Raw genomic sequence first — 72,089 nt, 5'->3', positions numbered from 1 at the left:
TCATTTCCTCTTAAAGGGAAGTAAGGGGGCGGCAAAGGGATCTCGGACTCAGGGGGTGTGTCCAAAATGGGCCTAACCACAGTCCTAGTGGACAAACAAGTCCTGGCCACCATGAGGCGACATTGCTCCTCGTGGCATATCTGAATCCATTTTGGCGAGTCGTTTACGGCCTGTCTCCAACAATCAATATATGGAAACTGTCCGTAAAGTTCAGGCCTACCTGACACAGCCACGTGTACACGCTGTATCAGGGTTGGATCCAAACTACCACGTGGCGGCCATGCCGCAACCAAAGTAGGCCACTCCCTAGTGCACAAAGTGACCAAACGTACAGGAGACATTTTAACCCCAAAATCACATGTTTTGAATCCCTTTTTAAAATTCTTTACCATACAACCTAAGGGATCCGGAATCGTTGACTCCGACGCGCCCATACTTATCAATGGAACGTCGTTGACAACGAAAACTATGCACGCGTACTATTCAACAGTCACACCCGTTTCCTCTGGCAACAGCACCACGTGGTACGGTTACCAAGTGAAACGTACACAATAACACAATAAACACTCAGGGAATTCCCGTACACACACAGCTGTTACACCAGTCACTAGATAATCAATATTTATGCCCTTTGGCGGAACTATACAGTCACCCACGCTATAATTCTCTATATATGAATTACCCGTCTATAACACACCCCAGTAACATCGTCTTTTACAAATAGTGGTTACAGTACGGTTAACATAGGTCAAAGCACAATTTAAGGTCACAATACAATTATTAGTGGTTATGGTGTTAAACATGCAATGGACGACAGTGATTAGTACTTATATACAGTGTCAGTAAATATACAGGGTTATGGTACCGTGCACTATGATACAGCAACACACTATTAACACTCTCGCTAGACGGCTGAGCTCGCACTATCTAACAAGATATACACTTTACTAACAATCTTTAACACATTTACAATTCCCAACTAAACTATTGGCCAGTACCTTGAATGGACTACCTAAAACTATCTACATCCGTTTTGGTTAGCCACACTGCCCAAGCACCACATATAGCGAGCTAGAGGACCGAATTTACACAGACGCCTCTTAGTCGATTACTATCAAAAATCTAGTGGGTTCCAAATTTACACGCCTTCCCACTTAGCCAAGATAGGTTGAGAGCTAGCGAACCGAATTTACACAGGCGCCGCTTAGTCTCCCGGTCCCTCCAACCTAGCGAACGTAATATACACCCTAGAACGCTAGTCTAGACAAGACACCGGTGTCCGGCTAGGGCTATTTACACCAGAACCCCGCCTGACTAACCAAATCAAACGGTCTTACTAAAGAGCGTTCGATTGAGCGGTGCGCCTTCGCTCCTTCCCTCCGACAGAGGGGGCAGATTCCATACACAATTCAAACCCCTTATGGGCCTACCGCACAATCGGTATACCCCTAGTGGGTCTGCCGTCTAAAACAGCAGTTTTCTTACCTCCTCGTTCCTGAACCTGAGTTCACACTCATCGACGGGGACACCCCAGCACTTCTTACGTAGAGGCCGATGATCTCCTGGACAACAGACCAGTGGCGCCGAGACGAAGGGAGGTCCACGCAGAAGTTCAGGGGTGTAGCCGTAGAGAACGTGGGCAAAGATAGACCGTCTCACGCCTCTGCCTCTCAGCTACCGTTGAACGATGAGCTTCCCGGCCAATGCACCAAATGATACCGGAGAAACTGACGGAAGCCAAGCACAGAGAGATGGACACAGGTTTCTTCAGGAAGGAAGAGATTCTTTATTGGATCACCGATCGGGACTCAGAGGGACTAATGTCACCAAAATACAGCAAGTTCTGAGCCCCGGACAATAGTGCAGGCTCCTTGTATAGGCACATAACTCCTCCCATATTAAGCTCCACCCGCACATTCTCTTGACCAATCAATACAAATAAGAATTAACTTCCTGCTTGACCGCATGGCCTGTCCAGCACAATGGAGGAGGGGAATACTACATCCTGTATTCTTGCACATGCTCCGTACACTACTGATCGTATCTTGCCTCGTGCAACCAACTGATCGATACGTCAGCATATGCACGTACACATGCCACGTGGTAATCTCGGCCTACTAAATTTATTTTTACCGAGATTCCACCACAATACACCTATGCTCTAAACCAGGGGTAGACATCCTTTGCCACTCCAGATGTTGTGTACTACACCTTGCTCCCATGATGCTTTGCAAGCCTTAATGGAGATGTAGTCCAAAACATATGGAGTGTTGAAGGTTACCTACCAAAAATATAAAATATTGCAATATATAATACCATCACCCTAGTCTTTCTCCCTCCACCTACAGTTGCTACCCCATAAATATAACATTTAATACTCTCATCCAACCCCCTTCCCTCCACAATTCCTAATAAATATCTTACAAAATATAATTCCCTCACCCTTGTAGCCTCCTCTGTTTACATTTCCTTCCCCACACACATACATATATATATATATATACACACACACACACACACACACACACACACACATATATATATATATATAATATTCAAATATAAAATTCACTCAGCCCAAGCCAACCTAACTTCACTTTAAACCCACCACATAAATATGATATTAAAATATATAATCACCACAGCCCAAGTTGCCTAACTTTAGACCCCGTACATAATATAATATTAAAATATATCATTGCCTGGCTCTGCCCAAGTCCCCCACTTGAGGTGCAATTATATATATTAATATTAGAGTTTATGTGGGGGATTGGGCCACAAATATAAATGTCACAAATATAATCATTGCCTCATCTCAAATTCCCAAGTCAGATCTTTCTCCCCCCCCCCTCCCATATCTAATACACTGCTGACCCCCCTCCCCTAATACACTGCTGACTTCCACTACCCCTAATACACGGCTAACCTCCACTCCCCCTAATACACGGCTGACCCCCCCCCCTTCCCCTAACACACGGCTGACCCCCCACAAACATCTAATACACAGCTGACCTCCCCCCTCCCCTAATACACAGCTGACCTCCCCTAATACACAGCTGACACCCCTCCCCTAATACACAGCTGCCCCCACTCTCCTAATACACTGCTGACACCCCTTCCCCTAATACACAACTGACCCCCCCTCCCCTAATACACTGTTGACCCCCCTCCCCTCATACACAGTTGACCTCCCTCCCCTCATACACAGTTGACCTCCCCTCATACACAGTTGACCTCCCTCCCCTCATACACAGTTGACCTCCCCCCTCCCCTAATACACATTTGACCTCCCCCCTTCCCCTAATACACAGTTGACCTCCCCCCTCCCCTCCCCTAATACACAGTTGACCTCCCCCTCCCCTAATACACAGTTGACCTACCCCCTCCCCTAATACACAGTTGACCTACCCCCCTCCCCTAATACACATTTGACCTCTCCCCTCCCCTAATACACAGTTGACCTACCCCCCCAATACACATTTGACCTCCCCTCCCCTAATACACAGTTGACCTACCCCTCCCCCAATACACATTTGACCTCCCCTCCCCTCATACACATTTGACCTCCCCCCTCCCCTCCCCTCATACACATTTGACCTCCCCCCTCCCCTCCCCTCATACACAGTTGACCCCCCTCCCCTCATACCCAGTTGACCTCCCCTCTCCCCTCCCCTAATACACAGTTGACCTACCCCAATACACATTTGACCTCACCTCCCATAATACACAGTTGACCCCCCTCACCTCCCCTAATACACAGTTGACCTACCCCTCCCCAATACACATTTGACCTCCCCTCCCCTAATACACAGTTGACCCCCCTCCCCTAATACACAGTTGACCCCCTCTCCCCTCATACACATTTTACCTCCCCCCTCCCCTCATACACAGTTGACCCCCCTCCCCTAATACACAGTTGACCCCCTCCCCTCATACACATTTTACCTCCCCCCTCCCCTCATACACAGTTGACCCCCCTCCTCTCCCCTAATACACATTTGACCTCCCCCCTTCCCTGATACACAGTTGACCACTCTAATGCATTACTGACCCCACCATCCCCCAAATGCAAAACACAATAGGTCCCCCAAGCCATTGTTACCTGCTGTACTACACGATGCAGCTCAATGGTGCAGTCAGTCACTGTAGAACCGCCACCGCGCAGCCGCCGGATGTGACGTCAAGTCATCATATGCCGCTCACATCCGGCGGCTGACAGGAAAAATCTGTGCGCCCCCTCAGTTCCAGCCTCCTCTTACAGCAAGCCGCAGTAGCGGCCGGCGGCGCGGTTGAGGCCGTGGCTGAGTCCGCGGCCGCATAGACCAACAGGCAAAATATTATTTCTTCTCTTGTGGCTGAAAGTGCAGCCATATCTCAAAGCGGCCTACCGGGAAATATCCCGGTATCCCGGTAGGCCAGTCCGGTTCTGCTAGGGGAAGGAAGGGGTTAAACTTACCTCTTTCTCCAGCGCCGGGCGGGGAGCTCTACTCCTCCTCCTCTTCTTCCTCGCGACGTCATCGGCTGAATGCGCATGCGCGGCAGGAGCCGCACTCGCATTCAGCCGGTCACATAGGAAAGCATTCATAATGCTTTCCTATGGACGCTTGCGTGCTCTCACTGTGATTTTCACAGTGAGAAGCACGCAAGCGCCTCTAGCGGCTGTCAGTGAGACAGCCACTAGAGGCTCTGGAGGCTGGCTTAACCCTCAGAATAAACATAGCAGTTTCTCTGAAACTGCTATGTTTATAAAAAAAAAGGGTAAAAGCTAGCTGGACCTGGCACCCAGACCACTTCATTAAGCTGAAGTGGTCTGGGTGCCTAGAGTGGTCCTTTAATATAAAAACATGTGCATGTTCCTCAAATGTCACTTCCAGTTTTAAGCATATAGTATTGAAGCTTGTTTATGATGCTGTGACCTATAGAACGCTTGTATGTTATTTTCATAAATGCACAACCAAAATAAAGAATAAAAAAAAAAAAAAAGAAAGCAGTAGTGGTGAAAATGAGGAACATTGAATGGACATTGTCATCAAGTTTTGATTTTAACTGATAGGGATGTTCTAAGCACCAAAACAAAGTACGGTAGTTATTTTGTATAAATGATGTCCCTTCAGTCTGAGCGCTCAATTCTCTGCCATTTAGGAGTTAAAGGAACACTATAGGGTCAGGAGCACAAACATATATTCCTGACCCTATAGTGTTAAAACCACCACCTGGTGACTATTGTGTCCCTTAAAATCACTTTGTTTATACAGCCCTATCCCCACCTACCCTGGCTTAGATTTTCACAGCCTCCATACACATTTTATGACAAAGAGACTAGCTTGTTTATTTCTGCTTATTGCAAAGTATGTTTAATTTAGAATTTATCTACTGCTCTATTAGCAGCCTGTCAGAATCTCTTGTGTGTGTTTAAAATTCACCTTACAGAGCACGAGATACAAAATATTTTTGGGTGTTTAGAGTGTCCCTTTCAATTAACCTTTGCTTTGTGTGTATCAAAAAAGTATATATATATATTTTTTTTATTTTAAAAAACATGTTTTAAAAACTTATCTGCCTACCTCTGCTTTTCCCTGGACATGCACCATATTCCTGCACCTTACATTGGATTAAATGGATATTTGTGTACTCATTGTGTTCAACCCTTCTACAGTTCTACAGAAGCCAGTGATATAATCTGTCATCATTGTGTGGTCACCACAGCAGGTCAGTCTAATACATCAAGACCTGTTCCAATTCCCTATCATTTTTCATTAGATCTTATGACAGACTTATTGAAGGAGAGAGGTGTCCGGTACTGTCCTTAACCCATCCTTACTCCATCACCCAAGTGGTGAAGGAATGGGGGGATCTTTGCTAGGCTCTCCAGGAATATTAAAGTGGCACGGTCCTTATCTGGGGACATTTCCGCTGGAGGTCCAGGGGGCAGGGAAAGATGAGCTCTACTTACCTTATCCTGTCTTTCGCGGGTGCCGCCATCTTTCACTGGAGGATTCTCTTCAGCGCCAGGAGTTGATGTCACCGCTGTACTCTCAATCAAGGTCTATGGTTTATGACCACGGGATCCTCCATAGACAGAGCCAATTCCCTGCAGCCGACACTGGAGATGGCAGGGGGGGATTGACCCTTTTAGATGGCAGGTGCTCCGTCCAGTGTCTAAGAAATTCAGGCGTAGGAAAAATACATTGGACAAAGTAGTCCTTACTTTGTGTTGTGTTTTTAGTTAGAAACTGATGTAAAATTAAAAATGGGAAGACAGAGTAGGAAAGAGGAAGTGGGAAAAGGTAAGTACGGCGTGAAAGTGCTGCTTTAAAGGTATCATCCATATTGCGCTATTTTTCCACTCCACCTGCCACTCAATACTTGATACGTCAGTAATAAAATGTGACTTTCCAACCAGTCTCTTCTAGCAAACTTTGAGTCTGATGCCAACTTATTGTTTTCAAAAATCATACTTCATTGGAATTTATTGGGAGCACATAAATATATTGAATTGTGTTCTCTTGTTTTGTTTGTACTGGGAAAGGCATAAATAAAGATGTACTTATGTTACATTTAAAAGCATGGATGTGTATCAATTTAATCAATTTGTTCCATCGTGATAGACCAAAACATTCTATTGGCAATGATACACTCCTGCACAGTCTTACATCTGGAACTCAATAAAACAGATTAATGTAACATCAGCACGGCTGGGTTTGATGAAATGAGTGTTGTACAGCTCCTCAAATCATTGACTGATGAAGTAAAGTAAGTCTGACACAAAGAGCATTGTTACTTGGATTCCCAGACATAACTATCGGGGGCCCCATACAGCAAAATCAGACATAAAGGATTCTTGGAAAAACTTCAGATCTTCAGGTTAAAAAGAAAATCAAATTTTGCTGCTGCTGGATACATCTATTCCCAAATAAGGCAGAAGCCAGTTAAAGTGGAAGCTTTGTATTCCCCTTGTTTTACGATAATTTTATAAAGTTTGAAAAAGTGTTACGTTAAGACGACAGTCTAAGCACCATTACCACCAATGCTCCTTTCATAGGTTATGGTGTAAGGAGGACTCCTGTCCAATCGATGCCTAATGCCTGGAGTGGTTGCTAAATCTGGCTTATATGGTCCACCCCCTCCAGGAAGGTTTTGATCATTTAGCCACGCTGCCCCCACATTCTGGAACCTTGCTCAGTCAGAGAGGCACCATCTTCACAGAATTTTAAAAAGAAGTTAAAGACCCACCTCTTTTATCAGGCATTCAGCCAGCTCATCTGACCATCAGAAACTCTTAACTTTAATGTCTCTTTTATATATTTGTTAAGTGCTTTGAGTCTCACAGAGAGAAAAGCGCAATAAAAATCACAAATTATTATTATTATCTAAGATATTTCAACATTCATACTTTACACATGACTCGTTTGGTATCAAAGAGTAAAACAGATAAATTATTAAGAGGGTTACATGGGAGGGGGATATCATTTAGTTATTTTTATTGGAGACTTTACTGACTTTTAGGATTTTCTTTTTTTGCAGGGCTTAGCTCATTGACTGAGAAAGATAAGCTGTCATCGGTGAGCTAACCCCTGCATTGCTTCTTTAGCTAAGGAGAGCTAAAGGAAGTCCCTTCGTAGGAACTTCTGGCTCTCCGGTGTTGATAGTGGAAATGGGGAGCTGTGTTAAAAATTATTTAATTTCCTTCAATGGGTGTTATCATGGCACTCCTGGCACTATAAGCATTACATCACAATGTAGTGGCTATGGTGCTCGGAGTGTTCCTTTACAACGAAAGTCACTAAGGTAAGCATCTCTCGTTAGGAGTGTTTAGGGTTGGGAGTAGTCATTTCGATTTGAGTGACTAAAGGTTATGGGATACTGTTAGAGAAGCTGAGTATGAGTGGGTGTTTAGGGTTATGGGTGACTGGATAAAAGCCTTTGAGGTACTGTGAATTGTCTAATTCTCAGTCATTTGATTGGCCTACCAGTAAATAAAACTATGAAAGTAATACCCACTATCTCCAAGTCCCTTCCTCTAACTCTAAACACTCACTAATTCTCAAAATCCTAAATACCCCAAAGCCTTAAACCCAGGGGGGAAATGTTATATACCACACATCCATTTTAACACTGCATTTTTTTTGGGGGGGGGAGGGGGGAGGGGGGTTTAATGACCGCATGGTCATAGACAATGTTTTTAAATAAACCATAACAACTACATTGGTCCCTGGCGCATCATGGGTTAAAAAGTTTTAACAAACATAATAAACAGTTAAAACCACAAATTGGTAAATCTAATGCCATCTAACTCTGCCAATCTCTTTCTGCTTCTGTCCAAGTCTTGAATAAGAAAACCTTGGACGGGGAGCCGCTAATAGGCTGAGAATGTCATGTGATGTTCTCGGACTATCAGTAACTTCCCATTCACAAAACAGCTTGAGAAAATACTTACTTTAACTTGACTTTTCAAGGCTAAGTTGTTTTGGGGGATTTTTTTTTACTTTTTTTAAAAAAAATTAAAATACTGTGTTTGTATTAAATAACCCTTGGGACAGGAAGGAGGATCATGCTCCCCAGTTGCCACATTAATTAGTTAGTAAATACAACCCTACAGGTGGCAGGTGGGTACCCTAATCATAACATTAAAGTGTCCCCCAGCTGCCACCCATCGAGAGACATCTCTCTTCTCGCAAGACTAGGTGGTCAAAGTGCTCAGATTGGTTGTTACTAGGCCCCCCAAAACCCTTTAATATTATTATAAGGGCCCCCACCCGCTGCCCACGATTGGGGGCTGGGAGCAGGACACTAAGTTACACCCCTCTTATATTATAACTGACACCACCTGCCGTCCAAAGGGATCAGTCTACTACCTATTATTTTTTCATGTGCCCCAACCAATGTCCATGGGGGAGGACTATGCCCCCTTCTTACTTTACTGGTCTGATCAGCAAGGGTTGGTGCCTTTCTTGTGACTGGGCAGTAATGGGTGCCCAATTGCTAGTTTTAAATATTCACTAGATATGCTCCTCCTTGTCACATGTCAGGTGGTGGTATAGGGGGATTAGACCACTATTGACCCCTGTGGACTTTTTATTTTTATTGCTTTTTCAATTTAGCAGCTGGTTAGCAAGCCCTGGCCAGTCAACACATAACTAAGCCTCCCACCCACACCCCCTTGCAAATGCGTGCCCACCCGGACAATATCTGTTTTTTAGTGAATAACCCCATTTAACTTCTCATCTGCTGTGTCTGAGCCAGGGTGCTCCAGTGATTTGTATAAAGCCACTCTCAGAACTATCAGCATTGGCAGTTACTGTGGGTACCCTCTGTAACATAAGCTTTTCTATACTGCAAATTTGTTAAGGGGCTTAAACTAACCCTGTTGCCAGCTATGCGTCTTCCTACCCATTGGCCTTTCCCTCTGTTTTTCTCTGCTTAATGCCATGTTAAACACACAGTTCTTCCGTTACTGAGCAAACTGTTTAGATGCGTGATATCAGCATGCTCATTTTATTCCTGTAAATACAGAGATCCTTAATTCATGGAGATGTCCAGTGCTAACTGAGATAGTAATTATCTGGCAGGGTAATGAGAGAGGTACTAAAATCAAGTCAAACACGCACCATTGCTTACTTCCTTCACCAACCTGACTTGCCTTTCATGAACTAAAATAAACTCTGGGGTAGCCTTGGGAAATCACTACAAGGCACAGAGTGCAAGATTCAAGACATTCTTGTTTAGCTTGTTGTGACTTTGTTTATAAAGCATATTGTTTCCATTAAAATAAGCTGACGGGAGAATACATGAGTCATCAACACCCTCCCAAATATTGTTCTAAATAATGAATGGGAGAAATATTGGTTTAAAAAGGGAAAGTCTTTGTAGGTAGACGTAGACCTCATACATAACTTGAAAGTCAGTTTAAATATATATGCAGGCATTGTGCAATTTAATCAATAATCATTCTGCGGGTTTATGTTGTAAGAACTGCTAGAACAGTGATGATGTATTTTGTTTCCAAGAACAGGAGGAGAGTTGCGTGTCCACTAACTGTGGTTTACACATCGCATGGGAAAGACTACTGATATATCTGCATATTAGGCACGCCTCACACTGTGAACTGCATTCTCCCAAATGATCAGTTCACAGCTTGGTTGATTATATACCATAGAATCAATCCAAAGTATTAATCCACAAAGCGCAGCCTATTTATAGCGGCCCACTAGTGCTGTCCAAGGATGAATTTGGGCTTCCCTAGTGGGCCCCTATAACTAAGCTGCGCTTTGTGGATGAATACTTTGGATTGCTATATTTTGATCGCTGTTGGGGCTGCAGCAGCAGCTAATAGACAATAGCTGCACTAGGTTAAACTATTTTGCCTTTTGGTATTGTGCTATACCACACTCCGAGATCATATTATTGCTTTATATCATAGGATCAGGGCTGGATTAAGAGTCTTTTGGGCCGGGTGCAGATGATTCTAATGGCCTCATCACAGAATCTTTCTGATAGAAAGCTCTATAACAGCTTTACCTCCGGGGTGCACTGGAGGGACACTTGCAGGATGCATTTTAAAGAACACAAACACCCTATGTCAACCTCTCTCTTACACCTCTCAACCCAATCTACATGTTTATGTTACAAGCCACCAAAGCTCTCATCTCCTCGCTCTCACTAACTCGTATCCTCTCTGTTCAGGACTAATTTTTCCACTTCTCTTCTTCCCTCCATACCAGCTCGATGCCTTATCCTGATATGCAGCCTGGGACAGAGAAAGAGGTGGATGTAGCGGGTGTAGCAGAAAATATGTAGCACTGTCACAGGAGGATGTTGGGCTGTTAGAGAGATAGAAGCAGCAACAGCTTTTACATAGTGCGCAAAGTTCACTTTATGTCTAGCCAGTCCACACAAGTTGTGTCCCCACATCTTTCCTAAGTTCCAATACTTCAGTTCCCTCTGAACAAAACCATAAAGCAAGAGCATGTGAGGACTAGTGAAGCTAAAAAAATTATATTTATTTTTAGCAAATTTGTATTGTTAACACTAAAGAGCCCTCTGCTCCCCCCATCTCTCACCCCGCTCCCCGGCAGCTAAAGAGTTAAAAAAAAAAACCCCACATTGATTCAATGCTTTTCTTTGGGGATTTTACTGATGCTGGATGTATTCACGCAGAACGTGAGGATGTCCAGTGTCATTTAGGGGACCAAAAGTCTCCTAAGAACCAGGAAGTGCCTTTAGTGGCTAATTGACAGCCACTGGAGTCAGTCTTATTTCTGCAGTGTAATCATTGCAGTTTCTCGAAAACTGCAATGATTTACATTGTAGGACTAAGTGAGACTGGAACACTGCATCCAGACCATTTCAATGAGCGAAGTGGTCTGGGTGACTATAGTGTCCCTTTAATGATTTTGTGCTCTCATATTTTTTTTTCTCATCTTTGTATAAGTTGTGGCTTTAGCTGAGCTACAGTATTTCTCCAAGTCAATTATTTCTGCCTCAAGTTTTCCATTTTGATTGACATTCTGAGTGTAGAAGTTTGGTGAATAACCCTAAGAAATATTACATAGAAATGCAGGGCCAAGGAATTATGGCTCAAAACATGGGCTGTCCCCCAATAATTGAGGAAGGGGGAGAGAGATGAAGGAGAGGAGGGAGTGAGTGAGTGTGTATTCCCCCTCTCCCCAGTTTAACTATTGTGCAACTGATTTCACTGTGTACTCAGAATCCCCCACAACTTACACCTTAGTGAATAACCTTGAAAACAATACATTTATTTACATACATATTACAAGAGCCTTCATTTAGAATGTGTCCAGAGATATCCAGCCTGCCCTACTAAGAGCAATATGGAAAGACACTCTCTGAAACAGCCTGACAGTATTAATTAGCCCCAACATTAAACTATAATAAGGGGAGAAAAGCACTTTATATACGGAACTATTGTACAGCGCCCTGCTCTGCTTCCCCGTGCCCGGAATGCATTACGATGCACAACAGCCACTTCCCGTTTGCCGTCTCTATGGAAACAGAAGACGCGTTTGGAATTTGGAAGGTTCAAACTGCAAACATGTCGCAGGAAGTCTTGTTGAATGTATCCCCCAAATTTACCTTCTGCCCCCTTCCAAACAGGCCTTTTAAGTCCCTGGAGAACAGAGACACCAGAGAGCTGCTGATGAAATGGTAAATACTGGTTTAATTCTGGGGGAGGATTTAAAGCGCTACACACAGAACTCCAATTTAGGATTTATAAAGAACACATTGCTTATTATTATTATTGATGAATATTTCTAGAGATGACTGGTTGAGAGATCTGTATATACCACCTTTAATGACATATGACGTGTGTGTTCTCAAGCTGATATCTTGCTTATAAAAGTATCCTTCTAACAGTAAAACTACAACATTTAGGACTACAACTCCCAGTATGCTTTGCATGCCTTTAGAATGCCAAAGCATGATGGAAGCTGTAGTTTTAAAACACCGGGGGAATATACCTTTTGGGCTACCCCATTGCTCTAAGGCAGGGGTCCTCAAACTCCAGCCCCCCCAGATGTTGCTGAACTACAACTCCCATGATTCTCTGGCTATTGATGTAATTCAAAGAATCATGGGAGTTGTAGTTCAGCAACATCTGGAGGGCCACAGTTTGAGGACCCCTGCTCTAAGGAGTCTATTCACTATGTAGTGAATTGGAAATTGAACTGCAAAAGGTAGGTGGCTATAGGTGAGTTGCTGATTTGTTTTCCAAGTCAGCGTTTTATTGCCTACATTTTGCAGTTCTCGTTTCAGGTCACTGCAATTCTATGTTTAGCGAATATACAGCTGTAACAGTTTGCTTACCCTTGATCGTAGTACTAGTGAAATGCAGTATTGGAAATCAAAATTTCATTTCAGTATACCTAAGTTACACTATGTGTACTTAATATATATGTATATGTATATATATATTACTGAATATTAAAACGGCATTATATATTAGTATTTTCTCATTCAGTGGGTTACTGTAGTTTCTAGTGTAGTTTGCGCAGTAGAGATAGTTACAGTAGATGTGAAAGTGCACTTTTTCACTAAAGTGTGAGTTGTTGGGATTTCAATGTGATATTCACATTTTAAAGGGTTACTCTAAATATCAAAGCCATTACCACCCGCTGTAGTGGTTATGATCCCAGGAGAACCCTGTTCCCTTTTCCCAATAATGGGGCAAACCATTTTGCAATGATTTGGCCTCTTACTTGGGTATGGAGTCTCCCTTTCTGCAGCAAAGGGGTAAACTCTGTAGGTGCAGCGTTTTGTAGCAAAACGCTGCGCATACAGACAACAAATTGCCTGAATACATCAAATAGCTGAAGTGGTCATGGTGCTGGGTGTGGTCCCTTAAGCCAAAATAGTAAAATGTAAAACTATATCTGACTTGTATATTATTTTCCACTTAGGTGATTTTAACCTAAAATGTGAAATTCACTTTGAATTATTGAAAAAGTTACAGTATAGTATTATCCCTCTCCCCATGTGCTTAGATTCAAGCTGAAATGGGAGGTTAAGACTATAGTACTCTGTTCCATTCTGATGAGTTACAAAAAATTCAGATAATCTGATAACTGTTAAAAGAACATTCCAATAACCATAAGTACTACAGAACTATAGTGGTTGTGGTGCCAGGAGTGCCCTGATGCCTTATGGTGCCAGGAGTTCACACCCCTCCAATGTAAGGGACTTTTCACCTGGCGTACACCTGGCATTAGTCACTTCTGGACGCTCTATGGTCTGAGCTAAGCCTGGTGGCTGAGAGTAGTCAGCTGGTACTCTCAACCAATAAACTAACACTAGAGTTTCGCTCAGGAATGCTAACAGAAGCTCCATGCATGGTTGTTTAATAAACACATTTTACACATTGCTTTTTGGGCCTATCCATAGTTTTTTTTCATGTCACCCAAGTATATCTATTGGCATTGCAATAGGGATATACGGGCAGGTGTGACATGAGGTAATGCCATGCAACAAATTCTTTTTAAAAAGAAAAATCCATACTGGTAGTAATTAGCACTGGATCACCAGTTCAGTTTTTAGTATTTTTTTTTGTAAGTACCAATATCTATAACAAAATGTAAGAAATAAGCATTGACATGGCTCTAATGCTACATATTACACACATTTCCTGTAATTACACAAGCAGCACACTGTGGAACCAAAGTGCAGTCTGGGGTTATAGTATTACTTGCTCAATTGACTGTGGTCCCTGCACCAGAGCCCTCTACGTCTATCCCGATTGTTATATGATCTTCTCTTTTAAAGGTAGGTTGTCGTCCCTGCTTATCTTCTGTACTGTAATGTTTGACATGACATTGTATAACACAGAGCTAGATAATTACTCCGTAATACCTCTCACCATTTTGGAGGGACAGTCCCAGTTTCAAGCCCAATGGCATAATTGCAGGATTGGCACCCTCTAGACCCCAGGCAAGAAGTCAAATCTGTCATGCACAGTGGGCATGATTCTGTCCCAGGATTGCAGGGGATAACCTGGTTTTCTGGTTGTTTTTCATTACAATAGTCCCTCCCTGGCACCACTATGTCTGGAAACCTAATTAAGTTAGCACCAGCTAACACAATAGGCTCCCTGCTGTGTCCTCCCAGACCTAAAGGCAAGATATACCAAATGTCTTTCAGAACCCCCTTTCCGTGAACAGCACCCCCACAAACTATATGTCTCTGGATAGCTCGTCAATGAGCACCGCCACTGTTTAAATAGCACCTTAATCAGAGAACACGAACTACAGTGTTTAAAATGTTACAGAGTTTGCTCAAATCCCAGGTATCCTCCGATGCCTCATGGCCTCTGCGACCTCCCCCAAAAATAGGGCCTGTTTGGTGGTCGAAGAACTGAACCTGATTACCTGGCACAGTCCCGATTAGGTGAACAGTTATAGAGAGATTCAAGGCATCTCCCGGTAAGGCACTGGATGTGTTGGACGAGTCCAAGTGATCCCCAGAGTCCCCAATGCTAGCTGGGAAGTAGAATAAGCGTCCAGGGTCCCCATAGCCCTCCCCACAGTGATAATAACCCCTTTCAGTGGTTATTTGTCTTTTCATTGTTAAAATATTCTGTCTTGGTACTCTAGCATCAGAATGAACATACCTATAGAGACAAGGTTGTAAGTCACATAACCAGACTGTCAAAAAGACACTATAGACACACAGTAGACACTCAGACAACCTAATCTCATTGGGGGTTAATTCATTTGGTGTCACTTTATGCCCTCATATGGGAGGATGAATAAGGTAGCTAGAGAACAAGTTGTTATTAATGACCACATTTTCTCTATTGTCACATCTTGGCAGATAGACCTCTCCATGACAAAACTGTTTTAAAACAGTTCGAATCCTTACAATGGGGGATGCCAGGGAACTCCTGACACCATAGCCGCTACAGTGACCTGTGGTGGTTATGCTACTTGGAGTGTTCCTTTAATGAAGTAACTGTAAACACTCTGTGACTATAACTGTAAACACCAACATATTTAAAGTTGAGTTAAATTCACCAGATTGCCACAATCTCTTCTTTTTAATTTTTTTTTCTTCTTTTTTATTTTTTACAAATTTAAGCAGGATATTTAACAATTTTAACTAATATTTCTGCTAATATTTCAGACCTATGCTGAATGTTTGCATGATAAAGCATCCCAAACAAGGCATTACTTAACATTTCTTGTAAAGCCTGAATAAAAATTTTAAGTTATGTAAATATACACAATTGAATTTATTTTTTTTGTATCTCTGAACAATAATGTAACTTTTTGCGTTCCACTAAATGTTTACTAAGCGCGCCAGCAGGTCTTATATACATTTTTAGAAATTAATTTTGCCCCAAAATTGGAGATAGCATGCGCACAGCGCTACGCAATCTCCCGTTGGAATGCAACGCAACCTTTGTGTGCGTTCCACCGCCAGGATCAAACTCCTCCTCCTACAATCCTACTGTCAAGTATTTACTTCTAGACGACAAGGTGAGCCGGCTGCTTAGCAGGTGTGTACCCCTCCTCTCTCTGTGGTGGAACGCACACTGGGTGCCTGTGTTCCACGTTCTTATACCGCCGATCCTCTGTGCCAGGTGCGAGAAAAGGCAACGGTAAAGGGGCGAAGAGGAGTGGGACAGACCTGCTGAGCAGTCAACTCACCTTATCCCCTAGAAGTATTCTGGGCAAAACTAGCACAGGGGCTTGGAGACAAAATTGTCCTGCACCCCAGCCCCATGTGCCTTGTTCCCTTACCCCAGTCCTTCTATGTGTCTCATTTCCTGCCACTCAACCCCTCCATGTGTCTCATTCCACTCCCTCCAGCCCCTCTATGTGTCCCACTCCCCTCCCCAGTCCCTCCATGTGTCTCATTGCCCTCCCCCCAGACAGTGCTGCTTTAACCCCTTCAGGACCAAACTTCGGGAATAAAAGGGAATCATGACATGTCACACACGTCATGTGTCCTTAAGGGGTTAAAGGAACACTATATTGTTTGGAATACAAACACTAAGATGTTCCTCTGCCTCCGTTGTCCCTCCTAAAAATCTCTTAAACACCTGATTCCAGCTTTGTCTATTCCTCTTCCAACGTCAGTGCTAGGGGAAGCCTAATGCGCATGTGTGGTGAGCGGATCTCGCGCGTAATGCCTTATGACAAGACGTTCTCATGCAAAGCGTGAAGACGTCCGGCGTCCTTTCACGAAGAGTCCACTAGAGGCAGTCTTAACCCTGCAATGAAAGCATTGCTATTTCTGTAAAACTGCAATGTTTTCAGATGCAGGGTTAAAAGGACAGAAACACTGCAGCTTTAACCCCTTAAGGACCAAACTTCTAGAATAAAAGGGAATCATGACATGTCACACATGTCATGTGTCCTTAAGGGGTTAAAGGGACACCATAGGTACACAGACCATTTCATCTAATTGAACTGGTGCCTATAGTGTCCCTTTAAAGCAATGCGTGCCATAACAAAAAGAGGTTATTAGAAATAAGGCATTCTAAAATGTACCGTATAGTGAAAATACTTTGAGGTTTTTTGCTAAATGGTTGAAAAAGAAATTACTAACACCAACCAAAATCAACACATTTTGAAATAGCACAGGTGTCTTTCTAAAGGAAGGCTTGATGCAAGCATAAGATTTTCTGGCAATATCTACCTATATCAATCAAATCACTTATGGTTATTAAATTATACAGAATTGTCAGGAATGTATGACACATTCGGCAGATGGTTTAGAGAGAACTATTAAAATCCTTGAAGTTATACAGACTTGGGCTGATAAAAACAGATGGCTATGGATCAGTCATTCCGCTGTAGGCAGACTCTGTTGCCAGTATTGGCTATAAACAAAAAGAGGAACTCCGCACTATTATTAAAATCCTGGTGAAACCATGCCAAGGATTGGCTGCCCCTACCGTGATAGTTGAACAAAATTGTGGTCCAGGCACTCAAGGATCAGTTGAACAGCAGCTTTATTTGGAAAAGTACAACATTTCCCCACAAGGGATCTTTCTTAAACTCAAACTCCAGGGTAATATAGGGATTTAGAGCAGTCCTCAAGGACCCCCTTCCAGTCCAGGATTTAGGAATTACCTGGGTGTGTCTAAGGTGTTTAGGAAAAGAGGGAAAAAAACACCTAAATCCTGGACTGGTAGGGGGTCCTTGAGGACTGGGTTGAGAACCCCTGATTTAGAGGATACTTCTCCATTGTATATATAGGACCCAACACATATTTTAGACACAACTGAAACAAAGTTTCCACGAGTACAAAGTTACAGAAAGTAAGCAATAGTTACGTGAGTAACAACCCCATTAATACTTGAACTAAATGGGGAAACAGAGATAAAGTAATTAGATATGTGTCCTCCTGATCTAAATACTACTATATGAATGCATAAACATGCACTAGAGGAGCTCCATATGTACTCCCTAAAAAACTGTGTCCAAAAGATGCTTAGGGTCCTATATATACAGCGGAGACTTACCATCTAGATCCCTATATTACCCTGGACACATTTTGATCCTTTCCACGTTATAAGTATCCAGTTTATGTTCCTTGGATTATGGCGGACATTTAGGAGATAAGCCACTTTGTACCTATCCAAGCATCCAATAAAGGAATCTTTCCCAATAATAATAGCAGCATTGGTTGAGTTAAGGTGGTACTTCTTTTTGATATTTGCCCTTACCACTAGGTAGAGTATATATAGAAAGTATTTTTATGTAGGGGCTTTTTTTGTGTTCATTCTTACTTTGATTATTTAAGCACAGATGTATTATTCACAATTTCGACATGGCTTATAATTAGACTAGGGATTCTCCCATAATAAGTCCCTTTACTAGGGTTAAGCCCTAGGGAAGAACTATCCTTAGGGGGGCCTCTCTCTATCTTTCTTAACCCTTTAAGGACCGGCCTGTTTTTGCGATGTTTGTACGTTAAGGACCAGAGCAGTTTTAACACTTTTCTGTAATTTTCCGCTCTCTCATTTACGGTTCCCATACAAGTTATATATTTTTTTTTCACGACAAGAAGGGCTTTCTTTACATACCAGTATTTATATTATGTCATATATTGTATTTTAAAAAAATAATAAAATATGGTGAAAAAAAACCAAAAAAATAAAACATGTTTTTGGACTTTTACTTGAAAAATCTTTTACTTATCTACAAAAGCTAATGAAAAAAACTGCTAAATAGATTCAAAATTTTGTCCCGAGTTTAAAAACACCCAGTGTTTACATGCTTTATTGCTTTTTTTTGCAAGTTATAGGCCTATAAATACAAGTAGGAAATTGCTGTTTCAATATATATATATTTTAAATGTATCAATAGTGACATTGTTACACCGTTATCTGTCATAAATCCCCGAAACACACCTAACATGTACATATTTTTTAAAGTAGACAACCCAGGGTATTCAAAATGGGGTATGTCCAGTCTTTTTTAGTAGCCACCTAGTCACAAACACTGGCCAAAGTTAGCATTTATATTTGTTTGTGTGTTAAAAATGCAAAAAACGCTAACTTTGGCCGGTGTTTGTGACTAAGTGGCTACTAAAAAAGGCTGAACATACCCCATTTGCAATACCTTGGGTTGTCTTCTTTTGCAAATGGTATGCCATCATGGGGCTAATTCTCATTCCTTGGCTACCATACGCTATCAAAGGCAACCTAACCAATCTGATAAATTTCAATAAAAAAAAAAAGTAAAATCAAGCCTTATATTTGACCCTGTAACTTTCACAAACACTATAAAACCTCTACATGTGGGGTACTGTTATACTCAGGAGACTTCGCTGAACACAAATATTAGTGTATCAGAACAGTAAAATATATCACAGCAATAATATCCTCAGTGAAAGAGCTGTTTGTGTGGGAAAAATGCAAAAAACTTTACTTTCACTGACAATATCATCGCTGTGATATGTTTTACTGTTTTGAAACACTAATATTTGTGTTCAGCGAAATCTCCCGAATAAAACAGTACCCCCATGTACAGGATTTAGGGTGTCATAGAAAGTTACAGGGTTAAACACAGTGCTAGCAAATTAAATTATCTGGACTTTTGGCCTGGGTTGGCAGGCAGGTCCCTCAAATTGCAATCATTAAAATTACTTAATTAGGTAAAAATATTACATAAATATGCACGTAGAATTTTAATATATATACATATTTATATATTTGACGTCTACGTGTATATTTATGAAATTATTTATGTAATTATGTATGTGGACATATGTATATTTCGTATTATTTTTATTTATTTATTTATTTATAGATATATATATATTACATTCTAAGTGTATTTTGATATAAATATATATATATATATCAAAATACTGTTAGAATAAAATTGCATATATATATATATATATATATATATATATATATATAATTTTTTTTTAATTATTAAAAATTATTTATATTTTTTGTTATTTATTTTTATTAACATATTATTTGTATTTTATAATATATATATACCATATATATAGTTATTATATATATTGTATATATTCGTGTGTAATTTAAATATAAGTGTATTTTTATATTAATATACGTATATATAAATATAAAAATACACTTAGTATGACATTATATATATATATATGATATATATACATATATTATATATAGGTATATATAGATATAATACATGTGTATATATATCATATATATATATACACATATTATTTATTTTTTTTACACTTTATTTTTGATTTTACAGATGCAGGGAGACTGCCTGTCAGCACAGACAGTCAGGCAGACACATGGACCCCTATTGCGGTCATGTGATCGAGTGATCACATGGCCGTGGGGTCCTGATCTGCCGAGGGGGGACTGACCAGGAGGAGAGCTGATCGCCGCCGTGGGACCGACGGCGATCAGGTAAGTAGCCCCTGACCGTTTTGACGGTTCTGGACCGTCAGCGGTCCAAACGCACATTTTACCGCTGACGGTCCTGAACCGTCAGCGGTCCTTAAGGGGTTAAAGGACCACTATAGTGCCAGGAAAACATACTCGTTTTCCTGGCACTATAGTGCCCTGAGGGTGCCCCCACCCTCAGGGCCCCCCTCCCGCCGGGCTCTGGTGTGAGGAAGGGGTTAAACTTACTTCTTTCTCCAGCGCCGGGCGGGGAGCTCTCCTCCTCCTCTCCGCCTCCGATCCTCCCTTTCGGCTGAATGCGCATGCGCGGCAAGAGCTGCGCGCGCATTCAGCCGGTCTCATAGGAAAGCATTTACAATGCTTTCCTATGGACGCTTGCGTGCTCTCACTGTGATTTTCACAGTGAGAATCACGCAAGCGCCTCTAGCGGCTGTCAATGAGACAGCCACTAGAGGATTTGGAGGCTGGATTAACCCTATTATAAACATAGCAGTTTCTCTGAAACTGCTATGTTTATAATAAAAAGGGTTAATCCTAGAGGGACCTGGCACCCAGACCACTTCATTAAGCTGAAGTGGTCTGGGTGCCTAGAGTGGTCCTTTAAGCTTCTTCTATTGCTTCATGGTCCAGTTTTGATGTTCATGTCCCCATTAAAGGCGCTTTTGGGGGTGGACAGGAGTCATCATGGGCACTCTGACCAATCTGCAAATACGCAGCCCCATATGCAGCAAACTACAACACACTGTGTTGTATTCTGACAGTTTTTTATTATGTAATGAAAAAAAGATAAAGACCTTGCTTGATAAAGACCTTCACAGGTCGGAACGTTGCTAATAAATCTGCCTGGATACAATCACAGTGAGTGCCTGGGATTTTTTCTTTTCAGTTTTCTATTATGGACAGCATTCGATTTTTCAACGATTTGAGCTACAGTAGCTCTTCTGTGTGATCAGACCAGAGAGGCTAGCCTTTGCTCCACACATGCGTCAATGAACCTTGGGCGCTCATGACTATGATGCTTTTTCAGTTTGTCCTTCATTGCACCACCCAACACTTTTAGTAGGTACTAACCACTGCATACTGGGAACACTCCACAAGACTTGCTGTTTTGGAGACGCCCTGTCATCTAGCCATTACTATTCGGCCCCTGTCAAAGTCATCTTTTTGCTTTCCCTTTTTTCCTGCTTCCAATAAATAAAATTCAAGAACTGACTGTTCACTTGCTGCCTAACAAATCCTACCCATTGACAGGTGTAATTATGATGATACAATCACTTCACTTATATTCACTTCACCTGTCAGTGGTTTTAATGTTCTGGCTGATTACTGTATATCTCCCTTTGTCCTCAACCAGTTCCTCAATTTAATTTAATCTAATATACTTTATTGATGCTACAAAAATCTGGATGATGATAAATGTAATCGATATTGATTTAAAAAAAGAAATAAAAAATTCTAGAATATAATGCATAATGCTGCCGGTCATAAATAATCTTAAATAAGAATAACGATAATGTGCAATACCTCTTAATGAAACAGATTACATTCTAATGTGTTGTTTGTCTTTCCACTAGGTCTATAAACAACAGAATATTAGCCCAAGCCTTCCGCTATGATCAGTATTTTCAGCCCTATCAAAAGCATGAGTTTGTCCTGGTAAGCGCAGTCTTATTATTATTATTATATTTAAATCAGAATGATATAATTAAATACAGAAAATAAAAGCTTCACAACATTCCTATATAATATTATAAGATCCACCTTTGAACTGGATGTGCATCGGAACATGAACTTCTTAGATCTCCCAGATGTGAGGTGATAGCTGAATAGCAAGCTTGCAAAATCCTTTTAAGCCAACAAATTTGTTGACGTCTATTAAAATCCTCCATAGAGCTTATTGTCACAACTGTCATCTGGGTGACCCTCTCTAACACCAATGTGTCCCTAAGTGAAATTTGAAGAGACACTGTAGGTATTCTGTATTATATTTAGCCTCACGTTTGCTTGTTGCGTCAAGGTAAATGTTTAAGAAAGATAAAGGTCTGGAAGAGGCTAGGAGCTTAGGATCCTTACCAGATTTTAGTGAACTTATGATTTTCAGTTGTATGTGTGTGCATGCAGGGGCGTATTTGTTTGCAGTATTGGCATTTGAATGCAGCTGTGTGTTTGTTTGTCCTGTTGCCATTTGAAAACAGTGGTCTACTTGTGCATTTGATTGCAAGGGAGTGTTTGTATGTAGTGTTGGCCTTGGAATGCTGGAATTAATGCACATATATAAACATACACTGCTACAAACATACATACTGTATGATTGCGCTTTAAAAGGGTTGAAGCAAACTGGGCCACCTATCAGACATGTCTTTTGGATGGCAACACTGGCAGAACTACAGCTGGTTGCGGACGCAACGTCAGGTTGTCCTACCTGCGTGGGCATGCCTGAACAGTGGCTAGATTTGGGTACCAAGGCATTTTATCAGCACAACTGGGCCCCTGGACAGATCAGCTGTGCTAGGAGGAAGTGAATTCAAGGCACTTCCTCCCATCTTGCAGAAATAGCCTTTCAGGCTAGGAGGATGCAGAAACAGGAGGAAGGAGGTGTGTTGCATCTTCACTCCTAGCATCTAAATACTTCACTAGCGGTCACTTTGAAATTATTATTTGTCTTAACATTACATAAATAACAAGTAATATATAACACACAGTCAAACTTAAACACTACACTACAAGTACACCACTACTTTCAAATGACAGCACTACATACAAACACACAACTGTATTCAAATGCTAACACTATACACAAATGCACCCCTGCATGCACATACATACTTCATACAAATACTTACATTCAAACACTGCTCTCAAATACAACATTGTAAAGATGGGCAAATAATACATTCCCAGCTGGCAATGGATCATGGGAGTTAAGCAACAGACGGAAATGTACTTTTTAGCCATCCTTGTTTTGTTTTTGGACCAGGGCCCTCTGGACATTAGTGGGTGGGCCACCTGATGAGTGATACCCCAGCTTGCAGGCCCCACTGTAGCTGTATAAGCAGTAGTTCCACCTGTGATTGAAATCTTTAAGCTGGGTGAAGCAATATTTTATTGTATGTATGGAGAACAAGTGAATGATAATATTAGGGAGCTAATAATTTGCTGTATTCAGGGCTTAGTCTATCCAGGCCTGGTGTTTTAGCCTGGAAAAGCTTAATATACAATAGTACTTCCTGAGATATAGGCATAGCTTGTGTCTGTGTGTTTGGAGTACCTCCAAGAATCTATTAGGTCTAAGTGATCCTGTCTGAGTGACTTCTCGTTTGTGAGCAGTCAAGTAGTTGATCAGGTAGAGTATCTAAATCCTCACCTATGATGAGGTTTGGGAATTTCCTGTTCATCACCGTGGAAAACAAATCTGTGAAAAAGGAATTGAAATTTTCATTCGATGCATAGACACTTAGCAACATAGAGGCTGAAATGCAGATTCGATCTGTATGGTCTCTTTTTCCAGTCTAGAATCAAGTAAAGGTGAAAGCCAAATTGGGAGGTCATTGGCTTTTTAAGTGACTTTCCATCTGACGGAGATGATTGTAGAAGACTTTGAGTCATCAGAATAATTCATGTCGAAAGGTTCTGGAGATGTAGTTGTGGGTGCTGCTATTTTACTTAGTAGAGTTTCAGTTTATCCTTTGGTCCCGGTTTCTTAGACAATCCTGAGTGTGCAATATATTGATCAGTGAATACTATAACCACTGGTGTGGTCTGTAATAGTTATGGTGCTTGGAGTCCCCTGGCATATTTCCACTGTTAAGCGTCAAACCAGTTTAAATGTTTAGATGTTTTGGTTTTGATGTCCAGGCACCATAGTAAGACTCAGGCTACATTCTCACAGGAGCCTATCACTGCTCAGGATTAGCAATGTTTACGGTGAATAAAAACTGATGCAATGTAAGTAACTAGGTGCAGCTGTCTCCCAACAATATGATAATATTCTCACAAGCGCTGAACTTGACTTTGGAAGGATTCAAGGGTCACTAGAGGCACCCACAACACCTTATCTCATTGAAGTGGTCTAGGTGCAGTGTCCCTGTCCCCTTAATCCTACAGCTGAAAACATTGCAATTTTATAGAAACTGCAATGTTTACAGGAGTTTCTGGGTTTTTCACAGCGTTTAACCTGAAACGATGCTGGACGTCCCCATGTTTGTCATGAGGACATCAAGTGTTTTGTAAAACCCCATAGGAAAGCATTGATTCTTTGGGTGGAGGTGCGGTGCCCTCCACCCATGCACACTAGGTTCCCTATCACACTGATGACGGAAGACATGGAGTCAGACCCCTCAACGCTGTAATCAGGATAATTGCAGCAGCGGGCAGGGGAGGGGGAAACGGAGGCAGAAGGACACTATAGTGTGAGGAACACAGCTTAGTATTGCTAAAACTATAGTGTTTCTTTAACAAGCTGCTATTGTAGAAACCCACTGAGACAATTCAGAAACAGAGTGTACATGCCCCCAATATCTATTGTCTATGCATTTATGAGAATGTTGCTCTGTCAACATTCTCACAAACAAACACCAGCACTCACCAGACCAACTGAATGGGATACAGTAACATAAGCCCCCCTTAGTTTGTAGAAATGGTCCAACACTATTCCATTCAGTATTTAGCGGGTTTTTTTTGTTTGTTTTTTTGTTTTGTTTTCTTAACTTATGCATTTTTATTGAAGCTGTCTTTTACACCAGCAATGTTTTGGCTGTACACATTGCATAACAAAGGCTAAAGATTATACAGGGCCCTAGAATGGTTAACAATCTGTTTAAGCAAATCAAGTAATAGGGTGCAACTGGTCCCCAATAAAAAGCATTGAAGCCATATATATACTGTGGTTCTGTTAATGTGACCAAATAAAAACCATGCACACTGAAGATATATGAGAAATGTGCAAATTTCTGATTTAAATTGACGAGAGGCCTTATCTTTAAATCCCGAATCAAACTAAATCGATTCTCATCTTAAACCTTTTTCCACACGTACTGTAAGAGAGATAGCAAAACGATTGTACTGTCTTAGCATTAATGTAGACGTATTTTCCTAGTGATCTGTTGATGCAATTAATGGCATGCTTGCTACCTGTGACCATGAAATTGGATGCAGATGAATTTGTCAGATGCCAGTAATAAGAATTTAGCATCCAGCAGACATAGCGTATGTTAATAGCTTTCCCAGATATAAAATGTGGCACGGTGTGAGCCAGCCTTTCAATAAAAAGTACATTATGCTCTCTCTATTATAGGAGCTTGGTTATAAGCACCGTAAATGAACAACTCTGCAGTACTGGCAGTGACTTGATAAAAAATAAAACTTTTTATTAAGTGACATTATTTCAGATGGGTTGAAACCACACCTGTGAAATTAATATCTATTGCAAAAGATGTTCTTCAGTTTATGTTTCCCATAGAGTACAAAGAAGCATATGAGCCAGTACACTTTGGGAACAGTAGTAGACAAACTGAAGTAACTGTTCAATAAAATGTCTAGATATTTAAAGGCACTCACACGTTATAAATATAAATATATAAAGTGTGAGTGCCTTATATTTACACACACACACACACACACACACATATATATATATATATATATATGGGTAAATCTGTTATTTTCCATGGTACCTGAGTAGCATGATATTTCCTGGCAAAAATTAAGTGTGTGTATATATATATATATATATATATATATTAAGGAGGAAATTGTGAGTGCAGGGCAAAGTGAATTGTGAATTTTTCAAATTCCTCTCTGTAAAAGCAAAGTAAGGCACTTATTGCAAATTAATTTTAAGTCCTGTGATACCTGTCATGGGAGAATTTATTGATCACGATCCTTAAGACGGTGGCCGTAAGTGGGTGTCTAGTACTCTGCAGTTCACTCAAGCAAGCACTGCAATTGTTTTTTTGGTAAAATTCAAAAGGGATAATTACAAACAAAAAAATGATGGCTTCCCCTTTAAAGGTATGTAATTGCACTCTCCTGGATCCTAGGGGGCAACCGGGCCTGAGGTTGCCCAGTGCTCACAATGTCATTTTTTTTTACATTTTAGATGTTTGTTTTTAGAGATTTCTTGTTTTTAGATTTTTAGCTGTATCCCTAATTTAGAGTTTGGTACGTTTCGAGTCACTGCCAGGTTCAGGAAAATGAAGGTAATAATGAGAGACTAGTTGGAAAAAATAATAATTGGGGGCATTTAGCACACAAAGTGTCGGGGGACCTTAAAAAAGAATAAAATACTAGCCGCTTTTAAAAAGCACTGTCTTGTTTAATTGTTTTGTGTATTTTTTCTGTTTTCATATTGTTTACACTCTCCTCCCCCCTCGCCACTTAACTTTAATAAGATAAAGTGTAATAATAAGATACCATATGTTTACATGCGTATTTATATATATATATATATATATATATATATATCCAAAAAATACCGGCACTCCAGGAATTCTCAATAATACAAGTTTTCTTTTATTCAGTTCAGGACGTCAACGTTTCAGCTCCTCATGGAGCTTTCATCAGGACAACTTAAACAATGAAACAAGCAAGCTTATATAGGGAGAATCTAAATTAGTGTACTTACATATTCAGGTGTTACCCCTCCATTCCCGCCATCGGACGGACCACAGCTGCCTCCGCATCAACACACTTTACTTCCGGGTACCTGACCCACATGACCGGATCCGGGGTATCTGATTCGCCGTATGTCGTTGCCGGGCAACTAGGGACGCCAACGTCACTTTAGTCAAACCCTTCACTTACGGACAGCGGCATGAGTCAAACCTCCTAAGCCCTTCAGTGTGTATATGTGTTGCCGTGGCAACCGGACCGTGGACAGTCGGGAGGGGAGGGGAAACAGGGGAATTTGTTGAACGAGCAGTAACAGATAATCATTAATCTCTAAGAGATACTGGACAGAGCATATTTGTGGCATATATACAAACCGAACATGTATTATATCCTATCTTTAGTGAGTGGCAGAGTCATAGCCTCAAATATCACGTGAAGACTATACTGTGTAGCAATATGTGAATGACATTACCAGCGATCTCTTAGAGTCTGTGTGTTCTCACTAGTGAAAGGCAATAAATATGTCTGCCTGTGGTATGTGGTGTAAGCAAAAATATTACAATGTATATCTAAAGAAGATACAGCTGCCTGCTAATAAGACAGGAATGTGTATCCTAATATGTGGTGCTCTGCCTGTGTTCTAAAAAAGTGAAATAATAAAAACATGCTAAACATATAACAAATGTGCAACTAGTGGAGAATGCAATGAAGTGCTATTATATACAATGTAAGGAAAATCTAATAAGTAAGGAACTATAACAGTGCCTAGTAAAAAATAATAAGCATAAACGATTGACCCATATGCAATAGGCCCAGTCACAACATGTGAGTGTGGGATTATTTCCCCTCACCCCTTTTCCTGCTCTACCCCTATGCATATGCAAGTAACAAGAATTGTTTTTATAATGGCTAAAAAATTCTCTTTATATTCAATAAAGTATAAAATTTTGTAAAAAGCAGTACTAAATTATTACTTGGACACCGTCCAATAGTGGTAGGATACACATCCCTATACCTCAAATAATGATAAAATGCTGTGTGCTATAGTCAGCCTAGTACTAGGGAATCATAGGAACATAGTGAAAGAACATTTTTCGTTCAGGCCCCTGGGCGAGATAGTGTCCAACCGTGTTATCCAGTACGTTTCTCTCTAACAGGAGTTTGCCCCGATCTCCCCCCCGGAGTGGGGTCGGTACATGGTCAATGGCCACACACCTGAGAGAGGCCAGGGGATGTGATAGTTCCAGAAAATGTCGGGCCACAGGTTTGTCCGACTTGCCATCACGATAGGCAAGTCGGATACTCGATCTGTGGCCCCTAATTTGGCCACAGATGTAGCCAAAATAGTAAAAAACAAAAAGTTAGCATTTAGTAATTATAAAAAAACCCAGAGTGAGGAAGACAGAATGACCTATAAGATTAGGCAGAAAGAGGCTAAGCAAGTTATAAGAGCTTCCAAATCACACACAGAAGATAAAATAGCACAGTCAGTAAAAAAGGGGGACAAAACCTTTTTTTAGATACATAAATGAGAAAAGAAAAGTAAAACAAGGATTAGTTAGATTAAAAACAAAAGAAGGAAGGTATGTAGATGAGGATAAAGGTCTAGCTGACTGCCTCAATGAATATTTTTGTTCGGTATTTACAGATGAAAATGAAGGAAAGGGACCTCAGTTAAGAAAAAGGATAAATGAGTCATTTATTACACGTGAGTTTACAGAGGAAGAGGTTCTATTTCAACTGTCAAAAGTAAAGACAAATAAGTCAATGGGACCTGATGGAATACACCCAAAGCTATTAAAAGAGCTTAGTGGTGTACTAGCAAAACCATTAACAGATTTATTTAACCAATCATTGATAACAGGAGTAGTCCCAGAAGATTGGAAGTTAGCGAATGTTGTGCCCATTCACAAGAAAGGTAATAGGGAGGAGTCGGGCAACTATAGGCCAGTAAGCCTAACTTCAGTAGTGGGGAAAGTGATGGAAACCATGTTAAAGGATAGGATTGTTGAACATCTAAAAACACATGGATTTCAAGATCAGAGACAACATGGGTTTACTTCAGGGAGATCATGCCAAACTAATCTTATTGATTTTTTTGATTGGGTAACTAAAATTATAGATCAGGGTGGTGCAGTAGACATTGCTTACCTCGATTTCAGTAAGGCTTTTGACACTGTTGCACATAGAAGGCTTATCAACAAACTACAATCTTTGAGTTTGGATTCCAATATTGTTGAATGGGTAAGGCAGTGGCTGAGTGACAGGCAACAGAGGGTTGTAGTCAATGGAGTATATTCGAAGCTTGGGCTTGTCACCAGTGGGGTACCTCAGGGATCTGTACTTGGACCCATTCTCTTTAATATTTTTATTAGTGATATTGCAGAAGGTCTTGATGGTAAGGTGTGTCTTTTTGCGGATGATACTAAGATATGTAACAGGGTTGATGTTCCAGGAGGGATAAGCCAAATGGAAAATGATTTAGGTAGACTAGAAAAATGGTCAGAGTTGTGGCAACTGACATTTAATGTGGATAAGTGCAAGATAATGCATCTTGGACGTAAAAACCCAAGGGCAGAGTACAGAATATTTGATAGAGTCCTAACCTCAACATCTGAGGAAAGGGATTTAGGGGTGATTATTTCTGATGACTTAAAGGTAGGCAGACAATGTAATAGAGCAGCAGGAAATGCTAGCAGAATGCTTGGTTGTATAGGGAGAGGTATTAGCAGTAGAAAGAGGGAAGTGCTCATGCCATTGTACAGAACACTGGTGAGACCTCACTTGGAGTACTGTACACAGTACTGGAGACCCTATCTTCAGAAGGATATTGATACCTTAGAGAGAGTTCAAAGAAGGGCTACTAAACTGGTTCATGGATTGCAGGATAAAACTTACCAGGAAAGGTTAAAGGATCTTAACATGTATAGCATGGAGGAAAGACGAGACAGGGGGGATATGATAGAAACATTTAAATACATAAAGGGAATCAACACAGTAAAGGAGGAGACTATATTTAAAAGAAGAAAAACTACCACAACAAGAGGACATAGTCTTAAATTAGAGGGACAAAGGTTTAAAAATAATATCAGGAAGTATTACTTTACTGAGAGGGTAGTGGATGCATGGAATAGCCTTCCAGCTGAAGTGGTAGAGGTTAACACAGTAAAGGAGTTTAAGCATGCGTGGGATAGGCATAAGGCTATCCTAACTATAAGATAAGGCCAGGGACTAATGAAAGTATTTAGAAAACTGGGCAGACTAGATGGGCCGAATGGTTCTTATCTGCCGTCACATTCTATGTTTCTATGTTTCTATGTTTCTAATTCTTTCACAGAGTGCCGTCTCTGTCTTGCCGACATAATTCAAGCCACACGGGCAAGTCAACTTATAGATTACAAAGTCACTCCGACAGTGAATCCGGTGTTGGATTCGAAATGTCTTACCCGTGTGTGGATGGCTAAAGGTTTTAGAAGGGATAATGTGTCCACAGGTGACACACCCCAAACACCTTACACATCCCGTATTTTTAGAGTCTTTAGATGTCGGCTTATAACAGTGTGTGGGATCTGTGTTCATATATATATAACATATCCCTTAGGTTCCTGTTTCTTCGAAAACAAAATAATGGTTTCTGGCGGAGGCTCTTGGGAAGGGATGGATCCAGTGCTATAATATTCCAGTTTTTCCGGACCGATGTGGTTAGTTCCGTGCTGGCGGTGTTGAAAAGCATTGGAAAAATTGGTCTAGGATTGGTCAATTTGTCATCACGTATTGCAGGGAACGTGTAAGTACTTCTGGCTTTCTTAAGAGCCTCTTCTAGTATGGTACGGGGATATCCTCTAGTTTGAAATTTCTTATTTCACTTTTTTAGAACACAGGCAGAGCACCACATATTAGGATACACATTCCTGTCTTATTAGCAGGCAGCTGTATCTTCTTTAGATATACATTGTAATATTTTTGCTTACACCACATACCACAGGCAGACATATTGCCTTTCACTAGTGAGAACACACAGACTCTAAGAGATCGCTGGTAATGTCATTCACATATTGCTACACAGTATAGTCTTCACGTGATATTTGAGGCTATGACTCTGCCACTCACTAAAGATAGGATATAATACATGTTCGGTTTGTATATATGCCACAAATATGCTCTGTCCAGTATCTCTTAGAGATTAATGATTATCTGTTACTGCTCGTTCAACAAATTCCCCTGTTTCCCCTCCCCTCCCGACTGTCCACGGTCCGGTTGCCACGGCAACACATATACACACTGAAGGGCTTAGGAGGTTTGACTCATGCCCCTGTCCGTAAGTGAAGGGTTTGACTAAAGTGACGTTGGCGTCCCTAGTTGCCCGGCAACGACATACGGCGAATCAGATACCCCGGATCCGGTCATGTGGGTCAGGTACCCGGAAGTAAAGTGTGTTGATGCGGAGGCAGCTGTGGTCCGTCCGATGGCGGGAATGGAGGGGTAACACCTGAATATGTAAGTACACTAATTTAGATTCTCCCTATATAAGCTTGCTTGTTTCATTGTTTAAGTTGTCCTGATGAAAGCTCCATGAGGAGCTGAAACGTTGACGTCCTGAACTGAATAAAAGAAAACTTGTATTATTGAGAATTCCTGGAGTGCTGGTATTTTTTGGATATATTATTATTTTTGCTATCAGAGCACCAGGTACCATCATATTGTTTTGTTGGAGTGCAAGAATATTTTCTCGTTTTTATATATATATATATATATATATATATATATAATAAAAGTTTGAAGACTACTACAAATCCAATGATTGCTCTCCTTTGTGTTGATATGCATGTGTGTGTATGTGTGTACCGTATATATATATATATATATATATGTGTGTGTGTGTATATTGTATACATGCATATCCAGGAGAGCACCCACTGGATTTGTAGTAGTCTTCAAACTTTTATTCACCAAATGGTGACATCAACTTTTCAGTCCAAAATGGTGACATCATCTTTCATCAGGATATATCTTTACTATGGGAAAGCATTGGATTATCTGAGATTGTTTATTCTGATGATTTCAACCAAGGAGGTGGGTCGGGAAAAGGCCAAATTCCACACGGACCAATCAGCATCTCCTCATAGAGATGCATTGAGTCAAGCTTGAAGATGCTAAACCAGTGTCCATCTGACTGTCTGCCACTGGAGGTGTCCCTAGGCAGCAATATAAGCGCTGCCTTTTACCTGAAAAGGCAGTGTTTGAAGTGAAACTACCTGCAGGGACATAATATACTCACCAGAACAAATACATGAAGCTGTGCTGTAGTTGTTCTGGTGACTATAACGTCCCTTTAAGCAAACGCAATCATACCTGTTTACACCCGTAATTCCTTATTCCGTATGTCCAGTCTTTTAAATACAATCGTCAAACTAGATATCTGAGGGCTTTTTATGATAAAATCTAACATGTTTGCCATTGAAAACATTAAGTTGTTCTAAAAGAAAAACAATAATGCATACCCAGACATTCAGGATGCCTGCAGAGCCCAAACTTGATTCGATATCTTTATGAGGTAAGTGGATTGTATCAGTCATCAAAAGGTTTTACAAAACATTTTCATTGTCGCAATATTTATAAACCCCTCTGGCTCCTCATGAAATGTTTGTAGAGGATTTCCTATTCTGTTTAAAAGGGTCATAAAATAAGAGGCAGTGTTTTGTTTGTTTTTCTTTTTATAGTTGTTATGCATTCTAGAAATATATTACCCTTAAAATAGTATTTAGTGACTAATTTCCTACACCCTGTATTGTCCCTTTAAACTGTACCTGTCATGCACAAATTACTTGTCCAGACATAAAATTACATGGCCACGCAGCACATTTCATCTATACGTTATGCTAGCTAAAAGGCTGGAAAATGTATAGATATAATTTTATTTACTCTAAAGCATTTAAAGGGACACACAGAGATCAATTTTCCTACCCGTTTTTAATGCATTAGCTAGGTAAGCAACAATAGCGCCTCATTGGCACTTTAAAAATGAAATGGTTACCAGCAAAGTTGTTCAGTAAAGTGTTTCAGGAATTCAGAATGTATTGGTAATATTTTCCAAGTCGTCTACGTTTTTACCTGAGTTATATTGGCCTCATATATGAAACTTAGTTTTAAATCCTGACAATTTACTCTTAAGTGAATAACCCTTTCACACCATTTGTAAATAAAAGTCTAACCCTTTACTAACACATGGAAAAAGTTCTATCTTCTGTTTATTTTAGGAAACAAGCTGAAACAATAGCATTCATTATGCTATATGTTTTATATGTTTGGAACACTTGTAGAGTTACAGATCACCATATTGAGACAAACATCTTCTTTTCAACGTTTTTTGGACATAAACCTAAGTCTTATGATACCTTTAAAATGTAAAATACATAACGCTACCTATTATCCTTTTAAAGTTTTTATCCACCCGCAAGTACTACTTCGTGAAATTTCATCAATTATGTTTTGTTTTTAATTGGGGAAGTCAGGGGCACTTGCATGCTAAGCTATTTCCCTATAGAGATGAACAGGAATTGTTTACAATGTACAGACTTGAACAACTTCCATTTAAGTAAATTGTAGCATCTTGCATCTGAACAGTTCTATTTTTTTTTTTTTTCAATGATGAAGTACTGCACATGCTTGTTAACAAGTAATTACAGTTTGATTTGTGGTGTCTCAAAAATTACTTCCTGATGTGATTGGCAAATTGGTTAAGACTATGGTACCGGGTTATTTCCAATGTGACCCAGACCAGAAAATGGCTCACACCACTTAGGAAATCCTTGCCCAACGTTTGTTTTCAACATACTCTGCCCAGCAGATGGTTAAGATTTGTATCTTAGCATTCATGAAAGGCATAAATGATACTTAATGGCGCATGCATCTTCTAACAGCTTGCACGGTTCATGAGTAGTCTCACTCATCAATAAGGGAGCCTTTCAGAGGAGGTTTGTGAGTTTGTGTGCTTATAGAGTAATGATGAATCATAGCTTCCCCTGAGGCTTTGAATAAGTGTTCTCCAATTTGGGTAGATCTCACCCCATACCCCATGCATGATGTAGTGGTGGTTCTGGTGTTTAGAGTGTTCTTCTTAGTACTTGTAAGACATTTCATGTCAGCATGTATTTCTGGAGTTCAGTGAGTGCGTTTGATAAATCTTTGGCTTTATTTTATTTATTATTTTATTTCTTCTCATTACAGAACTTTTTTCAAGATCCAAATGTTGTGTCACAGTTGAAGTTAATCTCCGACTCTTCTGGAGAATGGAGGACTCTAGGTAACTGTTTGACTACAATGCTTGTTTAATATTTACTTTTGTCATTACAGTTTACTTATGGCATGATTTTTGTTATGACAAGTTTTTTATTGTTTTAAAAAAAAAAAAAAAAAAATATATATATATATATATATATATATATATATATATATATATATATATGTTTGTGCTCGGAATTTCTAATATGTAATGGAAAGTAGATGCAAAGTTGGTTGAGGTGTGCCGAAACAAACGTATGGGTAGGCCTGTAATAAAAAGAGGGCAAAAGGAAGATTCAAAGTAAACACAGTTTATTGCAAGTTACAGAGCAAGATTTTTGAAGGCTTGTCATAGCTCGCTCTCTGGTCGTGGTATGTAGGTATTATAAATTGAGGATTTCTAGCGGCCCAGTCTCTTAATGATGTGGACTGGTGTGTTAGAACTAGATGCTGAAGATGCTGCGCCTATACGGAAGGAGTGACCAGAGAAGGAAGCCGGGTTGTAGCCCAACCTTGATAGTAGGGTTCTGACGTGCGAAATTAATTTAGCTGTGTGAGTGGGCGCCCTTGGAATAGTAATAGTGGAATGTCAGGTGAGTCCGTGTGGTGAGACAACAAGAGTATGTCAAGTATTTTGACTGGGCACCAAACATTCTCGGTAGGGAATAATAGTGGGATAAGTGGTGTGGCTGGTTTTAGTAGAAGGTAATGAAAGCATGTAGTGATCTTCTTCTTTCTTTAGGTAAGAAAGTGTTAGGCATAATGTGGTATCTATTTGACGTACGACTGTGAACTTCCTAGATCTGAGGAATCCGTAGAAAGCCATAAAGATGGCGGCTTTAATGATCAGAATTGTGTTAAAATCAAACAGGGATTTGTGCAGTAGGTCGCTAAGTAGCCTAAATATAGGACCATCTATCGGCAATCTGGTAGTGCCAGGGGGAACTGTAACCTTGAAAATACCCTTAGGTATAGGGTAGGATGTTAAAAAAGGTATTGTGAGATCATTTGAGGTGTAGGTGACAGGAGGAGGCAAAAGCCTCCATGGTTTTAATAGAAAAGTCTCCTTGTAAGTAAAACTCTGCAGTGAATTTGTTTAAAATAAAAAATGTTCCAGGTAGTGGATAACAGACGGACACCTGACTATGTTTAGGAGCAGCCAGCAGAGGGTGTCTGCAAAAATGTCAAAGAGCTTGGGGCTGTTTCTAGACCCGTAAGTGAGCCAGGTAGAGAAAAAATACCTGTCCCTCCATTTAACACCGTGCAAGTGCCATAGTGAGGGGTGAATGGGTAGCTTAACCCCTTAAGGACCAAACTTGTGGAATAAAAGGGAATCATGACATGTCACACATGTCATGTGTCCTTAAGGGGTTAAAGGCATTGGTAATATCGGTCTTGCTCAACCATGCATTTCTGCCTGCTGTGATAACTTGCATGGCGTCGTCACTTTTAGCGTATTGCAGTGAAAACTCCTCAGCGGGTATGAGAGAGTTGATGCTGGGGATGGAAGAAGAATGAGGTGCAGAGAGGTCAATAATCAAACGTTTTTTATTTGAGTATTTGGGGTTGGTACGCCAGGATGAAAATGGTGAAGATATGAAAGGGCCAATCATAAAACCAGCCTTGATTTCAGTGGACAGTAGGTGATCCACTGTAAGTTGGTCGTTGGATGCTGATAATAGGTTAGGGCATTTGAGTGTGCCTTTGGGGATGGCAAAGAGGCCCGTGTGAAACACCTGTGAGAAACCCGTCACCAGATATTCTACCAGGTGCCTGGCTGGGTCTGAATGCAGATAGTAAGCCATGATGTCAAGGTTAACTTCGATTAGTCATTTCTTGGGTGACAGTCGGGCCGGGCACATAGTCTTGGTATGAGCTCTGAAGCAGATGTGCAACAACCTGCATGCACTGAAACTGCATGCCCCAGCATTAAAGTTATTGCACACCTGCGCCTTGCCCAGGAATGAAATAGGTCTGCCCAGCTTGATATTTATGATTGTACAGATTTTAGATTTTTCTGTATAAAACTAACAAGCCATATACTGAACAAATAATTGAATTGAAAAAGGCTGACATGTGAAAGGTGATTAGTTCTTTCATATGAACGAACGGTATAACAATTACCTTAGTGTCAGATAGGTGAATTTAAACAGTAAAGCCTACTGTGTTCGGCTAAAAACTAATGAACGGCAAGGACTAGTAAGCAGAAAGAAATGCCTGTGGTTGGTTAATGGACCGCACGAAAGAACAAACGAAAGCCATGTACATTGCGGTCGGCTGTTTTTACACCGTACTAAATTAAAGACGAACGTGAGTATATTGTGCGGTCGGCTGTATAACCATTCGAAAGACCAAATGAAAGAGAGTGTACTCTGCGGTTGGCTCTTTAGCCATACGAACCACAGAAGTACACGAACAGTTGATTATGCACGAACAGTCAAGTATTATGAAGGGAGCCTATCCCCGCATTTTTAAGCCCGAACATGGGAAATAGCCAAATGCTATTTCCCATGTTATGCTTACGTGGACATGCCGGTCTCGTGACCGGAAGCCGGGTACCGATGCCGGTAAAAAGTCGGTTGACAGGCACGGAGGTCGGAGGCAGGAAAACTTCTTAGGATTAGTGCACAAGTGCTGTCTTTGAGTCCTGCCTTTTCCAACCACTTGTAGGATTTTCTAATGTGAGTCACATCCATTATCTGCCGGTGGTACAACCCATGGAGAGGTTTGTCTCACCATGGAATTTCCTCCTTTTCTGCATCTTCTATCTGTTGAAGTTTCAACTGGAATTAGATGTGTATATACAATTAGAGAAAGGAATCTGCACCCTAGGGTAAACCTCTGTGGGCCCGGTGCATAATCTGACACAAAATGCAAAAAATAGAAGGAATGGAAATATAATCTTTCATCAGGATCTGATGAATAACCAGATTATATTTCCATCTGAAACATTGACACGTCAATATGTGTGCTAGCCATTCATTCCATCGCCTCTCATTTTTGGAAATAAGGTATGTGTACTCTTTGATATAGACATGAGAAGCACTCACTGCGTATTTGCATGCAAGTTACATCACATGATCTTGTAGGCATGGCGTTATATTTCTTGACACTCCTATATGGAAAATTACCGATGACTAAAATTGTTTCACCAATTGCTTGTGGCAAGGTAAGCAGCATCACATGAGCCTGCAGAATAGTTTAGAGTCTTGGGTCTTTTTTTTTTTTTTTAACTCTGCAAAATTAACTAATGGCTATTTTTTTGTGCCAGAGTTCCTGGTCTTTTAGAATTCAAGAAACCACTGATTAAAATGTATTGCAATGTTGCTCTCTAACGTGTAGATTAACATCCCTTTCACTAAGTGGGCTTCACCTGTCTATGGTTTTACGCTACTAAAGACACCTCTAAGTGCTATTGATGGCACACAGCACTGGCACAATACATTAAAAATGAGGGGGTATCAACGCCAGCCTGGTGTGGCACTTTGACGGATGTTCTAAATATACTCAGACTTTTTTAGCCACTTGGAAATTTAAATGTAAAACTGGCAAAAACAAGATATCACGCTGTTTAGTGCCAGTAGTGACCCACCCCATACCCTGTACATTTCCTTGATTGAGCAGCTTCAACTTGCTAAATAAAGTGTTCTTAAAATACTACTTGAAAGGTTTGAAGACGATGATCTCACTCAGTAAAACCCACATTTACCAAACTTATTTTTAACTATTATACGCATAAACTTTCAACAATTTAGCATCACTTTTTGTAACGCCAGATTTACAGGCTCCACGTTATAGCCAGGATCTGTCATAGTTTACGGCTGCTCCCCATTGGTTGGGCTTGCATTGGTTGGGCTTGCAGTCTCTGTGCACTCTCTGTGTAAACCGCAGGCACGAGAATGTAGGATTAATAAAGTTAGCGTGGCTTGACAAAAAGTGTCAGGTACGCAGTTCTCTAGAGTCTGGGGATCCCTGCGATTCTCATTGACAGTTTATAAATCAGTTCAGGTCCACACCTTTGGTATCCTGTGTTTTAAGTGATTGATGACTCACATTGACAAGGTCTATCCCCACACCCTAATGCTGAAATTTTACACTCAAATGCTATAAGCCCTGAGGACATACCCTCCCTGTCAGAAACAATAGATAAGGATTATTAGCCAAGTTTCAGTGTCTATCATTAAACTGTCACTTCTCTACTGGTAAGCTTTTTTCGAGGGCTTTTGCTTTATACTCCCCAGCTGTGCATCCATGTGTAAAACCCATCTGTCTTATTGTACTATCAGCAAATATCTAGCACAGGAACCCTTTTGCAATCTTTTTGAAAAGCTTGTTTTTTTTCATAATTTATAGAGGTCTAGAAGACCCCACAGCGCACGTTTGCAAAGACACATCGATTTGTGCAAGTTAACGCAAGCGAATAATGTGGAGAAACTTCTGCTCAGTAGAAACTACGACCTAGATGATACCTTTTGGTGTCCAGGAGACTGAACTAATGTGAATCATTTTAGATGACTGAAGATCTATAATTTATTTAACTATTTCAGTCATTTTTATTATGTATTAATAGTTTTGTAGCCAAACATATTTCACACTTACAATTCCCAACATTAAAATTTTAATTTGGGGATATAACCATATATACGAAACAAATTATTTCAAATGTTAACAGTAGGTTACTGGGGACTTTGCTTAAACAATTGTGATGGTGCCATAATAGTTGCCAATAATTAGAATAGTAATAAAAAAGACTTGATGTGTGTGTGTGTGTGTGTGTGTATATATATATATATATATATATATATATATATAATTATTATATTTATTTATTTATTATTATTTTTAACTCAACAGCTAGTTTCAAAACACATTTAGTATAGTTTAAGCACTCATTATTACATAGTTACATAGCTGAAAAGAGACTTGCGTCCATCAAGTTTAGCCTTCCTCACATATGTTTTTTGCTGTTGATCCAAAAGAAGGCAAAAAAAAAACCAGTTTGAAGCACCTCCAATTTTGCAACGAACTAGGAAAGAATCCTTCTTGACTCCAGAATGGCAGTCAGATTTATCCTTGGATCAAGCAGTTATTACCCTACATTGAAAGATTATATCCTTGAATATTCTGTTTTTGCAAGTATGCACCTAGTTGCTGTTTGAACATCTGTATGGACTCTGATAAAACCACTTCTTCAGGCAGAGAATTCCAGATCCATTATTGGCAGTTGCATTGCTGAGAAGATTTGGGATACACACCAAAATTGTGAAACTCCTGGGCACACTATAATAGAAAAGAGGGGCATTGGATTTTGTTTCCAAACTAAGGACTATCCTTACTAAAGAGGAAGTTGTAATACGATCCACCCCACACACTTGATTTTACCGCCCACAAATTTTTATATTGTGTTACTTTGTATGATTGAATACATTTATTTTTGTATCTAAAAATTGGAAATAAAAACACATTTGAAGTAAAGAGGGTCACTTAAGAGGCAAAGTGAGTCTCATCAGTCTAAGCAAGTGCAGGGTACTTTCTACACTCTCCGCTTTGCAAGTTGTTATGTTCCTTAGTGAGATCCTAATTCTAATATTGATTATATTTTTTGTAGATTACATGTAATTTTTCTAATTTAGACCTTAATTTAATAAGCCTCTCAAATGATTCGATACTTTTCAAATGATTTATCTACAAAAAGTCCCATACGTGTTAATAGTAACTACAGCAGATAAAATATTTTTATTTATATAATAACATTTATTTAAATAATATTTTTCTAACAGTATTGAATCATTTGGAAAGCTTATTACATTAAGTCCTTCATTTTTAAATAACGTAATATGCTATACTTTTCTGACATGGACATAGCAGAGAAATTCTGAGCTGTGGACAGTCACTCCATCACTTTTATACATTGTTAAATATTGATAACTAACAATAATTTATCTCTCTGTCATCAGTTAAACAAGCACTATAGTGTCAGGAATACAAACATGTGTTCCTGACACTGTAGTTGTAAAACCGCTGCTTAGATGTCCGACCCTCCTTGCAGCACGTTAAAAAAGGTGTTTACACACAACACACAAATTGTGGCAAGAAAACCCCATGAGCACCACCATCTTGCGGGAGACACTGAAGAAAAAACAAAATGTACTCCATAACCACAATAATGACCGATACAAATTCACTTTCCTTCTGTGTCATGTGACTGAGTTTTACAGACCGATACTAGAGGTGAAATTATCCTTGCAATCTAAACATTGACATTGCAGGGTTAAAAAGGACAGGGACACTGCACCCAAAGCACTTCGTTGAGATCAAATGGTCAGGGTGACTATAGTGTCCTTTTAATTTGTGTGACCTGAGCAGTTATTTGAGCAAAACAATATGCATCTACTTGTTAATTGGCAGCTTACACATCATACTTGTACTCATGGCAAGGGAATAATTGGTAAATACAAAATTAGCAGACACATATATATAAACATTTATTATTATAGATATTTGGAAAATATTAATTCCCTGGATGGGCTAAAACTTATACCAAGTAAATAAACTTGCATTATGCATGTGAAACAAACAAACAAAATGTGAAAAAGACCTCTATAAATGATATTTTTTTACTTGACAGCAGTATGTAACTATTGGGAGATTATATCTTGAAACAGTTTATGTGGACTTTTTTTCCCTTTATAAAACGTGTAATCTTATCAGTCAAAGACATCAAAGCTGGAGAATTATCTGGGATTAACCAGTAAATTTGGAATTAGTATCCTGAGGATATATTGATGAAGTAACGGCTTACATGCAATGTCAGTGTCATACTACCAATTTCCTATAGTACAACAGTGCTAAATTTTGAATATATATTTATTGTATATGTTATCATTTTAATAACTAAGATTTTCTCATTTTTTCTATATTGCCCCTAGTGTATGAAAAAAATACTTTTTCAAGCTGTAATACCTGTAAAATGTTTATATGTAAATAGAGGCATGTACAAACAATTAGCAACTCACTCCAAAACCAATTTTCATGAAAGCCTTAAATGTACATTTATTTTTTAGCAAACTAACACAGCACAGGTGGCAGGTGATGTGGGAATAGCAAGGTTTGGGGCAAAATAGCCCCCCCAAAAAATTATTCTACTTTTCTATTTATACCAACTGTTTGGCCTTTTTTATTTTTTTTGGCCAAAATATACCTCAATGTCGTACGTATCCAAAACCTTATTATATTACGTTCCAGATAGAACGTTTCTATCTGAAAATCCCCAAAGTTACATACATCAAAATCTTGATCATTTCAAGACATTTTAGTTCCATCAATGAACTATTATTGGCATTACCATTAATCATGGTAGATTTTATGACTGTGAATGATTCCAAACTAATTTTAAACTTTATTTTTTTTTATTTTTTTTTATTCTTTGTGTTAGATACTGATGTGAAAAGGATTGAAGCAAAACAAATTACATGTAGTCAACTATCAATGTCATTGTTTGACCCCCTGTACTCTGAAGGAATTGTAAGAGAAAGTGGACATATTTCGAAATGCCTCGATGAATATGTGGATGATTTTGTTATCTCAGATGAACTCCGTAAGGTAATGAGTAACTTCTTATTGATTCACATTCATATTGTTGTAAGCTATGTAACGGGATTTAAAATGTCCAGTCATTTTGTTTTTGTAAAAATGCTTTAGTGTGTATTAATGTAGGATATGTTTGTGCTCCTGGTCAGTGAGCGTGAATGCATGGGTATGTATGTGGAGTGTCTGCGTGTAGATCTTTGTATGGGTGTTCCAGGAATGTGTTTGCATTTGACGGCCAGTGTGAATGTTAATGTGGTGGTGTATTTGTGTTCTCATGTTTGCACCAAATTATTCTCCTCTTTTGACTAGGCCACACCCATTCCTTGGTCACTTCCAACAACACAGTGCCTCCCCATGTCACGGGTACAGTCACAGGTGTTCAATGCTATCATCTGTAATACGATTTATAGAAACTATAAAAAAATGTACTAATAAAAAAAATCTGTGTTAGGTGTATAAAACAAATTTGTTCTGTCCATCCTGCTGCTTGATAGGATATCAAGCAAGCGTAAAAACCCAAGGGCAGAGTATAGAATATTTAATACTATACTAACCTCAACAGATAATTTTAAGGTAGGCAGACAATGTAATAAAGCAGCAGAAAAAGCTAGCAAATGCTTGGTTGTATAGAGATATACATGCAGTAGAAAGAGGGAAGTGCTCATGTCATTGTACAGAACACTGGTGAGACCTCACTTGGAGTATTGTACGCAGTACTGGAGACCGTATCTTCAGAAATATATCAATACTTTGGAGAGAGTTCAGAGAAGGGCTACTAAACTGGTTCATGGATTACAAGATAAGACTTACCAGGAAAGGTTGAAGGATATTAACATGTATGGCTTGGGGAAAATCCTATCCTTTAACATGGTTTCCATTACTTTCCCCACTACTGAAGTAAGGCTTACTGGCCTATAGTTGCCGACTCCTCCCTACTTTCTTTCTTGTGAATGGGCACAACATTCGTTAACTTCCAATCTTCTGGGACTACTCCTGTTAACAATGATTGGTTAAATAAATCTGTTAACTGTTTTGCTAGTACACCACTAAGTTATTTTAATAACTTTTGGTGTATCCCATAAGGCCCCATCTACTTATTTGTCTTTACTTTAGACAGCTGAAATAGAACCCCTTCCTCTATAAACTCACATGTAACAAATTACTTTGTTTAAACCATCCCTTAAGGTGAACCAGCACAATAACAACTTCATTTTTATGAAATTGTTATGGTGCCCGGCGTGTTCCTACTTATTTGTTTTCTATTTTGTTTTTTAAATAATCAGTTAAAAGGAACACTCCAAAGTGCTATAGTACTCTGGCTTTCTGAAGTTCTTTAGGGGGTTAACATTGTGTCCCTTCCTTGTCCAAAGGGGCGATTTCAAGTTTGCACCTTCCCAATCCGTTAGAATCTCCAGATTTCTTTGTGCCTGAGTGCTCAGCTGAAGCCGGTGTTTCTCATAGGATACAATGCTTCTCTATTAAAAGCATTGCAGGGCAGCATGCAATTGCTGCACGTACACCATGTATCCCAGTGATTTGCCAGGAGATCTGATGATCTCCCAGTGGGTACAGTGGCACCACTTTTAATTAATACTTTTATGCTAATAATGTACTGGACAGAAAGGGTGCCTGGGAGACTCTACAATACACTGGGGTTATAAATACATGTATATATTTATAACTATATGTTTATACCTGAGGTGTTCCTTTTAATTGCTTTAGATATATTTGGTTTAAACATTAGGTTTTTACTTGTATGTTCTATCAATTTAATCATCACTTCTATCTTTTGTCTCTGTAAGGTCCTTCTACTTGAAGATTTTGAAAAATACGACCTTTTCAGCCAGTCTGATAGAGAAGAATTTCTGTTTCTCCTCTTCAAACATCTATGTCTTGGAGGAGCTCTGTGCCAGTACGAAGATGCAATTGACCCTTATTTAGAGACAACAAAATCTATTTATAAAGACCTTCTAAGGTAAGAATGCATAATTTCTCTTACTTTAATCATGCAACCAAAAAGATATCAACTACAAAACACACAAAACGTTTGCTTATATTAAGGTGCATAAAATGTCACCTATACATGGTGCTAACAGAAATTCTGGCACATGTATAGATTTTAATGTAATGCTCTTTAAAATACAGATTCTCCCCTACTTGGCAGTCCGCCGTAATCATAGATCTTTTTACCAAGAATTAAGTGACAAGGGAGAGCAGGAGAACCCTCTACAGGCGGTTGCAGTCCGGGACAAGAGGGTGTCTTTTTTTTTTTTTTTTTTGGGTGGGTGGGACAGTTTATTTTGTTTTTCATTGTCGTCCTGGTTTTGCAAAATATAAATTTGAAAACCCTACTCTAGCTCTAGCAGGGGTAAATAATGTATTCCTTTGTCCCACAGCCCCTAGTGATGTTGTATACTACAGACCAAGTGTATGCAACATTAGGCACTTCAGATTTTGTAGACATTTCCCATAATGCTGGAGCGCCGAAGGTTGCCTAACCCTGCTATAGACTATCACTCACTTTTTCCTTGTCGTAACAAATGACGAACGAGAAGAAGCTTTATTGGTAAGAAAATTGCATTTTAGACCCCTGTCTCTTACGGTTAAGCTTAATATATCTATTTATTTCACCACTGATTTTATAAAGCCCTCACTACATCTCTGCTGATGTAAATCGTTTTTTAACATAGCAGCTGTTGATGTTGTTGTACCGGGAGCTCCCACTTCCACCTACAGTTTTCAATAAGATCTGACATCAGACCACTATGGCATGATGCCACGTCAGTTGGATGCCTGGGGGAGCCTGGGGAAGTCTTCTGCCAGAGTCTGGCAATCTTCGCTTTTTTTCCGTGATGAAACGTGATTTGAGGGGATTTAAATGACCAGCATACCCTGTGTGTCACTTGTCACGAAGGACTTGAAGGAAAATTGTCATAATTTCTCATTATTATTTAAAATAAAATAATCTACATTTTATCTCCTGTATGCATGATTTTTTTTTTTTTTTTTTTAATGCATACAAATATGTAAACGCCTTTTCAGTTCATCTCCTGGCTTAGAATCGGAAGCACTGATCCTCTGACCAAAACTGAGCAATAGTTAGTGGATGTTCATGAATCTGAAACATCATGTAAATGCACCGGACATCACTAAAATGCAATCTGGATAGTTTCAGCTCTCCAGTAATAAACAATCAAACTTCATTACATATCAAAAAAAAAATATTATTTTTTTTGCACTAATGATAAAAAGTGACACATGTTTTCGTTTGAGTGCTAGCATATAACAACATATCCACATGCTGTACAATTGTGGAGTGGATGATGACAACAATATTCAAAAGAACGTGTTTCTGTAGAGATGCAATGTAAGTTGAAGACACTGCCCATGAGTTTACAGTATAGTGTGATGGTGCATTTACACAAGGGTTCTCACAAGAATAGAGGGCTTATGAGGATCATTGTCATGAATCTACATGCAATTTATTCACCACTGAGTCCCCGTGTTTGTTCTGTTAATGAAATGTAACTTTGGGTGGGATGTCAATTCATCAGGACAAAGCAGACCGTATTAGAGGAAATTGTAACAGGATTCCATAGTCCCTGCATGCAGATCCTGTTGCTGCTAACCCTAGGTTGTATCTCTTCTCTTACATATACAATTGCCTCAAGCAAGGGATCACAGGCATGCTGTCCTAGTGTAGCTCAGCAGGAAGTGCAAAGGCTATTACCTATAACCCCAGGACCAGAAACTACCAATCCTCCAGCTTTTATCTCTTTAAATGAGACCTGCAGTGTGTACGTTATTAGTTTTTAAACAGATTTATATCCTAACCTGACTAAGCCTTTTTGGCTCTTGGATTATACGGTATTCATCACCCATCCCATTAACTATGGCTGCCCTCTCAGTTAAAATACACCCCAGTAATATGCTCCGGGTCTTCTTTTAATAAAACTAATTTCACATAGTCATGTATATGAGATCAACTAGGAATTAATGTCTTTGTTTTATCTTCCTTGCCAAAGGCTATAGTATTCCCCTTTGCTTTAGAGTCACTTAAATATATCCAGCTCCAACCCAACTTGATTTTCCATGAGTTGGGCATACATTAACTTTAGTACCACTGGAGTTGGCATTAAATTGCTCCAAGCTTGTTTATTGAGCTTGGCAGAGTAATAGGTATGCAAATTCATCATATTTCACCTGAATACCAAATCTGTTTTCAATCGATTTGGTTTATATCCAAGAATACACGTTGACCATTGCTGCTCTTTTTAATCACACAGTTAAAACTATAATAATTATTAATGTTTTTTTTATATATATTTATATATATCAGAAGGGTTATTTTTTTCTACAACTTTTTTTCCACTGTAAAATATGAACCTGCCAATATTTCGAATACAGTGGCCTTTGTCATGCTTGTCGAAATTTATGTTTGGTGCAATAAAGAGCCACGTAAAATATATCCTGGTTTTTTTTTTGTTTTGTTTTTTTTTAGCTGTATATTTGTCTTATTTGTGGGTATACACTGGAATGAGCTTTTAGCTGAGCGTAATCACAGTTTAGGTCTACTGACCCTCACTTGACTCTATACCTTCCTAATAGCTTACAAATGTGCAGAATAGTTTCCCGTGAATGGTTCTGTCGGTTGCATTGCCTTGACTTGCTTTACAGAAATCATTCTTGAAGTGTTGCTTTCAATGTTGTGAATGCTGTGAAATATGCTACGGGTTTCTTGATTTAAAAAAAACAAAACTCTACATTATTACTTTCATTTACTTACCGTATTCTCAAAGTTCATAAAATCATAAAGCCTACGTCGTTCTATAGAAGAAATATTTGAACAGATTTGTTTTAGAAATGAATGCCTTTGAAGTGAGAAGCGTTTTTCACAGAATCATATACATTCCTTTTTTTTTTGTTAGAAACAACTAGGAAACAAATATTTTTTTGTTTTTTGATCACTTTCTACTGAACTTTGTTAAAAAAGGAAGAGGAAACAATCATTGCGAGTTCTGTATGCTGTCTATTATCTCAAACTTGCCTTGTGCACATTTACACACAGACGTGCACATAATAGCTCCCATTCAGGAGGAAATTTTCCCAGACTTTGGTGCATCTGTGCTGCATAAGCCTCTTGAAACAGCTCTCAGTTCACTGCTGCATACCGAGACCTGAATGCTCTTTTATTAATTGAAAACACACCATCTAGAGTACACTACAGGACAATTGCTCTGTGTTTATGGGTCAGTAACAAGCCTTGTCTCCATTTCTATGTAGTATAGGTACATATGATTATTGTACATGATTACGCGCATGCTGAGTGAATGTCACGGTGCCTGCCGCGTGTGAATATCGGAGGCATATACACTTGGTATACTTACTGCAGGCGCTGCCTCCGTCCTTGCTCCTCCTTCTGGCATCCTGTGCGATGCTGGCCGCTGCATATTGGAGTCATTTTATTGCTCTGCCTACTAATGCCAGGTTAATGTCTACTGCCAATGGTTCATGCACGTAATTATGCGTATCATATCATATGGGTCAAATCAACCAATCTCTGCCCATTTAAAGCTATATAATGATGGAATGAACAAGATCTGAATACATGACAGCTGCACAATCTCTCCTATAATGAAAATAGTCAGGTGTCTGGCAAATAAAGCATGTTTTGGAATGGTAGGTTAGTGAGGCTGGAAGATTATATACATCTCAGGAGCAAAGGTGTCTTTGCGAATGGGACCTCCAATGGGAACCCACATTTTCTGAGTCCCTGTCCCCTAGCAAGACCAAGAGAAGCTCTGTAGACTGCTGTTTTTGTATTACATCACATGCCTCGCATTACCCATAATGCCACACAATCTTATATCGAAGTTTCATTCTATAAAGGATAAACAGGCTTTTGTTCTCATGGTTTGGTACATATCCTCTTGCTTGCTTTTCGGCGGTCTCTTCATGTCTGCTATTCTCTGGCTCTAACTTCCTATGCTTAAAAGATTAGTTTGTTGTCATGCACAGAGAGTTGTGAAGAAGCGGCAGTGTGAGGATGGGTAAAGTGCTGAGCATGCACACTGCGGACATTCACAATCCATACAAATACTTAGTCAGGAAGGGAAAGTAAACGCTTCCTCTTGTGACATATTTAAGTAAGAGTTGGGCTTATAGGTGCAAAAATGTGTGCAGATTTCTACAGTTAAAGGAAAGACAGAAGTGAACAGGTGAAATGGAGAGTTCCTTTCGTTTTTGTAAGTCATATACTAATTAACTTTCAAATCTTGTTAATTGCAGAAAAGGGCCTAGAAGGGGTGATTTAACCAAAATAACAAAGCTTAACTGTCACGTGTGGGGATTTAGCAATTTTTTGCTAAGACCCTTCCCAAAGTAACGTTTACTACAATGGTGTCTTCCCTAGGAGACTGAATAGGTTTGTATAGTTAACTTCTCTTTCCTTGGTGGAGTCATGTTCCTTGTTTACTGCATCATCCGTTCCTGCCTCCTCACACATGCTCATAGTCCATTGGGGTTCTCTGAATCCTGCATAGCTGAACTTGGACACCACAATGAGCTGTCATGGGCATCCGTTGCCTGCCCTGCTAGGTCCCTGTTCCCTTCAGCTATCATTTTTTTTCTTCTTTCAATCATCCTTTCCTTATGCCCCTTGTACCTTAAAGATTCCTTCTTCCAGTTGCCTTTATTTATATTTATTATTTTTTCTTCCTTTAAATCTTAATACCTGGGTGCCTCCATTTTGTTCTCCTTTGTCATGAATAGCCCCTACATTTTCTTATGTATAACTAAAAACCACACACACACAAATAAAAAAATAAAAAAACAAGGGAAAATAGAGAGACAAAAAAGGACTAACTTAAAAGCAAATTCTACAATGGGACAGAGGATATTTAAAGGGACACTATAGTCACCTGAACAACTTTAGCTTAATGAAGCAGTTTTGGTGTATAGAACATGCCCCTGCAGCCTCACTGCTCAATCCTCTGCCATTTAGGAGTTAAATCCCTTTGTTTATGAACCCTAGTCACACCTCCCTGCATGTGACTTGCACAGCCTTCCATAAACACTTCCTGTAAAGAGAGTCCTATTTAGGCTTTCTTTATTGCAAGTTCTGTTTAATTAAGATTGTCTTACCCCCTGCTATGTTAATAGCTTGCTAGACCCTGCAAGAGCCTCCTGTATGTGATTAAAGTTCAATTTAGAGATTGAGATACAATTATTTAAGGTAAATTACATCTGTTTGAAAGTGAAACCAGTTGTTTTTTTTCATGCAGGCTCTGTCAATCATAGCCAGGGGAGGTGTGGCTAGGGCTACATAAACAGAAACAAAGTGATTTAACCCCTTCAGGACCGCTGACGGTTCAGGACCGTCAGCGGTAAAACGTGCGTTTGGACCGCTGACGGTCCTGAACCGTCATAACGGTCTGGGGCTACTTACCTGATCGCCGTCGGTCCCACGGCGGCGATCAGTGCTCCACCCGGTCCAGGGGGACTGCCTGTCTGCCCGGGCAGTCCCCCCTCGGCAGATCAGGACCCCACGGCCATGTGATCACTCGATCACATGACCGCAATAGGGGTCTTTGTATCTGCCTGCAGGGGGACTGTCTGTGCTGACAGGCAGTCTCCCTGCAAGTAAAAAATCCAAAAAATAAAGTAAAAAAAAAACCAGTGTAAAATCAGTGTAAAAATAAATAAATAATATGTGTATATATATATGATATATATATACATGTATTATATCTATATATAATATATGTATATGTATCATATATATATATAATGTCATATTAAGTGTATTTTTATATTTATATATACGTATATTAATATAAAAATACACTTATATTTAAATTACACACGAATATATACAATATATATATAATTGCTATATATATGGTATATATATATTATTATAAAATACAAATAATATGTTAATAAAAATAAATAACAAAAAATAAAAATAATTTTTAATAATTATAAAAAAATATTTATATATGCAATTTTATTCTAACAGTATTTTGATATATATATATATATATTTATATCAAAATATACTTAGAATGTAATGATATATATATCTATGTATAAATAAATAAATAAAAACAATACGAAATATACATATGTCCATATACATAATTACATAAATAATTTCATAAATATACACGTAGACGTCAAATATATAAATATGTATATATATTAAAATTCTACATGTGTATTTATGTAATATTTTTACCTAATTAAGTAATTTTAATGACTGCAATTTGAGGGACCTGCCTGCCAACCCAGGCCGAAAGTCCAGATAATTTAATTTGCTAGCACTGTGTTTAACCCTGTAACTTTCTATGACACCCTAAAACCTGTACATGGGGGTACTGTTTTACTCGGGAGACTTCGCTGAACACAAATATTAGTGTTTCAAAACAGTAAAACATATCACAGCGATGATATTGTCAGTGAAAGTGAATTTTTTTGCATTTTTCACACACAAACAGCACTTTCACTGAGGATATTATTGCTGTGATACATTTTACTGTTCTGATACACTAATATTTGTGTTCAGCGAAGTCTCCTGAGTATAACAGTACCCCACATGTAGAGGTTTTATAGTGTTTGTGAAAGTTACAGGGTCAAATATAAGGCTTGATTTTACTTTTTTTTTTTATTGAAATTTGTCGGATTGGTTAGGTTGCCTTTGAGAGCGTATGGTAGCCAAGGAATGAGAATTAGCCCCATGATGGCATACCATTTGCAAAAGAAGACAACCCAAGGTATTGCAAATGGGGTATGTTCAGCCTTTTTTAGTAGCCACTTAGTCACAAACACCGGCCAAAGTTAGCGTTTCTTGCATTTTTAACACACAAACAAATATAAATGCTAACTTTGGCCAGTGTTTGTGACTAAGTGGCTACTAAAAAAAACTGGACATACCCAATTTTGAATACCCTGGGTTGTCTACTTTAAAAAAAATATGTACATGTTAGGTGTGTTTCGGGGATTTATGACAGATAACGGTGTTACAAGGTCACTATTGATACATTTAAAATATATATATATTGAAACAGCAATTTCCTACTTGTATTTATAGGCCTATAACTTGCAAAAAAAAGCAATAAAGCATGTAAACACTGGGTGTTTTTAAACTCGGGACAAAATTTTGAATCTATTTAGCTGTTTTTTTCATTAGCTTTTGTAGATAAGTAAAAGATTTTTCAAGTAAAAGTCCAAAAACATGTTTTTTTTTTTAAAATTTTCACCATATTTTATTATTTTTTTTAAATACAATATTGGACATAATACAAATAATGGTATGTAAAGAAAGCCCCTTTTGTCCTGAAAAAAACAATATATAACTTGTATGGGAACCGTAAATGAGAGAGCGGAAAATTACAGCTAAACACAAACACCACAAAAGTGTTAAAACTGCTCTGGTCCTTAACGTACAAACATCGCAAAAACAGGCCGGTCCTGAAGGGGTTAACTCCTAAATGACAGTGAATTGAGCAGTGAGATTGCAGGGGAATGATCTATACACTAAAACTGCTTTATTTAGCTAAAGTAATTTAGGTGACTATAGTGTTACTTTAAGCATAATTACATCACATTTGCGGCTTCAACCTGTGGATGAATGATTCCTATCGGACCATCTCTTTATTTTTAGGTTTGTTACATGTAACAGACTTATATCTTCTTTCATGTTGGGGTGGGTATATCCTGTGCCATGTGCCTGAATTGGGTGTGCATGCAATTTATTGATATCACCTGTTTAGAAATAGTGCAGAAACACCAGTCACTAATTTTATCCTCCTAGAGAAGTCACATATTATCCTCCCAAAGTCAAATCCACACCCTCCTCTACAAATAGCAATGGTTAAATTTAGTCTTTTTACTATTAACATATGCACTGAAAAGGCCTTACAATATTGTTACATTAATTGCAGTCTAATTAAAACATTAATAGACATAATAATTATTTAATTAAAACTTTATTATAAACAAGGTTATATTGGCAATTTAGGAATATTTAATTTAAAATGAGTGTTTTACAGAATATCATTTTTTATTATTTATTTCTGTTTTTGTTCCCACGCTTATATCTGTTTATTTGAACACTAGTTATAAATACATGGAAGGCCATATTGCAACCTGTATAGCCTGGAATTAGGGGAAGGTCGAGTCGAATTATTTTGTTTGTGCCAGAAGAACGTTTAGTTTTAAAATGGTCTACATTCTGGAAATGAACCCAATATATATTTTAGTTGTTTCAAAAGAAGTTGTCCAATAGCTCCAATTTTCTACAATACAAATAATAAATGTAAATACAAACTGCAATCAATAATCGTTACATAGTTACGTAATAGTCTACATTTAAAAAAGGCAAAGGTCCATCAAGTTCAACCGATCCAAAAGCAGGCAAAAATATAAATAAATTGTAGCCATTTCCGATTATGCCACACAAAGGGAAACTCATTCCTACTTGACTCCTTGCATCAAAGATGTGTTTACATACCATTTATATCCTTAAATATTCAGTTTTTGCGAAAAACATCCAATATGTAAAGAATCTGAAAAGACAACTTTTTTGGGTAGAGAATCAATTTTACTTTATAGTATTGTGATAGTGATTTAGTGCAACAATTTGGTTTCCTTTTATTTCGCAGGTCTAATTTCAGTTATTCTATTATTTTTCTTTATCGGGTTTTACTGTAATCATATGTTTTCATTTTTGTAAGCCTTAAATAACTTATTTGAATTCATATAACAATTTTTTATTTTCTACTGTCTTTTCCAAGAAATAAGACCGGGTGTTATATTAAATTTCCCTCTGAAAAAGGCAGTAGGACTTATTTTCGGGGATGTCTTATTTTCGGGGGAAAACGCTAGCACGAACGTACAGTATTAGAAATCAGGTCTACATTCGGGGAATTTCCTCGAACATAAACCAGTTCACTAGGGCATGGAATTCTGCGAATCTATGTTCAGGGAAACTTTCCCAAACATAGATTAGCTAACTCGCGAATGGAAACCCGCAAATCTATTTTCGGGAAGATTCCCCGAACATTGATAAGCAAACTAGCCAGTAGGGCTTATCTTTGGGGTAGGGATTATATTACGAGTATCCCGCGAAAATAAGCTAGGGTTTATTTTTGGGGAAGCAGGGTATGTACAATACACCACAGTGTAAACTTCATTTGTTTAAATAGTTTGCAAAAAATAATATAATCAAGATTCCAAAATTGAATGATTTAAATTTTGTATTTTTTCATTTTTGGAGGGAGGTGCACTATCAATATTTTGGCACTTGTTTTACATTCTCTTTAATCTTTTACGTACAGTGTTTTCTCGTAATCCAACACTTAATGAATAAGTTGCACAAATAATGCTTTAGTTGCGGCATTCATATCAAGCCGGCCAATTTCATTTTATCCACGAAGTCATTCTCATAACAAATTGATTATAGGCATTCAAATTGCCCTCTGTCTGTTAACTGCAATGTTTGGTTGGAACTTGTCATATCTGGACCAAATGTGACTAGATATTATCTGTATTTTGCTTTTTATATTAGAGCAAACTGTTGTTGTGAGTTTTCTACAATGTTAATAGTTTTACAGATAATGTAGTAATATAAAATGGAGTAGCTGAAAAAGACTGAAAAGAGACAAGGCCATTGTATAGGAAAAGGGAAGAATAAAGGGAGTCCATTTTTAAATGTCTGCTGTTAAAGAACTACACGGATCTCCACTTTAGGTTACAGGTTTGTGGAATGTGTCACACTCTTTCTGACAAAAAGTTAATTAAAATGACACATTTTTGCTAACCCAGCAATAAGTGACACGGTGGTGACCCACATGCTCCCACAATGCACTTTACTCAATCCCAGAGTGCATCTGACATGGGTAATTATTAAACAAGGCCCCAAGCCTCTCCCATATGCTAAATACTCACCTTTGTACTGCTAATATAACATTTGTTGCATCATCTTTTGGAAAAAATGTACTATATATATATATATATATATATATATATATATATATATACCGGTATTTTGTTTTACTAATCTGTCATAAAACTCAACTCGTCCCATCCCCTTGCTTTAAATATTACAGTTATTGTGTAGTAAAAGGTAATTTATAATGGGAGAGGCTCCTTTTAAGGAAATGAGCCAGGTAATATAAATGTGCCTTTCTGCATAACATAAACCTGAAAATCAAGTTAACTTGGAGTATGTATTCACCTTGAAATCACGTATGTGAATGGGATTTATTTTTAGTAATTTTCAGTTAAATTAATTTTTTTTATAAGCCTGCTCAGTTTAATACAGCATTTTAACCCCTTAAGGACACATGACGTGTGTGACATGTCATAATTCCCTTTTATTCCAGAAGTTTGGTTAATATTTTGTAGTTTTATCATGGTTATATCATGGTTTATGTTTATCTGAGGGAAACTAAAAAGTGTTCTGATCATCTTGAAGAAACACTAATCCTTTTCCTTCCTTTCTTCGTGGTTTGCTAATAGAAGAAAATGTATCTTTTAAAAAAAAAAAAAAAAAATTGGTTTTGATGGGACTTTATGGCACACATTATGAGCTAGTTACTGACCAGCACCTTTTCTGGGGTTTGTTTTTCTGCTGTGAATGCTCAATTCTGATTTTCTATTCCACACATTGATGTAGATTAATTTAGAAATAAACAAATATGTTTAAATGTCTATCTGTTCCTGTCCAAATCTGAGATGATTAAATTGCGTATACGCAGAAGTAAGTTCACACTGACACATGGAGTTCAGGTTAAAAGCACTTCAGAAAATTTAATGGCATCTGGTTAGAAAACGGGTATGCAGACCCTTTTAAAGGCAAAATGACATCATCATTGAATATCAGATAATAACAAATAAACATCATTAATTGGATTAAATGTTATGTGACTATATCAGTGTCCACCCATCAATATTATTAATTGGCTCAGGGATTTGAGTGACTAGCTAGGTGTCCTCCCACCGGGAGGTGGTATTGTTCTGGACACGGGTGTGGACAGAAGGCTCAAGCGCCATCTTTCCCAGCATGAGGTTTACTCGGTGGAAAGGGGGGCTTGAGCGTCATTTTACACAGTCAGTGATATCAGGTCTTGTGGTCAGGTGCAAGGTTCTCTTATGAATAGAACATTTCATTAGTACAGTGTTCTCATGGCCTTCAAATTATACTATGTTGCAAGTTAAAGGAAATTCAGCAGTTCCTGGGTTAGTCATGTCTTTATAGAAAATACAGTCTCTGTTCATTGTGTTAAATGTTGCTGGGAAATTCTGTCATGTAATGTAGTTTAAAATGGATTAAAATGGAGGATCTGTCAGGTAATGAGGACAAAATGGAGGGTTTGTCACAGTGTGAGGTTAAAATGGAGTTAGTACAATAATTCAGTACAAGTTCAATAAAATTTTTTTAATAATTCTACATCAACATTATAACTTATAAAGTATGCCTACGGGTGAGGTGCTATGGAATTAAATGGGCACTCCAGTCTGTATTGAACTCTGTTGCTTGTTAGTTTAAACCAATTTCTACATTTCCTACACATTTTCAGTTTCTACAGAGACCAGGAATTGGTTGAGGTTACTCAGCTGATCATGGCCCTCCAATTGTACTAAGATTTTGATAAACAAAGAGCAGATATAAACAGTTAAATCAACCACATGTTTCGTTGAGCACGTGTCTTTAAGGGCTGGATTGCTTTATCAAACCAGGTATTTGTCTGGCACAAGTGGAAATTCTATACCAAAATGCATTCATTTTCAGTTTAAGAGGGCCTTTACCCTCCTTCCACCCTGTCGCTCATTGGATGGAGGAAGGAAGATATATGGGGACCTCCATTTGTATCTCTTTTGGGGAGAAGGACCCTTCACCAGACCTTGTAAGGTTTTAGGGACCCTTAATTGTTTTATTTGTTCATGTGCAGCAGAGAGATGTGCTTTACCATGAAAGGAATAATTTAGGGTCCGAAAGCTGTCCCTGAGTAGAGTTTAATGAGTGCTTAACTTTAATAGTTTTTTGTTTTTCTAAAATGATCACATTTTAGAACATATTTTTTATGGTAAGGTGAGACAGATTCTTATTCACATTATTCTGCCTGTTATTAATGACCATTTGGACTTCTACAGGTGAAGAATAGATCTTTTTTTTTTTTCCGTTTCAGTAACACTGGGAGTATAAAATGAATGGCTGCTGGAAAATTTGGAGTTAAGTCTCTGAGATGGACTTGGCCATAGTAAAATGCTAACTTTCTTCTGCTTCTGCATTTTATTGTAGATTTACTTGATCCATGTTTTGCTGCGTGGTCCACATACTATTTAGCTTCATCTTGTGGATCAATGTCTGGTTTGCGCAATTCAGTATCCAATCTTTCTTTAAATAATGCAAACTGTGCTTGGAGTCTTCACCTGTGCTTGGAGTCTTCACATATCCCTAAACCCTTATATTTTCCCCATCTTGCTTCAGGTTTGAGGGGTTTTTCTTGGAACGCCGAGTTCTATTTTTGTCAAGCAATGGTTCTCAGTTTTGCTAAATGTGCAACTTTTGTCTCCTGTACCCACATAATGTTAATTTGATAGCTGCCAGGATCATCATCTTTAGACAGGTGGCAATGGCATTTTCCTCTTTGGTATTCTCATTTCGTACACTTCTTTTGTGTTACATGGACATGTAACCAGTGCAAGTGATGTCCATCCAAAAACACTAACATCTCTCTTTTATGAAGTCTTCAGAAATCTCATTTAATTCCGCTATGATTCCGTTCGCAGACCTCTGTTGTGAAAAGCACACTGGATCTGTGTTCTCAACATAAGTAAGAACATCTCAAACTTACATCTGATTGCCTAGAACATTTGACTTAAATTACCTCATGTTACCATGATCATTCTTGAGCAAGGTTAGACATCACTATCATAGTTGTCATTTTTAAATATTAAATTATTTTATGAAGACTTGTTGAACTCTATAGAGATCAGATTTTATTCTGGTTAAATTTATTGCAGAAACACTGATAATTCTGAACTTTTTCTTACTACTGTGTAAAGCAGTATTAATTGGATAGTGTGAGTTGAGAAAATACTACAATCTTAGAAAAACATATTCTCCTGAGATAAAAATAAACTGTACAATATATTATTTTTCATGCAATTTCACCCATTTAGAGGACACATCATTTAAAAAACAGTTATAGCTTTATAATCTGACTAATATATAACAGAAGATTTCTACTGTGTACATTAAAAATATTAAATCTTCTTAACTTGTTTTGGGGGATATCATTTTTTTCATTTATAGATCACGTGCTCTGTGACATATATGTAGTCTTATTGACTCCTTTTAAAGTGATTAGAAACAGTCATGCCTCTACTCTGCCTGTTGAGTTCGACTAATATCTAAAACTGAAAGCTCCTTACCTTCTGTTTCTGTTTGTGGCCAGCAATAAATCTTAGTCTTACTTTTATGAAGTGTTAACGTGTTATTTCCCACACATTCACCTTTCATTGTACTTTCAACACATCAACTTTAGATTACGTAAAGTTAGATTTGATCACACAGCCTTGATGATAGTAATTTCCTGGTGTTCGTTCTTATACGTTGAATCAACTGTGATGTGATGTGGTCACTGTTGCTTTTTCCATACTTCCTAGAACAGTGTGGTGGCCCTCATATTCATACCTCCCAACATTTCCAGTGGAAAAAGAGGGACTCTTTAATTTTAGGGGTGTGAGTGGGGTTGTGGTCAGAGTCGGCGTTATTCTGAGAAATTTTAGGTGGCTCACTAACATCAGTTTATGCACTTAAGGCTTAAACTGTTCAAAAACAACTTAACTCCATAAAGAAAGATGGGGCCCAGGACCTTCAGACACCATAATATCCTCATTGAGATGAAGTCATTATGGCACCTTGAGTGTCTCTTTTATCCCATTAATACTTACACTAATATAAAAGATACACAGTGGTGAAGCGTGTATTCGGGGTAAAATAATGCCATCTTGGGGTTCTGGAGACATTTAAGAGTTACTCCACCTTCGGTCTCATGGTCTGTTATGATGTTCCAAAACCCCTCAAATATATTAATTAGATATGCTTTATATACTAAATAACTGCAGGGAATCTATAAATTAATTCTTTATGTTTATGGTTTTGTCATACTATCTTAGATACTCTTTTTGTACCACCAACCTTACCTACCAGGGTTTGAACTTTACAACCAGATGCTCTGCCAATTATTGGACATCTGTGTGTGTCCACTACTGATAAAATTGTTTACTAAACTCGAACAATTAAGAGCACATATTTTGAGTGCAACCTTCCATGAGTTGGTCTTTGTAGATAACCACTAGGGTTTTGTGCATGGATGCTACCAAAAAGACAAGAATCAAGAAGATAATAACTTTGATTCAGCTTATAGATATTTCACGTAAAGATAAAATATGGTTGTGGTAGTCTGTTTATATCTATAGAACATACTATGGGAGTTTATTGGTAGACAAATATTAGTTTAGTTTAGTTTAAACTCCTCTTTGCACTTGGGTACAAACGTATTACCATAGTTTCTTCCTTTGTGTTATGTCTATAGCTTGATCTCATGTCATGAGGCAATGCTTATGTTTGTGTCAATAATTATAAGTTAACTAGGAACTGCACTCTGCCAATGTATAGTAGTATATACACCCTCAGTGTTTCAGTAAACCCAAGGAGGCCAATCTCTCCAATAATCCAGTAGTGTGAAAGACAGTGATTTGAACACTTCAAATGGGTGACTTGCAGACTTTAATCAACGTGAAGGACAAAGAATAATGTTTTGGCCACGCAATGTGGCTTTTATCCAATCTTTGTCCAAAATGTGTTCGTTATATATGCAAAAAAATATTAGTTGTGGAAGTAATGTCCATAGGGACAACACGCTGACTGTGAACGGGAGGACACCAGAACGCTACCACGTCTGCTCACATGACCCGCTAGGGGGTGAACTTAAATACTGCAGCCTGAAGAAGCATCTCAGACATCTACTTAAAGACCCAGCTAAATATTAAAATTAATTAAAATTTTCCTCTTTTTAATTTGTTTTTATTTTCTACCTTTTTTTTAGTGTTCGGAAAGATCCCGACAGCCAAGAGATAAATATTAAATCTTCTGTCTTCAAAGTAGCTGCATATGTAAGTATAAGTGCTTTCCTAAGGCATTTTGACTCATGAGAACATTTTAAAGAGGCAGCATTTTATATTATGGGAACCTGAATAGAACATTGTTACTTTTTTTTATCTGATTGCTTACATTCTAAAGTTAAACAGAGCAAATGCTAAGTGTGAGAAATTAGAAAGCTGCCTTAACTTTGTTGATGTACGAAGTTAAAGGCACACTCTATTCTATATTACAACAAGAAAAGAGAAAAAAACAAAACAAATTTTGAACAAAACAATCAACTTTTGCAGTGAGCTCTCCTTTCCTAATGTCAGCTGGTACTTATGCTCCAAAATCTATAATCCATAATCTATATCTGGTTTTTTGTTGTTGGGTTTTTTGTTTTTTTTTTATCAATAGAGTAAGTCATGACCACATGTCCAAAAAAATAGACCATATTCTTCTATATTAGAGTTATATTAGAGCTATATTAGAGTTATCATATTTGTAATTAAATTTCAAATGAGATTGGAGTACATTGAATAATCTCAAAATAGTTAATTCTCCTTCAAAACATTTTATTTAAAAAAAAAAACAAAAAAAAAAAACTTATTTTGTTCTAATTCAAAATATTCAAATTTGTGTTAGCATGCATGTGTACACGTGTGCGTGTGTGTGACACGCCTGTGTAAAAGTGAAGATGTTAGATTTTTTTTCCCGCAATCTGGCTATGATGGGAAGTGTCATATAACATTTAAAGAAGCATGAATCATCAAGCAGTAGGTTTTTAAAACTACTTTTTCAACTAACAATTCTTATCTAGACACACTAGCTTGAGGCATGAGCAATTTCCATGTAAAAATATTTTCATTGTAATAAAGGTTTCATTTCAGAAAAAAAGGTTTTGAAATGATATTTGATGAGTGTAAAATAATAAAAGATAGGTAATGGTACATATTATTATGAACGAGAAATCTCAAATCGGTCTACAAATGGTTTCTCAGCCGGCAATTAATAACAAAACACAGAGATTTAGTACTTGTTTAGATTGATGGTGGCATGATGAGTTAAATATTAAACACCTTTGTGACGAGAGCTGTTTTGCACCGTTGTGCAGTTTTGTATTTGCGTCCTCTAATAATTGCCCTCTTTCTGACTTAGGCCACCTGTCTGGAAGTAAGTTGATGTGGTAGTTTCTCATTCCCTTACCTAAATGTTATTGAAGAATTTTCTGGTGTTAACAGTGCAGTATGAAGAATTAAAAACAAAAAGAATTCTGTGGAGCGTATGTGTTCAGAGTGACACTATTGCCACATAAAGATCATGAACAATCTGGCATCTACACAGAAATACCATACAAGCATGTGTGCACTCAGGTATTCTTTTGGCAGGGCCACACACTCTCATGCAGCATTGTGGGGTTAATTTAATGTATACAGCATGCCCTGATTGTGACTTGACAGGGCCATGAATGCCCCTAATATGTTAAGGAGTCTGGACCGGTTCTGAGACCCAAAGGTGGCCCTTTCACACTATGCAGTCCATTTGGGTAGTTTACTCTTACTGCAAACAAAGCCGTCATTGTTTGTTTACTTGGGTCCCCTTCCTCACTGTTAAATAAAGAGATAATACATTGAACTTTTAGCCAATACGTTCGTTTTTTAAAGGAAAGACCACTAATGTGTCCTCTGCAGGTAAATGTGCATACAGCCACCCAAACTCCAATAACACACATGGCATTTCTGTTGCCTGATAGCTCTCTGGGGGTCTGCCATGCAGCTGCAGCATTTTTTTATTTTTTTTTATGTTTATTATTTTTTCTTCAAATTGCTGCAGTTATAAAACACTCTCAAAGCTACATTGCTGCAAGGTACTGAATCCGTTTAATGAGTTGAGTTCTTCCACGATCTGTATTCAGCTAAGATTACATATCTTGATTTGATGTTGTAAAATATGTTTATTGTCTTTTTTTTTTTTTTTTACCAATCTTGCTCCTAGAAAATAAAAGATATTCTTTGTTTTTCAGGATGACCAGGGCAGATGTTATCCATCATCCAAGCCACATGAGCAGACATTTGCTTATTTGATCGTAGATCCAATGAAGCGTCATGTTAATGTTTTGTACCATTCTTTTGGTGCTGGAGACTTCTAAAGTCATAACTCAAATGACCTTTCTTTATAGAAAATTGGTCAGATGACTCCTATGTCAAAATATGTTCAACAACAGTGCAGGTGTTGAATTTATTTTGAACAAAACTTGAAAAACCTGCACTAAGCTTTTGCCTTTTTTTTTTTTTCTTTCTTAACATTTCGTTATGTTGAACTTTTTGGACATATCTTTTTATTTTTTTTATATTGTTCTTTAAGCTGGTAATATGTATCTTTAATACAATTTAATTTAATTTTGGTGTAATGTCATCTTTTATATATTCATTTGTTATGCTCTGTGTGCCTAAGTCAGTGATGCTTAACCTTTTTCGCGTTGCAGAGCATCATTTAAAATGTAGGTCATCAACATCTGACTTATCAAAAAATATCATAGGGGAGGATGGGCCTGACTGCCATACTGATCAGGTGCATTCTCTGAGAGCATTCTCCAAGCAAATAGCTAATATTTATGTGTTTTTAGAGACTTACTGTATGCATTTCATGATTTTACAGCATTAATGCTAGCCTACAACATGGTTGGCTCAAGAATAGTTCATTAAGCAGAAGCTCTGATTTGCAGTTTGTGTTTGGGGTGGACCTGTGGTCTACATACTGCCTACTCACTGTGGTTGAGAGGGAGACGACCGATCCCTCCACATTGAGTTTCTCCATTCTCAGCCATATAAACTCAAGCCCCCCTTCCTCCCCCACAAGTGGGGTTATCGTGGCACGTATCGCTAGTTTTGTTTTAGTTCTGACTTTGGTGGTCATAGGGTGACCTGGAATCTATGATTGAGCCTGGTTCTGCCATTAACACTTTTCCCAACTGGAACGCTTGTCTTGTAAATCTCGCTAAGCTTGAGCTTTAGTGCTGATGTTTACTTGCTTAAAAAAAATAGTCTCTCACATTGCAAATTCTTCATGCATATCTGTCAAATCATTTTTTATATCTTCCTAGGAACCAACGAAAAAAACTGTCTTCCAGTTTCTTTTTTTTTTTGTGATGAAAAGGAAAAGGAAGTTCCCAGCATTCCAACCTGCCACATGACATATTACTGGAAAACCCAGGGTGTCCTCTTTACATAGAGTAGCTCAAATGAATAAAAGATACATGTGAACAGAATGTCCAGTACAGAGGACTCAAGTTAATGGGCTGGGAGTCAGGAGGATATATGCTCTATTCTATATATAATCTAACATATATATATATACCCTTGGTCACTGCATATGTGATATTGTATTTGCAATTATTAAGCCTTGCAATTATTATTGTGATGTGAGAAAGAAAATGTAAGGGGAGAAAAAAGTATGAAGAGATGGCACTCACCAAATGGGTAGGGATATGCTTCCCATGGTAGACAGGACCAGGACTGCAATATAATCACCAATATCTACTGTGTCAGAGTCACCTATCTCTCTCTCTTACATGTGTGTCCTCATACTCAAATTCTTTGCTAGATCGGACTGGTTTAAATCCTCAAATTAGTGTTTTACATGAAAGAGTAATTTGAAATGTTTTTTTTTTTGGACTTGACTGAGCCCAAAGGTTGGGGGAGACCTAGATTCGAGAGACGAGTCAAGGGTCAGAAAACCAAACATCCAGTGCAACAAGAGGAGGCTGGAACAGAACAAGGAATCAAGGAGAGCTGGAGCCCCGTGAGACTGAGCCCTGGCAGTAAAGACACCTCTTCGCTGTCTAGCACTCTTCAATAAATAACTAAATATTAAAATGGAGTGATGGCAAAATATGTTCAACACCCCTCCCCCCACCTTCGAAATTGAATAACAGTCATATAGAGATTTTTGCTTAGAGTTGGTATTGAAATAGTTAAAATGCTAAGAACGTATTGCACGAATTATGATGGTATTCTGATTTATTTGATCATTTCTTGGAAAAAGTTATTTCACAATGTTAATCTTCTCATCTGGTTTAGTTTATATGAGATAGTACATGTTTAATAATAGTTTGTGCAGTATTTATTGTGTTAAAAGGTTCATATCATCATACATCTTGGCATTTCAAGCAGCCAAACTCAGACACTTTTGCGTGTTAAGGAAGTGGACAGTAGAAGTGTCAGCCTAAAGCACACTGAATAAGAATTCGCACTTTGTATATGGTATATACGTTTGGTTTGGTCTAACTAGAATTATTAGATGACAACACCTACATATACCACGTTAGTGTGCACTTTATTGCTGTGCAGCTCTATGATACCCACCTACATACTACACATTACTCTAGTCTACCACATTACTATTGTCCTGAACTGTGTCGGCTAGAAGCTAAGGTACATCTGGTTGCTAAAGTAATTCTAACAAGGAATTTATTTTCAGCACTATCAGGAGAAAGGTCCAGGGGCATAGTTTTGATTGATTTCTTAAGTACCCGGCTGGCCAATTTTTTTTAATAGAGGTTTGGAAGGAGTGAAACTATGGCTCTGCCGCCAAATGAGAAACAAAGGACCTTTGCAGCCGCAGTTTCTCCAGCATAAGTCAATTGCTCACTCACTCTTTTTGTTGGAGTAATGTGCCAGAGGAACAGCACCTTACAGTGTTGGGACTGGTATCACACGCAATCCCACCTTTTTAGTGGCTTTCCATATGTCTTCTCAGTCTGGTCCTTCAATAGTCTCTCGTATATCTTGCTCCTACTTACCCATATATATCAGGAGAGTGCGCTCCGAAGCAGTAAAATTTAGTATGGAGTACAAGATAGAGATAAATGAAGGATGGTAGTTTCAGATGGTAGACATATCCTTCTGAAAAATATCAACATTTTTAAAGCAGCTTTATTTATAACTGCTTGTAAATACTCAAATAAATCAGATAGGGACAATTGATCCCTGTATTTCAAGGTATGCTAGGACAATATGTTCGATCTGTGGAGAAATCTTTATTTCTGAAAAGTTGGCGAAAGGGTGGAACCAACTTGTTATCAACATTATATATGGTAAAGCTTGTCCCAGATAGTAACTACTATGTTACTCACCAATATTGTGTAGGTCCCCCTCCTGCTGCCAAAACAGTTCTGAGACATTGAGGCATGGACTCCACAAGACCTTTGAATGTGTCCTGTGATATCAGACATTAGCAGCAGATAGTTTCAGTCCTGCAGGTTGCGAGTTGGGGCCTCCATGTATCGTATTTGTTGTTCCACTACATTCCACCAATACTCAATCGGATTGAGATCAGCAGTGGGGCAGGGTGCATTATCCTTTTGAAAAGACCACTGCCATCAGAGAACACAATTACCATGAAGGTGTGTACGTGGTTTGCAACAATCGCTAGGTAGGTGGTACGTGTCGAAATAACATCCTTATAACTGCCAAGGCACAAATTTCCCAGCAGAACATTGCTCAGAGCATAACACTGCCTCCACCTGCCTGCCTTCTTCCAATAGTACATCCTGCTGCCATCTCTTCCCCAGATAAACAACATACATGCACCTAGCCATCCACATGATCTAAAAGAAACTGTGATTCATCAGATCAGGCAACCTTCCATTGCTCCATGGTCCAGTTCTGATGCTCAACTTCCCATGTTTACCAGTGGATCATCATAGGCACTCTGACTGGTCTGCAGCTACACAGCCTCATGCACAGCAAACTGTGATCCACTGTGTATTCTGACAACTTTCAATCATGCATTAAGTTTTTTCAGCAATTCAAGCTACAGTTGCTCATCTGTGCAATTGGAGCAGATGGGCTAGCCTTCACTCCCTACGTGCATCAATGAGTCTTGGTCGCCCATGTCCCTGGTGCCAGTTCACCGGTTGTCTTTTTTTGCACCACTTTTGGTAGGTACTAATCACTGCATACCGGAAACCAGCTGTTTTGGAGATGCTCTGATCCAGTCATTTTAGCCACCATCTCTAATCAATCTTATTCACTTAAGTGGTCAGTGGTTTTATTGTTGTGACTGATTAGTGCAATCTGAATAGGCCATGTGGGGTGCAACATTGGTCACTTGTGTTTTTCTAGCCCAATATAGAGTTGTAGGTGGCTTCCCTGTAAGGGAATTTATTGATCGATTGTGAGCTAGCTGGGTTGAGAGAGAGAGAGAGAGAGTACATTTGAATGATGGACAAGCCATGGAAAGCCCAATGAAGTTGGAGATTTATTTCCAACTATCTTATTCTGATCTATTCTGATTACAATCAGTGATCTTGTAGATAAACCCTATAATGAGAGAGAGAGAGAGTTGGAAAATCATTGTGTGTAGCAAATAGCCAAAATCCACCTAGTCTTTTTAGTATACAATTTCCAAGGGGTTGGCAGTCTTATCATGGCTATGATTGGTGCACTGATTAGTCCCCAACATGACTGCACGAGCAGTCAACTAAAATGTACTCTACTGTGCCATTACATAGAAAACATATTCCTTACTGACATCTGAAACTTAAAAACACGCAAAATATTAGGATTTGTTTACACACCATTTACAATTACACAACTTCACAAAACAAGTATAGAGTGTCAAACTCTTTACTGGGGGGTGGTTTACTCCACTTGTTTCTTGACCCTATTGAATAATTTCTCAAAAGAAGCTTTCACCTGTGAAAAGTGTTTTGTAAATGATTTACGTAGTTTGTTTTACTCTCTATTGTTTAGTTTTACCATACTCTTTGTTTCCATCCTCTCTGCCTAAGGCAATGCATGTAACTGTGTTGTGCCGGACTGATCGACTTCATTTTGCTTTTGTGGAAAATAGCACAGTAACTTACAGTGAATACTCCCACCAGCCTGGGTGGCCCATGTCAGAAAATGGCCAGTCTGCTTTATTAGGAGATAGACTGTATATCTGCCTGAAGGCCCCTCTGATGATCAGATAATTGTTTACGAAACAATGTAATTAAGGTAACTAACTAGTGCACTCTATAAAGAGAATTCTCATTTGTCTAGGCTTACTCCATAATTAAGATACCCCAGACTGGGTTTTATTTTGAAGAATGACTAAAAACAATGTGCATTGTACATTTATATATTGGCTAGTTAGAGCAAGTGTCCTTTGGAAAGTCAGCTAACAATTTATATTATCTTACCTCAAATCCTCGTAGATTGTAAGCTTGTTTGAGTACGACTTTCTTCACCTCTAAATATCCTTTTTCTATAAGTGCTGTGGAATCTGTTAATGCTAGATACATGCTAATAATATTAATAATGCCTTTAACCCCTTAAGGACCAAACTTCTGGAATAAAAGGGAATCATGACATGTCACACATGTCATGTGTCCTTAAGGGGTTAAACACCTTTTTCAAAAAATAATGTACGGGGGGGCGGGACCTGACTGCCAAACTGAACGGTCGCATGCAGAGCGAGCTCTGATCGAGAATCTATGAAATTGCTCCAATATCGACATTTACAAGCAAAACAACTGTAATCTGAGGGCTGGAAACAGCCTACAGTCAGCTCTGCTTTAATCCAAAGCTTCACTGACGCATACCAAGCAGATTAAGCCCGCAACGCTATTGCGGCCTACCTGGGGGCGGGGGCGAAGGCGTGAGAGAGGCGGACGCTCTCCCCGCTTGATCCCCTGCTGGACAAAGATGAAGCAGTACGGAAACCTGTCCCCCCCCCCCCCCAGCCTCATCACTCCAACCACGGGTGTACCTGTGGCCCCGCACAAGCTCAAGCTGCAACTTAAATCTAACCACCTCAAGCAACCCAAGATGGCGGACGCCAGGCCTCTTGCCATACCACGAGGCTTGACAGAATCAACCCCATAGAAACCCCCTTCCAAAAGAGGACTTAAACAGCCCCACCGAGAGGCGCATAGTCCAGGCTCTCGTGTCACACGGAGCTTCCCGGAACCACCAGGAGCTTGCCTTCATGCTGCACGGAAAGTAGGCTGGGGTGGGAGATGGAGAGTGATGACAGGACACGGAGTCCTAGGAGGTCCTGTTCATCCTGCATACCCCAAAATCTGATCTGGAAAAGGACTGCTTGCAGTGGCCCACCAGAGGCATTGGCTGAAACTCTGACCCTGCCTAACTGCCTACCCCAAACCGACACCGGAGCAAATATACCTGTTGACTACCCTTACCGCTCTTACACGAGTTAGTTCTACTAAAGGTGGTGCTGCTTGCCTACGTTATAAATGTCTTTGTCTCTTTTTGTTGCTCCTCGTGAACTCTTATGTACAGTCCACCTCACCATCCATCGGGGTTGGCTGACCCCAGCATCAAACTCACTGCCTAAGTTGTGACCCTCTCTGTAGTAACGTGAATCCCACTGATGATGCTGTACTCTGGGTGCTGAAGCATACATGTAGCCAGGTCGACTAACGGTGGTTGTACTTATTACTCTTCACTATAGCACGTTATACCGCTATATTAAATTAGAACCTAGAGTACCTGTGACTCATAAGCCACTTACCTGCGGCGGGGTACACATCACACTACACAGGGGCAACCCAGGGGATAACCTAATCAGCAACGCAATGCAGGCTCACTTAAATGGCTCTCGCTGGAACACATGAGCCCAATACACTCACCTCACTTACAAATCAGCAGACCAACCAGATAAATGGGTTATAGCCTAGATCACACCACAGAAGAGCCACACGTGTAGTTATGCATAAAAGCCTGAACTGAAACAATCTTGAATAATATTGTCTACCTGCAACACAAGCATGCTTTATAAATGGTATACTTTTCAATGTAAAGACCTACTCATAACGTTAAGCTTGATTATATGTGAAAAAAGAACTCATGCCACTACTTAAACCTGTATGCATATGCAAATATACGCTGCTGTGGCGTCTTGATACAGACATGTACCTACCTGCACAATAGAAATAAAGAATTTTTAAAAAAAAATAAAAAATGATGTACAAGAATTTTGACAAGTTAAAATGTTTATATGTGTTTTATGCCATTTGGTTAAAAAAAAAGTTTTTAAAAATCACAGCTTGCTAATATGCATATTGTTAGTTTGCCTACCTGCTCCAGGAAAGGACTAAGAAATCGTGTACGTTAATTTATTTCATTATCAGATCAGAACTGATTCGCAGATCGCAAGTGGGAGAGAGGCTTGCTTGTGAGTACTGGACCATCCTCCTAGGAACTTGTACTTTTTAAAATCAGATATTGCTCTTGGCTTTTGTTGAGTAGTATCAGTGCCTGGAAGTTAGTAGAAAATCTCTAGATTTAGGTTAGGGCTAAAAAATCTATTTATATAACAAAAACTAGGAGAGAGCAGGAACAATGTATTACTCTGTTTTTCTGGTATCCTGACCTGGCTTGTTATTATGTTTATCTGTATTTCTATTATCCTGACCTTGGCTATTACTGACTTTGTCTTTTTCTTTATTATGTTAAGTCCAGCCACTCTAAGGCCCGGTAAAATGTCTATTTAGAATCTACGTGTGTTGAATTTGCCATTTCATATAAGTTGGGGTATGACCCTGTGACACCTAGAATATATATATATATTTTTTTTTTTTTATAAATTCTTTATTTTTGTAGTGCTTAAGATTACATGTATGCGTGCATCGCCATGACAGCTGATACAGGCCATTGGAGTAACAAGGGGTTAACATTTGCATGGCGGTCATTAACAGCACATTTTTTTTAAAGAAAAACAGGCAGGTTGAGGATGTCTGACATAAGCAATGCATAAGAGCTGGTAGCTGTATCACATTAGGTTAGACATTTTGAGGGTCTAAAAAGCTTACGACAGGTGATATTAGTTGTGCAGGTTGCACGAAAACACTTCGGATCTAGTGTGTCATTTTCAGGCTATTAAACATAAGCAGGCTAGTCTGACCGGTTGCTAATGTCTATTATGTGGAATATCGTCCGAGTGTTGGGGTCGGCAGTTGGGTCGTCTATTAAGTCGCCTTGAGGTTGTGAGTCCGACCAAGGTGTAGGTCAACAAGATAAGTGTGCAAGGTGTGTCGTTTGTGAGGGTTTACGATTGAGTTTTAATATTAGGTTCCCTGCATGTATTTCTAACGTGGGCACAAATATGGTGTAAGGTTGCGATATTTTATGTGCAGGGTGTGGTATCGTATGCAGGTAGGGAGACCTATTTTGTCAGAAGCGGTCTCTGATGGTATATTACCCCTAACCAGGGGGTGGCGGGGGGGGGGGGGGGGGGAGTAGCATCAAAGTGTCGGTACGTTTCTTAGGCCTGGAGCCTTGTCATGTCCCGTTTCTGTCAGGGCTGGAGTTGCAAATATAAAATTGGAACCTAGAATTTAAACAAAATAACAGAGAAGAAACACAGAACATTTAGTCCCATAGTCCTTAGACCATGTTAACGGTCAGAGCAGTGCGTGGTTGGGTTTAAAAGTCCACTTTTCTCGGAAGTGTCGGCCCGGTAGCAAGGGCCCTTGTGGTCGCTCCAATTACTGTTGTCAAGTTTGTGAACTCGGCGGTATCCTCTCTCGTGGGATGAACGGCATGCTGGTGGCTGGGTCTCCCATCTCATGTTGTGGTTCCGATGGTAAGTTGGCAGGTAGGTCTGGTAGGCCAAGTTTCTTCAGGAGTGCTGGTGCCTCTTCGCCCGATGTTACCGTGTGGGTGAGATCTTTGTGGGGTATTAGCAGGGATCTCCGTGGCCCCCATCTGTATGACACTCCGAGGGTGCGCAGATGGCTTGTGAGGTGTGACAGTGTCCTGCGCCATTGCAATGTGGCCCGGGTGAGATCTTGGTAGAACGACAACTGGGTAGTTTCAAAGGTTAGGGGGGTTTTACCTCTGGTTGCCGCCATGAGTTGGGATTTATCGTGGGTGGTGGCGCATCGTAAAATGACATCTCTGGCGGGCGTGTTTGGTGTCTTGGAGGAAGCCGGGAGTCGGTATACTCCGTCCAGCCCGAATTTTCTGTTAACTGCCGGCGGTAAGATGGTGGCTAGGAGTCTGCGGATGTAGTGCGGCAATTCCACTGCCTGGATATCTGCAGGTATTCCCCGTATTTTAACATGATTTCGCCTAACTCGGTCTTCCAGGGCGGACATTTGCAGCGTTAGGTTGTGCTGGGAGGCTTGCAATTGGTGCACAGCGTCTTGCATGTTTGCCATGCCGGCTTGGAGGTGTGTGATGTCTTGTTCAGTGGTTTGGACTCGCGCCGTGACATTGTGCATGTCGGTTTTCAGGCGTCCCACATCCATAGCCAACGTTTTTTCTATGTCTTTTACCCAGTTTTGTAGGTCCTGCTTGGTGGCGAAATTGGCGCCCTCCAGTGCTGTGTTCGTTACCGGCATTGTGAGTGCCGTGTCTGTTTGGGTTGAGGAGTGGGCCGGTGAGTGCGACGGTGTTTGGTCCATGGCAGTAGTTTTGGGCAGTGTTTGCCGCTGGAGCAAGGTACCAATGTCCTGCGCTGTGGAGGAGCCCGTGTGGGCTTTCTGTGTGCGTTTCCCCATGGGTTCTGGAGTCTCCGGCCTGTATGGGTCGAAATCGTATTCCGGATCGGAATCACCCTGTAGATAGGTCCCGCCGAGTAGTTGCTCGAGGCCGTGTAGGCTTGGTGCGTGGTAGGCCTTAGGCCTGCGTTTTGCACTCCCTGACTTTGGAGTGTACCGGAAAGGCATCTGCCGGTTCGGTGTGTGGATCTGGACACGGTTCTGATGTGTTGTGGTTCGGATGTCGGGTATTTTCCGAGATTTTGGCAGATTCGGGTTATCAAGCTGGGAGCCCGCTGTTATGGCGTCCGCTCAGCTTCAGGTCCTGGCCCCGCCCCCAGAATATATATTTTTTTAAGTAGAAATATTACAAAATCAAAACATTTTTCAAAATAATAGATAATTTAAAAAAATGTACAAACACAAATTAAATCAAAGCCTTCCAATAGTAGGCCTGCTGCCATCTCTTCCCCAGATAAACAACACACATGCACCCAGCCATCCACATGATCTAAAAGAAACTGTGATTCATCAGATCAGGCAACCTTCCATTGCTCCATGGTCCAGTTCTGATGCTCAACTTCCCATGTTTAGCGGTGGATCATCATAGGCATAAAACACGAAAACAGAAATGAAAAGGGTGCGCCTAACTTACATAAAAATAATATTATGCATAAATAAAATAATAATAAAATAATAGTCCAAAGTCCTACAATAAGTCCGAAGTGGTAAGTTCCACAAAGTATGGAGGATGCTTGAGAATGATGTCAGTCTTTACGCCTATGCACTTGTAGTTCGGTGATGATATGTGAAGATAAAAGCAGGAAAACAAAAATCCCAATGGTACAGTATGTCAGCAAGGTGAAAGGGGATAAAATAGTGATAATGAAAATTACTCACAATTTTCAGAGCTAAAATCCAGCTCTGATATTATATGCGTGAAGTGGAATGATCCCCACTCAAGGATATATAGGGTGACGCTGGTCAGCAAGTAGTGCAGGTGAAAAGTCCAGCGATGATCCGGCTCGGCCGATAATAAGAGAAAATAAAATATAATATATAATCATAGGCACTCTGACTGGTCTGCAGCTACACAGCCTCATGCACAGCAAACTGTGATCCACTGTGTATTCTGACAACTTTCAATCATGCATTACGTTTTTTTTACAGGATCGAAAATTTATTATTAGTGTCACACTATGCCATGCTACTTGTATATACAATGCATAATGCATACGCTAAGCGGACTGACTCTCCCTGAGTAATTATGCAGTGGTGCTGGTCTGACCTTCTGGGACAATTCTACCATATGCATTGCAGTCCTGTAAATTAATAATGGCAGTTCTTCATAAGGCAACACAGGTGATGCATTTATCATTTGAACGAGAGGTGGGGAACAAGAGAAATATAAAACAAGCAGAGTAAGCAGATGGTGCTTTCTGTACTGGTCGCTGTTCCCAATTACGGCGGGTCACAGCAAGACCGGGTACCATGGAGGTCATAAACACAGGGCTGTCCGGAGTGCAGGTGCAACGAGAGTGCAACGAGAGTCCACCATTTGTAAGCCCAGCTGGGTGTGGGTC

General features: G+C 39.2%; 1 protein-coding gene across 1 annotated transcript; it reads left to right on the top strand.

The window, feature by feature from the left end:
• Window positions 1-12,012: 12,012 nt before the first annotated feature.
• CFAP300 (cilia and flagella associated protein 300) lies at window positions 12,013-61,239 on the top strand. The gene is made up of 7 exons (XM_063430457.1): window positions 12,013-12,165; window positions 21,955-22,036; window positions 34,217-34,292; window positions 41,706-41,872; window positions 43,663-43,835; window positions 58,981-59,047; window positions 61,039-61,239. The coding sequence occupies exons 1-7, from the start codon at window positions 12,053-12,055 to the stop codon at window positions 61,162-61,164; spliced, it is 804 nt and encodes a 267-aa protein (XP_063286527.1). The 5' UTR covers window positions 12,013-12,052; the 3' UTR covers window positions 61,165-61,239.
• The last annotated feature ends 10,850 nt before the right edge of the window (window positions 61,240-72,089 follow it).

Source organism: Pelobates fuscus, chromosome 1, assembly GCF_036172605.1.
Source record: "Pelobates fuscus isolate aPelFus1 chromosome 1, aPelFus1.pri, whole genome shotgun sequence".
Classification (NCBI taxonomy): domain Eukaryota; kingdom Metazoa; phylum Chordata; class Amphibia; order Anura; family Pelobatidae; genus Pelobates; species Pelobates fuscus.
Note: the sequence above shows the minus strand (reverse complement) of the source record. Positions and strands in the feature narration are given on the sequence as shown.

What these genes read in the sequence shown, in the direction of transcription:
- CFAP300 (XM_063430457.1), top strand. Translation starts at nt 12,053, where the DNA reads ATGTCGCAGGAAGTCTTGTTGAATGTATCCCCCAAATTTACCTTCTGC. An exon ending in TGGAGAATGGAGGACTCTAG is followed by an intron (nt 34,293 to 41,705) that starts GTAACTGTTTGA and finishes TCTTTGTGTTAG; the next exon opens with ATACTGATGTGAAAAGGATT. An exon ending in TCTTCAAAGTAGCTGCATAT is followed by an intron (nt 59,048 to 61,038) that starts GTAAGTATAAGT and finishes TTTGTTTTTCAG; the next exon opens with GATGACCAGGGCAGATGTTA.